Below are 70,709 nucleotides of genomic sequence, written 5' to 3'. Positions count from 1 at the left end.
CCGTGGCCTTCGGTTCCCCGCCAGCCACGGCCTTGTAGCTCACTCAATGGGACAACGACCATTTCTGGTTTTTCCATTACCTTCCATCTTCAGCTCGTTCGACGACCCAACCCATTGAAAACCATAATCCTGTGGCCGCTAACTCGATTGAGAAACTTCACCGAACGTGACTGTTTATCCAAGTTCAATTTTTTTTAAATGAAATTCAAGTTCAAAGTACGTACCCAGGCTACTGACTGATGGGAGTATGGGACGCTCGTGCAGCAAGGATTGGGACATGCACTTCCAAAATCCAACACACTTATTCTAAAAATAAATGAAGTTCTAGTTTTTTTCTGAATAAAATTTCTCTAACATCTACAACATTAAAATGGTTTCGTTAAATCCATCACAAAGATATATCGTGATACTGCATTTGTTTGTAATTGTGGATGTTAACGTATTTATAATATTGATCAAAAGTAGGAAAAATATTAGTTTAGAAAAAAACTAAAATATCTTATGTACAGGGCCCAGGCAACAATTAGTCGGATGCAAAAACATTTATTAAATGAGAAGCTCATTCACCTTTTATCAGAAAAGGAGAATAATTCTATTATTTGGAGTTTTAGCTCTACTGGCATCTACACAGTATAATCTCTTTAGGGGTCCTGTCGGGTACCATAATTAGGGGCACCCTAATTAGGGGACTAAAATCGTCCTAAAAAACGCAAACACATATTAGGCAATCGGGCCCACGAAGGCCTACAGCCTCCTTTCAATCCGGAAGAAAGGAAAGGAATCAAAAAAGCCCAATACGCGACCCACGTACACAGTGCGGCCCATCCAAGCCGCCTCGAACCCGCGAGGCGATCTCCGCCTCGCTCGAGAACTCCCCGCCGAGGCCCTCGACCACCCCCCGCGTCTCCGCCTTGCTCAAGGCCACCCCTCGGCAGGAAGGACAAACGGCCTTTCCGCTCGCCCGCTCGTCATACGGGGGCATTAAATGCCAACCACTCGTCCACAGCGCCCGGGTCAGACGGCGTCAGGCCGCCATTCCCCACAGTGGCTGTGACCGGAGTCCCGTCCTCCAACTCCGGTCACTACTCCGCCATTCCGGACGCTGTGGCGGTACTGTAGGAACTTGCGACGCAGTGCAAGACGTGCTCGGTACTGCCCCAGCCACTGTGCTGCCAACTCTCCGTACCTCCTTCGTGCTTTCCCCTCCGTGGAACTCTAGAACGGCATGGGCACGACCCTCAGAAAAGCGGCCCCGACCTTGACTAGGACAGGACCCTCGGAACGTCGCCACGCCACGCCTGGAGGACGGTACCCCCTACAGCAACCACCACGCTGCCCGTTGGAGCTACAAGGACGCAGGCGCGATCTCCGCAAGACCAAGGACGACTGTCACGTCAGACGCTATACCCAACAGTGCACTTTCTATAGTGTTCGACCACTGCACCCCCGCGATTCGGGGAGAAGACGACGGCTTCTCCTTTCTCCCGTGCATGTATACCGCCCCTCCTTGTGTCTATAAAAGGGGGAGGCGGGCTCTATCTCAAGGGGGCAGAACCATCTGGTAGCACACAACACTCAGCACTACTCACAGAGCACATACGCTCTTCTGAGCCCCGATATTGGCACTCGGCTCAATCAACGCCTCCTCTAGCAGAGACCCGGGAGCTTCCCTCCCTCTCTCGCCTTGTTTGTACCCCCTACTACAGGCATCCCTGGTGCAAAGATAGTACAGTGCTCTCGCACACATCTTTGCTGGACGTACGCCCCTGCGGCCGGAACCAGGATAAACCCGTGCATAACTGTGTTGCCTCTTGCATCAACCATCTGGGATGAGAAACACACAGCATCATCACTAGTTGGGTCCGGACTGCCGGGTCAGGACACCGACAGGGCCCTACTGTGTGGGGGCTAAGGTTTTAAGGATCCCACCTATATTTCAGGTCTTTCCCTGACCTCTAAGCAACAATAGTTTACTAACAATAACAAGAGATAATCTGCGCAAATGGAGAGAAGTAGCTGACAAAACCTGCCTATTCCACAACGAAATGAATCTATTATGCATTTATTCTTGGGTTATTTGGATTGGTACCATTACAACTTTTATAAATTAAAAATATGCTACTGCAATTCACCAAATTAGAGATATACTATCAGAATATCTCTTTCCCCTCCTTAGACCCACCAGCAGCATATTCATTCCCTGTATTTTTCCATATGGATATTTGTAGCCCTCTCTGAATCCACCCTTTGCCGCCGCACAGACTCACTGCCGCCGCCGCCCGACTCCCTGCCGACCGCCGCAGAGCATAGCAAGCCGCCGCGCGCCTCCCTGCCGCGGGCCCAGGCATCCGGCAGGCTCCTGCCACTGGTGCCTCCTGCCGCGGGCGGAGGCCCCTGCATGCCTGCCCTGCCGTGGGCGAAGGCCTCCGGCCGCGGGCGCAGGCCCCAGCCGCGCCTTGGTTCCTGCACTCGGAGGCCACGCGCGTTAGACTGTCTCCAGCCGTCTCCTCCAAAACCCACCCTCTAAGGCTCCGTTTGGATGTCGATATTGGAGCCATTGGCATTGAATTAGTTTCAATACCAAATCAGACTAGTATTGGTATTGGGTTACAATACCAAAGTCATTGTTTGGATGCAGATGAAATTGCTAGATGGAATCGAGGAGCAAGGCAGGACGGGGGCGACACAAGTCGTCGGGGGGAGGGAGGACAGGGGCGGTGCGGCCCACTAAGGGAGGGAGGATGGGGGCGGCGCGGCCCGCCGGCGTAGTGGGGAGGGGGAGGGCGGCACGCCTCACCGGCGGAGGGAGCAGAGGGCGGCGCGGCTCACCGGACGGGAAGAAGAAGAGGAAGATCGCGGCGACGGAGATGGAGGGCCGCGGCGGCGGAGATGGAGGACCGCGACAGCGAGAGACGGTGGAGGGAAGGAGCAGGCGGCACGGCTCACCGGCGGCGGGAGCAGAGGGCGGCGCGCCTCACCGGCGGAGGGAGCAGAGGGCGGCGCGGCCTCAACGGCGGAGGGAGGAGAGGGCGGCGCGGCTTGCTGGACTCACCGCCGCCGGTGGAGGGAATGGCGACGGCTATGGCGGGGTGTGAGCGATTCCTCCCAATACGGAGGGGCATGGCTCGGTTTTGATGAAGGGCTATTTTAGCTGTCGATCGATTCTGTGGTATTGGCTCCTCAATACCAAATCTCAATTCCACGGACATCCAAACAGCGGTATTCGTCGTATGCAATTCCAATTCTCAATTCCGACCTCCAATGCCAACATCCAAACGGTACCTAAAAGAAATATTCTCATCCCTCTAAATAGATTTCACACTCCATATTAAAATCCTCTCCAATAATACACTCCATACCACACCTCCTATACCCCACTATACAATATTTTATATTTCCCTCTCCAACTAACTACAACTATCTCTTCCCCTCAAAACTATAAAATAACTAGAAAACAGATGGAGAGAGACACGAGAGATAGAAAGAGACGATGGAGGATCCTGGAAATGTGGAGGGCGACGGGGGGTCCCCGAAATATGCAGGCTCGGATACCGGGCACCGCTGGAGTGCATACCGGTCTTTCAAACCTCTATATTTGGGGTACCGGGTGTGACACCTCAGGTGTCAATACTTTTAAATCCAATCAATACACCTTAGTTAAAGTTAAAAGAAAAATTTGGGAAAATAATTCAAGAGAAGGGTTCAAATAAAAGACCAACTATTGAATAAGAAATGAAAGGAGAAAGAAAAAGGGTGAAAAGCTACTCAAAAGTTAATTCAAAAATATGCACAAAATTTTAGTTGGCTCATGGGAGGTGTTTCAATTGACATGTGCTCAATTGAACTTCAGCCAAAATCAAGTCAAAAACTGAATAAAACTAAAGCCCTTTTGTGCAAAAATGCAAAGGTACCAATAGTTCAAAATGTGAGTTTCAAATGAAAATTTGCATAACACAAAAGTTGTAGATCTTGAAAAGTTATGCAAAAATGGTATTCAACACTTTTCCATTTGAGCCCTCCAAATTGGAGGTAATTTCAGTTTACAGAGGGGTCCCTGGATTTTCAGAAATCGCAATTATGCACTTATCTCCATCTCTCTCTCCCCCGGCCTGCTCTGTTCGCGCCGCCCGCCGTACGCCGCCGGTGGACTTCGTCCACCGCGCGCCTGCGGCCAAATGGACCCGGGGAAACCTCTCCGCGCCACCTGGCCCGCCCCTTGGCACCTCCTCGCGCGCACACGCGTCCCAGGCCGCTCCCGAGCCGCCACGACACCCCGGCCGGCGCAGCGCCGCTGCCTCCTCCGCCCGCTCGCCGTCGAGCCGCCCAAGACCAAATCAACCGCCCCCAGTCACTACATTCCTCACACAGGAGCTCTTTGGCCTATATAAACCCCCAGAACTCCACAGTCGCGCCCCTTCTCCTCCTTCTTCTTCCTCCCGCCGCTCCGCCATGGCCGCCGAGATCCAGCTCTCGCGGACCGGCTAGCCCAGCCCCACATTGCCCCCTCCGACCACCGCAGAAGCTTCTCCACCTCCTAGTTACGCTCCACGCGCGTGGAATCGAACCCAAACCCCCTCCCGACGCCGTTCCCCTCTTGCGCCGCCGCCGGCGAGCTCGGGCTCACCGCGGACCGGCCAGCTCCGAAGGAGACCGAGCCCGACAAGCTACCCCAGAAGCATCCATGAGCTCACGCGGTGCTCGTGCGCGTCTTGTTCCCGTACCCCGAGCCCTCCTTCACCTCCAGCGCCGGCGAACCGAACAACCGACCCGCCATCAACGCCGACGAGCTCGAAACCGTGCACCAAACGCTCGAACGTCGACCAGGGTAGGTGTTCCTCGATCCTTTCTCTCCCACGCGCCTCCCCGTGGCAGCCCCGGTAAGCTCTGCACCGCAGAACACCACCGGCAAGATGCCACGGCGGAGAAGGCCGGTGAAGGACCCGGTTGTAATTTCTTTTTTTCGTTTAAGGGTGTTTCTGCAAGTTTTTCAGTGTATACCAGTGAACTCCTAAAATGCGAAACAAATCACAGAAAAATCGGAAAAATGCAAACTCAACTGATCTGGATTCCTTGTAACAAGATCTACAAATTTCCTAACATTCACATTTGCAGAAACTCAACCGAATTTAATCTAGGGAAAAGAATAAGAAAACCACCTTATACATGTTCATGAAGTTCTTCTCATCAAATGACCTTGATTTTTGGATATGTTGTCACAAAGGGAATTTTAAGGTCACATTAAAAAGATGGAACCCAACCAAAGCAATATCATATTGGAACAATCAAGATTCTCTAATCTATTGTTAGCTTTCTCGATTTAATTCTGGAAATTATGCACTTTAACTTGCTCTGAAATTTTTACTGCATGCATGTGCCACTAAATACCTGCAAATTCACAAATTTCAGATTTATTAGAGTTCATTTGCTATATACCATGATTTATGCTTGTTTAATCAACTTAATTCCTCATATATAGTTCTTATGCTTAGAAAAATCTATATTTATTTCTAGAGTCCCTTTTTAGCTCTGTATTCCTGTCTAAAAATTTTGAGCTGCATTTATTGAGTTTTGCCTTGGTGAATAATCATGATTATCATCTTAGGGCTAGATTTTCTATTTTTGTTCTGAGTAATCCACAATGTTTCTGATCATGATTTTTGGGCATGATCTTGTTTAGAGTATGTTCTATCTGTAATAAAAAGTTCATATGCAGTTCTGATCAAATGCACCTTGAGAAATTTATGCAAACTCATGCTAATTTAACTGCATAACTAATTTGTCATATTGTTTTAAATCTTGAAAAAATTGTTGGAGTATTTTTAACTCATGAATAGCCTCTGGTAAAAATTTGAGAGCCATAACCCTAGTAAAACTCTCTGTAGAATTAATCTTAGTTAAAAACTTGCTGTTTTTGTTCTTTTTGTCACCTCAGTTATATAAGAGAATAAAATCTGGAAAAATTTCAGTGCTGAGTATATGCTTTAAAGTTGCTCCCATAAAATTTGTAGCACCAGAACCCATGTCGAACATTTTGTATAAAAAGATGAAGTAACTAGAGTAATCCATTTGCATGAATAGTTATAGTTTTTGCTCCATGATAGATGCTGAATTTTATACCATGAATGTTCAAGTTTGGATCTGAGATACCTTAGTGTTTCATCACTAGCTCTTTAGTAGTTGTGTTGATAAGAAATAAGGGAAGCATGCTATGTGTTGAAATTGAAAAATGAAAACTAAAACCCCCCACTCATTCATGAATAAACGTAGTTATGTTTACTACTCTATAAACGATTGCCCATGCAATGAAATGTGAAATCGTCACTAAATTAACTTTCGTTGGACTACAACTTTATCGTGAAGGAAAGAAATTGTATCCATGAATAACTCATAATCTTGCATTGCGGAGCAGGAGGTTAACCTGAACTGTACCAACTTGTCTCAAGACCTGGGCCAAGCCCCAGAGGCTTTTCTGCCAGGCAGTGCCCAAGAAGGCAAGCCCCGGAGCATAATCCCACTATTTTTCCGAATTATCATTCTGCTATCTATTTATTTATGTATGGTAATAGTTGGTTTCTGCATTTAAGTTTTCTAGGCGTTGATCGACAACCCTAGATGCATGATCCATAGGAATCTATGTTTGATACCGGATCTTTTTATCGACTAGTTGCCATGCTAAATAGGTACGGTAGAAGTCGAGGGGTTTCCTGCCTCTCGCGAGCAAATAGGAATGGTACTGACTTTAATTCCTGTTGAAATGTAAGGACAGCGGGCGGGGTTGTGTAGTTGTGATACCCCGCTGGTGTAGTAAAAAATGGCTAAGGTCGCGGTGTGTGGCTCATTTCGTTAAGCGTTTGAAAGTACTAGCCACATACCGAGAAATATGGTAATCGGTAAGCTGAAGTACCTGATTGGACCGGCGAGTGAAACGATCTCGCACCCTCCTGGTAGAAGTAGGGTTTATTTTTATGTCGCGACGTACGGGTACAGAGTGGTCGGACTCTGTAGTCGGGGAGGGTGTGCCGGATCCACGGACTGGAAAGAAAGGGGAAAAGTAGCGTGGGTGGGAGCGAAGTCGATCCCCATGCGTGTGGTCTAGGTTCCCCTGGCCAGGTTGAAATTCGATCCGGAATCGTCCGCCTCTCACGGCATGAGATTGCTTAAAGATTTCGGTCACATAGAGTAACAAGTGGAACATGATGATGATAATACTGCTGGTTGATTAAATGATTGCTCTACCATGTTTGAGTAGAGTTAGTTGCAAATTTAGAATGGTTAATCCCACTAGAATCTGGCTAAGTAAAACCTGAAAGTAAGGATCAACACTTAGCGGCATTTTTGGCAAACAAATCCTACCAACCAAAAAGTCTTGCATGTCTAGTTATCGGACTATGTTATATCCGGAGACGGGTCAGTCTTGCTGAGTATTAGTATACTCAGCCTTGCTTGTGGCACTGTTTTTCAGGTACTAACTTTGAAGATCTGTTTGCGAGTCTTACTTGGCCTTGTACTCTGCCTCCGGGTTGGTCTGTTGAGTGGGATGGCCCTTCAGCTGGTGCTGACCACCCTCCCGCGGAGTGACGCATCCATACGGGCTTTATCGATGCGTCACGTTATCTCGCTAGTTATCTTTGCTGCTTCCGCTGAATATGAGACTTAAATAATTGAGTAGTTGGAACTCCGTGGTACTTTGCTACTCTGAACTTGGTTTGTAATAAATTTTCTTTCCGCTGCAATCACTCTGAGATGTATGAAATGGTTTGTGTTGTAATCTCTGGGCTCACCTTCGTGTGAGTGTTGTCTGCTGATCCTGGAATAGCGTGGCTTTTATCGAGGCTTCACTCGAGGAACTACCGGTGAGTGCCAAATTGGGTCAGAGTTGCTTAGCAACAAAGATCAGTGCACCCGGGCCCAGAAGTTTTGGGTGGTTCCACCACAGCTGGCATCAGAGCTCGCAGACAGCCTACCAGAGATGGCAACCTCGGTTTTCAAAACAACAATTTAAAACTTGACTTCAAACTACTAAAGTTTTTGAAAGAGTTTAGGATCTCCAAGGACAAGTCTAGGACGTAAAGCCCTAGGAAATCTTATGGGTATAATCAGGTGGCTTATTTTGTATGACTAACTTCCAGCACATTACCTTTCAGTATTTAAATTCTGTAATTTAAATTCTGCAACTACATCATCGCCACGAAGGTATGGTTACTCAGTCAGCTGAGAGAGTCTGACCTTCCCGTCGGTGATGCGAACCGAACGCTGGAGCTCAAGCAGTGGCCTACTTGAGCTGCTGCCCATATACCAACTTCGGTTGAATATATGGGGAGTAATGGTTCGAAATTGGAATTCAATTCCCCGTCAAAGACGGTACTCAGTCAATACGTTGTTTCGATAACGTATGCTTAACGTTGTCCTTACGGCGGTAATGGTATGGATGCCGATTCTATAGTGATCGGTAATGTATGGGAATGCTTTCGTGAGTGCTGGCACGAAAGGTTCATTTTATATACTGTCAATCTTCTGCAGGTACGCTAACTCGAAATCGAATTATAGGCTATCTAGCTATATCGAGTAGCTATATAGTGAGAGACGTAATATGTATGCCACCAAAGTCATTGCGTAAGACCAAGGGTACTTGGCAATTTTTCCTTGGTGAGGACGTATAGGTTCTGCATTCATTCTCGAAAAGGTTAGCAAAGAAATCTCTGGAGAAATCGCAAGCAAATCAGCTAAAACACCATCCTAAGGAGTATCCAGAAAGTCTGCAACCTGGTTTCCACGAATTTTAACCTTCTGTTAAGTTACTCAAATCGACTTGGGGTAGTAAGACTAAATGATGTTTCCTAAGTTATCAAGCTGCTGTAAAAATTTGAAAATTTTTGAAGCCTTCTAGCATGGTATTTGTATTTTTGGATCAACCCTGTGTAAAACTGTTAACTCTGAATAGTCTATACAACTGAAATTTTTCGACCTTTATAAGTTGTTCAAACTAAAAATCGTTCAACATGAAAGTTGTAGACAACTAAGTGTTGAACTTACCATAAAAATTTGAAAATTTTTTGACGTCTGGGTTGAGAGTTATAGTCAAAATACACCCTCTCTGGACACTCAGTTTTCCTGGTTGACGTCACTCTGAATACCTGAGCATATCACCCCCATGGAGTCCGAATTGATCTTAGTGGTGACTAGATGAATCGTTCCTTAATATCAGAGGGATCTTTTGTAAATTTTTGAGAATTTTTGAAGCAAGTTATCTAAAGTTTTGGCCATTTCTTTCACTATTCCAGAGTTAGTAGTTCTTGTTACCATCAGCTGATCCATCGGTCTTTTGTTGGGACAGATGGAAGAGCTGCTGGTCATTGACGCGCAGGGGCACGTGCACTCCGCTTGCCTGCACTGGGATGGGTTTCCCCGCCGTCTTTGGGAGCTTTTGAGTGCAGCCGGTTACCTCCAGCCACCGGTTTACGATGGCCACGAGTTTGTGGAGGACGGAGTTCGTCGCTGCAGTGTGACGATGGTGATCCCGCAGCACCCGCTCAACGGGTGGGAGCCGATCGTGACTCAGATGGTCGGTCACTACCTGTTGGACACTTGGGAGCTTACCGCCATGAGGGCGATGACCACCTTTTGCTCTTTGCGTCCTCTGGAGGTGGTTCTGACTGCGTTCGGGTTGTTCCCTGCACCTGACCCGGCAGACCCGCTTTGGCTCGACCGGATGGCACACGTGGACGTGGTCGCTACCCTTGACCCGGTCGGGGCACTTCGGACGACAGCGATGTGCTTGGACGGTCTTTACAGACTTCACACTTACCAGAGTTATGCCGTCGCTCAGTTGGTGGACCACGCTCAGGCCTTGCACCTGGCGGTTCAACTGAGAGATGGGCAGCTTCAGGAGGCTAGTACCGAGCTCGAGAGCAGGGCTACTCTTATCGCCCAGCTCCACGGTCAGGTTCACGAGCTTCGGGACACTGTGTCGGATCGTGACACTACGATCAACTTCCTGGAGGACCAGTTTCACGACCTGCAGCTTGAGTTGGACGAGGCCCAGGGGCAGCTCCACGCGATACAGCACGCGCAGGATGCCCTTCACGCACCTCCCGACGAGATGCAGGTGGACGAGGAGGACGAGCCCCAGGAAATCGAGGGCTTTTCAGAGATGGATTCCGAGGACCAGGCGCCGCAGCCCGCACCGGTTGAGGTTCACACTCCCGCGGCGAGTGAGGCATCGGTCAACATGTAGACCGAGGCGCTGTTTCTTAGCTTTTGTAGACTCCTCTTAGTGTAGCCTACTTTTGGATCATGGCTACTAGGCTAACTTAGAGTTGAGTAACCCCCTTTAGTACTGATGTTAGGAGTGACCAAGTAGAAATGAGAGAACGATGGATGTAATGAACCCCTAATGCTACTAGTGTTAATTATCAGTGATCTGTGAAAAGCTGAAAGCAGCAGCTAGTTCGAATTTTTATCCTCTTTTCCTTTCGGATTTAGCTCCTGAGTTGAATACCAAAGTTGTTCCAAATTTCATCGTGGAAATACTCGCAAAATTTCAGCCCAAACGGATCAGTAACACGGGAGATAATCGCCAATTACAGAAGCTCTATTTTCCGTGAAACAGAAAAACCAGAGGAGGAGTAAATGGACTTTTCGACTAATCTACTCTGGAAATCTGACTTTGTGATGACTACCAAAGTTGTAGATCATGAAATTATCTATCTCCTGTAAAAATTTCAAGTTTATATCATGTACGGAACTCCAGTTATGAGCGTTTTTGTAACATTGGTTTTCTGCACAACGTGATTTAAGCAACTCCGAATATTTATATGTCATCTTGAGTTGAAATTCCCATTCGAGGTGATGATAATGATGGGTCTAATGCAAAAGTACTCACATTTCAGATGGTGGGATCGACTCGAGGCACCCCTAGTGGTTTTGGAGCCGGAGGGAACGGCGATCCACCTCCACCTCCTCCACCAGTGGGTATCGCTGAGGTTCTTGCCGCCCAGACGGAGATTTTGCGGCAGTTGGTTCAAGCTCAGCAACAACCGCGGGGTGGGCATCATGCTCATCACGCGCAGGAAGCGAGCTACCAAGATTTCCTTAGTACTCTGCCTCCGGGTTGGTCTGTTGAGTGGGATGGCCCTTCAGCTGGTGCTGACCACCCTCCCGCGGAGTGACGCATCCATACGGGCTTTATCGATGCGTCACGTTATCTCGCTAGTTATCTTTGCTGCTTCCGCTGAACATGAGACTTAAATAATTGAGTAGTTGGAACTCCGTGGAACTTTGCTACTCTGAACTTGGTTTGTAATAAATTTTCTTTCCGCTGCAATCACTCTGAGATGTATGAAATGGTTTGTGTTGTAATCTCTGAGCTCACCTTCGTGTGAGTGTTGTCTGCTGATCCTAGAATAGCGTGGCTTTTATCGAGGCTTCACTCGAGGAACTACCGGTGAGTGCCAAATTGGGTCAGAGTTGCTTAGCAACAAAGATCAGTGCACCCGGGCCCAGTGGTTTTGGGTGGTTCCGCCACACCGGGTCGTTTGGAGTGCCCCGTTGTGGACAGTCTAAGCTTTTGGTGCACCTCGATGTGCCGGAGTCTGCAGCAAAATTGGAGGATATTTTTGTTCATAGCGATGCGACAGCAGCAAGATAGGATCATGTAGAAGTTAGGATTGAGAGAGGGGTACAAATGTCCATACCGAAAATACATCGTTGTGTTTGTTTGGCTGTAGCTGGTGGCTGATGCTGATTTATTATGAGAGAACAATACTGCTGACTGGCTGATAGTTGGTGGTTGGTGTTGATTTAGTATGAGAGAACAGTACTGCTAGCTGGTTGGCTGACAAGCCAAACGAACAGAGTGAGTGAATGAATACGCTGTGGGTGGGCCTAAGGAGGGGAAAGAGGTATCCTAGTGGTATATCTCTAATTTGGTGAATTGTAGTAGCATATTTCTAACTTGTGAAAGTTATAATGATACCTATCCAAATAACCCTTTATTCTTTGACCGACTTGTGGTGAAAGAAGTTTGGAATTTTTGTGCTGACACACTGGGCTTGAGCTCAAATTCTTGCTTTGAATCTATTGCTAGATTCTGGATTAGTAGGAAAAAAAAGATGCGGTTCAGAACCTCTGTACTTCTGCTATTATGTGATGTGTATGGAAACTGAGAAATACTTCTTCCGTTCTAAACTATAAATCATTCTAAGAATTTTGGAGAGTTAAAGTTTTTTAAGTTTGACCAAATTTATATAAAAAGATAATAACATTTATGATACCAATTAAGCATCATTAGATTCTTTATTAGCTATATTTTCATATTATACATATTTGATATCATAAATCTTTGACTTTTTCTCTATAATTTCGATCAAACTTTGAGATGGTTTGACTCTCTAAGATTTTTGTAATAACTTATAATTTGGAACGAAGGAAGTACTTTTTTGCTGCGAGTTCTGATGCGACGTGAGGAAAGTGGTGTTCAAGGCGTGTGGGGCTACGAGGAGGTGGGAAAATCTGTGCAGAAACCTGGAGGAAGCTCAACAGGAAGAAATCCAGGTGAAGCTGGAGACGAAAGCAAAGTTGATGTGCTCGTGCCTGGGTCTACGTCCGTCTCTGTGAACTCGTTTAGCGGGCGCGCTTAGAATATGTTTAAAATCTGTGCTAGGATGCTGTAAAACTTGGATCATTTTCTTCTCCCTGATGGGAGGTTAAATGAGGAGTTTGCCCTTTTCTGTAAAAAAAAAAGAAAGCTCATTCACCTGCTTTTTTGTCTTTGTTACACATCCTATCGTTGAACCATCCGAACTCTGAATGAAAGCCAACAACCCGAACTCCACCAAAACCAATATTCTTTTTGCGACGAACTTATATTAGTCGAGAAACTTCAGGGAATGCGCGTCTCTCTTTTGTTTACGCAAAGTTCTTCAGCTGTTTTCCTCCCGGTCGACCTGCTGACCGAGACACGAACAACTTCGACAACGCATGTGCAGCATGGACCGTCCCATACTACTTGTACTCTGCAATGAACTTTCCAAAAAACAAAAACATTCGCTGCCGCTATAAAAAATCATTTCCTTGATCTCCTGAAGCCTCTTGCCTCGGATTGCATAGACGCACGATCAAAGTGAAAGTCCCCGAAATCAGATTCAGGAGACCAAAGAAATGGTTCTTTAATTCCCCGTCCGAAATTTCGTGTGGAGGCGCTCCATCTGACCGTGTCCGACAGAGGCCCGGTCTCTGCCGTGAGCACTGACACGTCTCGGCGAGAAGCTGACCGGCTATATCACCATCACCTGCCTCTGGTCCCTCCGGCCATGATAGATCGTGGTTGACCTGCGCCGGCGACCACCATGCGCGCCCTGCTGCTCCTCCTCCTCGCCGCCGCCGCGCTGCTCCTGGCGCTCCCCCGCGCGGCGCGGTGCCAGCAGCTGCCGCCGTTGGTGCCGCTGGACCGCGCGCCGCCGCCGCTCGCGCAGGTGCTCCAGGGCGCGCCGCCGCTGCCGGCCGTGCAGCGGGACCTCGAGGCCGACCTCCAGCGCCTCACCGACGAGCTCACCGCCCAGCTGCAGCAGAAGTTCGGCTTCTGCATGGCCGACGTGTACGTTGCCTGATCGAGCTCCGATCCCCGCCGTCGTCAATCTTCGAGTCGTCGATCGATACAAACTGATGATTAATCGACGCTTGATGTTCACTCACCAGGAAGAAGGATTTGAACCAGACGTTCAACTTCACCTCGGACTTCAGCTTCGCCTCCGACTGCATGGAGCAAACCAGAGGTGAGTCCGCTGCAAACTCTGAATAATTCAGCTGCAAGGTGATCTGATCGTCGTGCCATTTGCTGAAACAAACTGGTTCACTTTGGTTGCTCACTTGCTTTTGGCAATCGACGCGAATACGCGCGCGTAGACTCATTCAGCAATCAGCATCACCATCACGCTACCTCTTGGTGGGACCGAATACCTGTTACCTTTGGCAATAGATTAGAGAAACGAATACCTAAGCAATATACAACACGAATACCAGTTACTCTGTTCATAACTTCATAAGGCATATTTTGCTTTGAAAATGTTAGCTTTACAAAATTTAGCAACAAAATAGTTAAATCATACTACAATGCTCATAGTATAAAAGTTTTGTATCATGAATTTATATTCGAATTATTTTTAAGTCGAGTTGACTTTGTACAAATTGATGGTATAGATGAAGAGAAATCGTTGGTCAAAACTCATATATTTTCTTCTGTATTCTCGTCCTAAAGATTCCTTACAACAATGGACTACCAAAAGATCCTATCTTGACCCTTGTGCCAATAGCTTGACCCTTGCAGCCAATAGCATGTCAGCTCAAGCGTAAAATTGGCCATGTATCACAATGCTATTTTTTTAACTTACCAAATTTAAAATTCTAGGCAGTTTGGCGACATGTTTTTTTTTTTTGAAAAGTGTTTGGCAACATGCTTCGGATGCAAAACATAATGCTACATATTTTCGAGTGGCCGACAAGTGGGACCGTTCTGGGCGACCGAAAAGACAAACAGCTAGGGCCACGTCACCCACTCCCGAGTTGCCACGAAATGACGCCTCCGCCTCCGCTCGCGGCAGCCGCGCCGCCCGCTCGAGGCCGCCGCCGCCGTCCCGTCCGTCCCCCTCCCGCGCCGCGTGGCGTCCGTGGTAGAGACCATGGGCATCGCGGGTGCTGCTCACGTCTGCGTGTATGCTCCGACCCAACCACCAATCCCCTCCCCTACATTCGCACCACCGCAATCGGCCGCTTTGCTAAGTTGTTTCTGTTACCAGGAAACCCTCAGTGGTTCCGCGAACGCGGATTCGCGGGTTGGTTTATATCCTGTAGAAAGCCCAGGATTTGTAGGGCTAACGCTTCATGAGTTTGTTGGTTTAGACCCATTCCCGATTCCCCGTTTGGTGAAGAGTGGAGTCGATTTGGTGATCTGGGAAATGTATGTAGTTAGTTTCGAATTTTGTACATTTAGGTAAGTAGGAGATGCCTATGCCTAATGCTACCGATTTTGTTTCAATTGAATGAACCCTACCTTTTTTTGATTGGATACTGCAATGTTCTCACTGGAGACAGAGTTAAGGTACTGGATTCCACATTAGAAACCTTGAGGAAAATGTACCATGATTACTCAGTAAAAGGGTTTGTCTGTGCAGGGAACATGGCCGGGATGCTGTGCAATAAAGCTGAAGTGGAGGTGTACATCAAAAGCTTGGCTAGTTCTGGCAGTCGTAGCATCTCCAGGATAAGTAAGAACTGCAATCGAAACTCATGGGCTCTTGGGTGCCAGCCTGGCTGGGCTTGCATGTCGTTGAGTGATGAGTCATCTGACGAATCGGTTCCATCAAGAACACTGAACTGCAGGCCATGTTGTCCGGGTTTCTTCTGCCCCAGTGGCCTGACCTGCATGATACGTAAGTTTTCTTCAAACAAACCCAGCCTGCCAGCCAAGCATACTGAACTTATTTTGCATGAAACAAATGGTATTGTATTACGGGTGACCCTATGAATTTGAACATTGCTCAAATACCCTTGATCAAAGTTCTAATATGCAAAAGTCAATCCTTTGTTTGGATGCATTAAGTTAATATATTTTTAGTTGAGAGTACAATTGACAAAAAAAATCTGAACTTGTTCCTTCCATCAAGATTATGGTTTGTTCTAGACTTAATTACCCCTTTTTTTTTGCATTCACGGTTGTTTCTGCTTAACTCCTTCAAATTCGCTCTCAACTTTTTTCAGCTTGTCCTTTGGGTGCTTACTGTCCTCTTGGGACATTGAATGGCACTACTGGCCTTTGCGATCCGTAAGATGAACTTCCATTTTCAACACTTTATTTGTAATTTAATATTTTTCATAATTATTGCTCAGCACTTCAATTTTCGTTTCTTTCTTTCTGAAATATACCAGGTATTTTTACCAAATAACTCCAGGAACGAACACTGCTTGCGGTACTGCAGATTCTTGGGCTGATATTGTTAGAACCAATGACGTCTTTTGCCCTCCAGGGCACTACTGTCCAACCACAACCCAGAAACACAACTGTAGCGATGGGTACCATCTCTTTCTTATATGCCATCATCCACAATTTATTGCAATATTTTGTTCTGTTGCTAATTGTTATTTGTAACTTAATTCTGAAGGTACTATTGCCGCAAAGGTTCCACCGATGAGAAGAGTATGTATATCTTATTTTTTAATTTTAAATACTCTTCATTCAGAAGGGATCATTTAGAACTACTTGCCTAGTAACTGGTTCCTTTAGTTCAAACTTATGATCCATCAAGTCTCGTTTATGATTCCAACAGTTAAATGTTTCTTCACAGCAGGGCCGGTGCCTGAAATCCTAACCATTTGTTTGCAGTGTCTGCAAAATGTTAAACTCGTGCCAATTTCGTGGTTTAAACAATCTTTTGATAACTCCAGATGGCAATTCTGTCAAAACCTGGCATAATAGGAAATGCTGCTGTTGCAATCAGGGGCAGAGCTACACGGAGGTCATACTGCCACCCCCCCCCCCCCCCCCACACACACACACCATTTTTGAGGAGAAAGGAGGAAGAAGAAAAGAATGAAGGAGGAGAGAAAATGAGCCCCACTTGGTTTCATGGCTAGCTCCGCCACTGCATACACCACCCACCTTCCACCCCGGTCCACATAGTTTCTCATGCATAGCGTTATTTTACGGACTGCATGTCTATATGTGCATGCATAGCATTAGTTCATGGACTGCATGTTTATATGTACACAACCTTCCTTCTGTAGCAGAGCGGCAAGCGGGAGCTCACAATCCATGCCTGTTCCTTGCGCTTGCTGATTGCCATGTCATCTCGACTCTTTGTCCTGCTTGCCCCCCTAACTTCCGTGGTCATCATGCTCTGCCTCAAGGAAGAATTGCATGCAAGGTGGCCAGTAGTTTGCATGTTAGTTGAGTTACTCTTTTTTTTTACTCTCCTTAAGACCTAGAATTTTCGAGTCTTTTAATCATGCCAGCAGCGGCGGTTTGATGCAATTAAATTACCATACTCTCCTATGTGTCTTTGGTTGAGAATTTGATATGTCTTGCTAATTTCTTAACCCTACTGATTTCTTGATATCTTTGTTACTTCTTTGTTTACTTGACTTGTTTCTAAAATCTGGATTAGGTAACAACAGTCTCATACACTACATAATTTATTTCTATGATAATATTTTTGTGAGTAGCGTAATAGACTTCACCACTGTTTGTGATACTTTGCGCAAACTGCAGGAATGTATATTTTCTCACTATTTAATCTATTGAATGTATCTACGGATCTTTAGTGATGGCACATAAATTTGCAGAGTGCTTTTGGAAAAACACTTGCAAGGATAATGCAATAAAAGAAGATTTGACTTTATATGGCATTGTATTAATTGTAAGTAGCATATCTGACCAATTTCCTTTGTCATCTCTTTTCTTGTCATTAAGTGCTGTATTTTCATCTGCGACTTTAAAATTGATAAGTGCATCCCCAACCCCAACAGAATATCCAAAACCAGTTGAATAGAGCTTACCTCTTATTGGAATACTGTTTCAGCCTTAAATGTAGACAGCAGCCACCATTTGATTTTACACATTTTGGTAAAAGTGTGTATCAATTTTGCACTCTTGGGAGTTGGGATTAAAAGTGGTGTTGTTCTAAACTGCAGCCATCATTTCAGTTTAAACGTTTTGGTAAAAATGTATATCAATTTTATTTTTAAAGCATCTTGTCTTACTGACAAATATTTTCTTAGCAACATTCTGTTAAATAACTAACTCATACTCCTATGGTCCACAAAGTTTTTTCTAGTTAGACTTGAAATTAATGCCTAAGAATCGCCAACCTTACAATTATTCTTGCCTGACTGAGGAATATTTTCTAGCAACATTCACTGCGTTCGGCTAGTCATCTCCCCTCCAGCGCTACAGTATTTTCCTCTCACACCACTCCAGCCACCAGCTCCAGCTCCAGCTCCGGCCAGCCCAACAGTATTTTTCTCTCACACCATTCCAGCTCCAGCCTGCCGAACGCAGTGATTTTATTACGTATTACTAACTAATACTCTTTTGATCCATAAAAGTATTCTCTTGTTGGAAACTAATGCTTAATGTGTCACTAATGCTATTCTAATTTCACTTCGAAATAGGATTTATGACTTTTCAGCGTAATGCTCGAATATGTAATATATCTTTGTCACAGTTCTCTAAATTGTTGCTTATTGACTTAATTATGGCTTTTAATAAACTCCTTTTGTACTTGTAATCTTCTTTGCAGGCTATCTTGAGCTTTGTTTTGCTACTGGTGTACAACTGCTCTGGCCTATTCATTACCATTCAAGTAAAAATGTCGTCTAGAGCTCGTAAAAAGGCTGCAAAAAGGGCAGACAAATCAGTCGCAGCGCGTGACAGATGGAAATTAGCAAAAGAACTTGCGATACGACATGAGGTAGAAATGGCTGAGTCTTTCAATACACCTCAGCAATCAGAAACATCATATTATGGAGGACTAAATGGTGCTGAAGCTAGTGCTAATGGATCCAACAATCATGAAAATCTAACTCAGGTTCACACAGAAAGGTTAGGGCGTGCATATAATCAGATTGGAACAGATAGAACTATGAAGACAAACAATGATAAATTATCGTTCGCTGGAGTGGTGTCTCTAGCTACTGAAGATAGACCGCAAAGGCCAATGCTTGAAGTGGCTTTCAAAGGTCTAACATTATCGATTGGGAAAAAGAAACTTCTGCAATGTGTTACAGGAAAACTTTCACCAGGTAGGGTAACAGCTATCATGGGCCCTTCTGGAGCAGGAAAGACTACTTTTCTCAATGCTGTGTTAGGTAAAACATCGGGGTATAAGAAGGATGGGCTAGTCCTTATAAATGGGTTACCTGAATCAATGCTGTCATATAAGAAGATCATTGGTTTTGTTCCGCAAGATGATATTGTCCATGGGAACCTGACTGTCGAGGAAAATCTTTGGTTTAGTTCATGTTGCAGGTATTTGATACATTCAAAGCACAAAATTTAATCGCTTTCCTAGTCTATTCTTTTTCTATTGCACTAAACTATTTTAGTACAAGCCTTTATCAACTAACTTTTGCAGCGCTAGTGGCGAAATATCTAGGTTCAATTATTTTCCCTCTTTTTGCAAGTTTTTAACTTGCAGTGCTCAAATTTTTAAGAGTAAATTGCACTCCAGGTCCCTAAACTTGTCCTGCAGTTCCACCTAGGTCCCTAAACTCTCAAGTCGTCCATCTGGGTCCCTAAGCTGTGTTAATTGTTCCATCTGAGGTCCCAAATGCGCCACGTGAGCATCCAAAGCCGACATGACGCCACGCTGGCAAACATTTGCAAACCCCCCTCTAATTTCTATTATCTTAACAAATGTCCTATCTCTCTCGGTCTCTCCTCTCCTCCTCTCGCCGCCGCAAAGGACGTCCGGTGTCCTCGGTCTTCTGCCTGCTGCCTCCCTCCCACCCACCCCCTCTCCTCCCCTCGCTCCCTCCTGCACCGCCTCCTGGCCGACCAAGGGTGCCCTCGAGCATGGCCACATCCTCCAGCATCATCGTGGCCTCACCGGGAAGACAAACATGTTGGTGTCGCCGGACCAGAACATTGCACGTTGCGAGCTGGAGCAGCGTGCCCTTATCCCGCTCCATCCAGAGTGTCGTCGCAACGATGGCGTGGAGGATCCTTGGCCTCCCGCCACCAGGTCTCGTGCCGCAACCTGAGCTTGTCCACCCACACCTTCCACATCACTTGAACTCCACCTGGAGCTTGCCGTGGTGGATGGGGTGGACATTGCAGGGCGGTGATGGCGACGCAGGACGGCGGGAGAAGGCCGCGCTCTGCTCGAGGTTGGAAACCGCCGCGCCTCGCTAATGGCCGCAGCCCACGCAGACCGTCACCATGCCTTGCTCGCGGCCGCATCCTGCGCCGGCGGCCGCCGCGCCTTCCCCACGGCACCCGCTGCACCTCGTCCACGCCCGTATCCCACGCCGGCAGTCGCCGTGCCTTGCCTACGGCCCTTGTGGCGCCTCGCCCATGCCTGCATCCCACGCTAGCAGCTACCACGCCTCTCCTGCAGCTGCATCCCGCGTCGACCGCCGCCGCACCTCCCCTGCAGCTGGCGCCGCACAGGCTGGCGATAGAGAGATTGAAGGGGGAAGACAGAGATTGGCGCCGGGAATAAAAGAGAAAGAGAGTAAGAGAAAGAAATGATCAAATAGGAGTGTTAGAGCAATGCAGGGATATTTTTATAAATATTTGAGCCACATGGCATGCCACGTCGGCTTTGGATGCTCGAGTGGCACGTTTGGGACCTCGGATGGAACACTTAACACGGTTTAGGGACCTAGATGGGCGATTTGAGAGTTTAGGGACCTAGGTGAAACTGCAGGACAAGTTTAGGGACCTGGAATTCAATTTACTCAATTTTTAACTTGTGATAAGAAATGTTGAAATAGTGTTTCAAGACTTATCGACAGACAGAAAAATACTGATGTGCATGCTGTAATAATATTCTTTCTCATGGCTGCTCCACACATGTTAAACATAATTTTCATTTGTTTTGGATATATCATTATTTGATTTTTAAAAGAGGTTTATGATTTATATTTGATTTTTTCCTGGCTTCAGATACATAAAGTAGCTTTACCTCTTAGCTTTAATCTATTAGGTGCCTAGATGATGACCTGAACAGCCTTATGTGTCTGCTACGTATGTATAGAAAATGCAATGGAGTTGACCTCAGTAATCCTTTTCATGATGTACCTGTTTGTATCTTCATAAAGTAAATGGTTTATTACAGAAGTTGATATTGAATTGTGGAATAGGTTAAGCAAAGGCATGTCAAGATCTCACAAGGTTCGAGTTCTTGAACGGGTTATTGAATCATTAGGGCTTCGAGAAATCAGAAATTCCCTTGTCGGGACAGTGGAGAAGCGGGGTATTTCTGGAGGACAAAGGAAGCGTGTTAATGTTGGGATTGAAATGGTTATGGAACCATCTCTTCTGATATTAGATGAGCCAACTACAGGCTTAGACAGTGCTTCCTCTCAGCTACTTCTAAGGGCTCTTCGACATGAAGCACTTGAAGGCGTAAATGTTTGTGCAGTGGTTCACCAACCAAGGTATCTCTTAAACATTTAATCTTCAATTTTCTCCTTTCTGTATGAATTGATGTTCTTCATATCTTCAATTAAAATTGACTTCGCTCACATGCAAAGTTTTCTAATGGATATCTGTAACATCCATTGGTCAATGGGCATGAAAGCTGCATTCCTTGTCTGAGGTTACCTATTAGTTGGTATCAAATTATCAATACCTTGTGAAAGAAATTCATCCACATGCCAGGGAGCGTATCCAGGATTGGGCCAAAGAGGATGCTGCTCCTCTGTACTTGAGTTGAATTCCTATTTTATGTGTTATCTTCAAGGCTAAAGGAGTAATTTAACTTGCACATTCATGGGCTGAGGGGGTATTTTAGCACTGTAATGCTAAACCAATACATTGTGTTAGAGAGTTTATCTCCTCTATTAGAGTCTATCCCTTCCCCTGATTTAGGAGGTCACGGTTGAGTGTTTCCCGTGACGTTTCCTTGTGCGCCAGGTCTCCCTGATCCCCTCCCTGATCCTACTCCTATAAATCAGGTAGAGGGTGATCCTAGGTAGAGGTCTCTATATATTGTAATTCCTGTGATTCAGTTGAATACAATCCATATTCACACTATCACATTGGCTATCCAAAAAGGGTGATAATTTGTTTTTCATATAGAGTTAAAAACTTACAATATCTTTTCTTCGCTTTCGTTTTGCTTTATTGGCATATAAGCTTGACTCTCGTTAATTTTGTATGCAGCTATACTTTGTTCAACATGTTTGATGACTTTGTCCTTTTGGCAAGAGGTGGCCTTATTGCTTATCTTGGACCTGTAAGTGAAGTTGAAACGTACTTTGCAGGCCTGGAGGTCAAGGTGCCAGACCGTGAGAATCCTCCAGACTATTTCATTGACATTTTAGAGGGAATAGTAAAGACAAATATTAGGGGAAATGTGACTCCTAAACACTTACCACTCCTTTGGATGCTACATAATGGTTATGAAGTTCCAGATGATTTTCAGAAGGACCTTGGGAATATTAATACAATTCGTGAGTTATATACTGTTCGGTCCATTTCTAGCGAACAGTCTTTGGCAGAACAGACGGAGAATACAGATTCTGTGCACCACAATGTGAGACAATCAAATAAATCACTGGAAAGAAAAACACCTGGTGTTTTTGCACAGTATGGGTACTATTTGGGGAGGTAAATTGTTTTTTTTTTTACATTTTCTGCATGCTGCATTAATCAGTCTGTAACTATACTGTCAAAATGTTTCAGGGTAGCAAAGCAACGGCTGCGTGAATCTACTCAACAGGCTGTTGATTACTTAATATTGTGTATCGCTGGCATATGCATTGGGACAATTGCTAGAGTTCGAGATGATTCTTTTGGTGTAGCTTCTTATGGATATACCATAATGGCAGTTTGTAAGTCAACATCTTTGCTGTTTACATAAGCTATCAAATAAACAAAAACTGGGTATGCCTATCAAAGAAACAAAAACTGGCTGTCCTGTTGTGAAATTACCCTTATACATAGCTTAGTTATGATAGACTGTATATAGTTGAACTACAATGACATAACCAAGACCTTTTAGTAAATATAAATTAAGTTCTATCACAGGTCTTAATCATACATGTTATATCATTGTAATTATGTTTCTCTAATTTAAATGGAATATATATCTCCACCAGTTGCATCTTTGCTTGGCATGTTTTCTTGAGGTGGTTGGCAAGTGAAAATATCATTGAAGTTAAATTTTCTTTAACAGATTAATCCTACGCTTTTGTCCAGTTTGGACTTTGGAGCAGTTGTGGTCCAAAAATGTTTTTTTTTCTAGCACCTATCAGAATGAGCTATTGAGCTGAAACAGGAATCAAGATATGTATATTTCATAAGCTGACAGTGGCTACAACACTTTAAATTGCACTCTCTTAGGATAATGTGTTTATAAGATATAATACCAAGTACAAGTGAAACCAAGACATGCGCTTTCTCTTCATTATCTGTCATAAGCTCTTAGCTACAACAACTTATCAAGTAGAAATACACAAATCACAGCCGAGCTTATGTTTATGACAGTGCCCTGTTTGACAATCGGAATCCTACCTTAAGTCTTAACTATTCATTCATACATAGAACATTTTAGCAAAATTTAATTGTCTTCACAATCAAATGTTTATAATAACATTGAAATTTTGCTCCCCATGTACGATAAACACTAATTTCAATGTGCTTCTTGCAGCACTATTATGCCAACTTGCGGCATTGCGATCATTTTCACCAGAAAAGTTGCAATATTGGAGGGAGAGAGAATCTGGCATGAGCTCTCTAGCTTACTTTCTCGCAAGAGATACTATTGATCACTTCAATACTGTGGTTAAGCCAATCATCTTTCTCTCAACTTTTTATTTCTTCAACAACCCACGGTCGACTCTTAGAGACAATTATTTGGTCTTGCTGGCACTAATTTATTGTGTAACCGGCATAGGTTACACCTTTTCTGTTTGGTTTGAGCTTGGATTAGCTCAGTTGGTAAGTAAGGCATCTTCAAACTTTTTTTAATTATGTATATAACTCTACAGAAGGTGGCTAATAAACTATACTGTTGCAGTTTTCTGCAATAGTACCTGTTGTGCTGGTTCTGGTGGGCACTAAACCAGACCTTCCGCGGTTTATAAAGGAATTAAGCTATCCAAAGTGGGCCCTAGAAGCTTTCATCATCGCAGGAGCAAAAGAGTTAGTATCCTGTTTCTTTAATCGCAGTCATCAAGTAGTTAAAAAACATGTTTATGATGTTATTAATCAAACTTTTGTGTAGCACAACTTTTATGCACTGGAAAACTATCTATGAACCTTGTTTATTCATGCACAAGAAAAAAAATCCAGAATTCTCACAATTGAAAGAAACTAGCTATGAACCACTTCTTTCAGCTAGAAGATATAATGTTTTCGTGCTTCTTGTGTTATAGCCTATATGTGACAACTATTATCGTTGTATAGCCTGAAATTATTGAAGTAATTCTCAAAGTGCTTATTTGTGTTCAGTGTATGGATATTCTTTGGTATTATAGTTTCTAGAGTAAATAAATTATTAAGTTGCATTAGGGGTGCAAATAGGTGCCCTAAGGGTAATCCACCGCCCCTCTTTATTTCAAAAGTTTGTACTAGTTTTTCAAAGTGGGAGCTCATTTTGCGAAACTAGTACAAATTTTTGAACTAAAGAGGGGCAATGGATACCCTAAGGGCTACCCACTTGCACCTCTAAGTTGCATAACATTTTTACATCTTATGATTTTCTCACTAACCAGTCGCCACCTGCACTCATGGCTCTAAACTTGTATAAGCATGTCAAGATTTTCCATTTTTTGCTTAACGCGGTATCCCCCTTCAGGTATTCAGGTGTGTGGCTGATCACTAGATGTGGAGCCTTGCTCCAAGGCGGCTACGATATCAACCATTTTGGTCTTTGCATCACCATTATTATGCTTTACGGTGTATTCTTCCGGCTTGTTGCGTATCTTAGTCTGTTAAAGCTGAAATAGATGTAAGTGTACTTGTATCATTGGTTTTCTCCTCATTCCATGTATGTTACTACGTATTTTAATGACAAAGTTGCACATTCTAAACGTGCATTGTGCAGGTCTGCCATCTTATGGAGTATGTGCATTGTGCAGGTCTGCCATCTTATGGAGTATGGACTCTAGCGATAAAGACAAGTGTTCGCTTACCGTGCTCACGGACTCGAGCCCAACCTATAGAGGAGGCACTTTTTTTTTGTATATACTATATGAAAGAAGGCTCATGTAGGAAGCTGTACACTCAAGAATATACGAATATTGTGAAATAGATGATATATTTGTACGGATTCAGAACCATCATTCCTGTCCATAAGCCCGTTGGAATGGAATACCGAACAATAACTTCGAATGTATATACACAAATAATTATTTTATACACTGAATTCGCTTGTGTGCGCCACATTTTGAGCCTGAGTTCTGTGATCTCTGTCTTGACTGTAGTTGCCCTCGTTTCTGGAGTTGCTAGGATCATTTCTGTAATCAACTTGCTGTGATTTCCATTTGATCCAAGTGCTAATGGATAAAAGTGCTAAACTTTAGCGCTAGTGTATTCAAACAGAAGTGCTAATAGGGTGGGCTAAAGGTTAGTTAAAACTTAAAACTTTAGCAAAAATATGAGTGCTGATAGATAGAAATTGAGATTGAGATCAGGTACACGATGACAAGGCAGTGCTCCTGGAAGTATTTCAAAAAAAAAAAGATCAGGTACACGGGCAGAACTGGGCCCCAATTTTTTTTCCAGAACAACTGGGCTCAGAGTTGCTAGGATCTGGCCTGGCCCAAAACTGATCGCATGCGCCTGGAAGAACACTTGTCTTCTCCACGGGCCGACGCCTCTCCGGCTACCCACGAGGCCACGACACGCCTCCCCCGCCTCCGCCATCAAAACCATCTCCAAAACCCCACTCCGCAATGAGACCCGCAGCCGCAGCAGCCACCGCCACCGCCGCCGCTCTCCGCCTCCGCGCCGCCGCCGCTTCTCTCTCGCCCCCAGCCACAGCTCTCCTCACCCACCGCCGAGCCGCTCTCCTCCTGCCCCCTCTGCGCCGCCTCTGCTCCCCCGCTCCTCCCCGCGCCTCCGCCGCCCCCGACTCCCAGCCCCCGCCGCGGCTGCCCTCCTTCGTCATGGACGCGCAGTTCGAGTCCTTCCGCGCGCAGCTTGACGAGTTCTCCACCCTCCGCGACCGTATCCGCACCGTCGTCTCCGAGATCGAATCTGCGTCCCGCGTCGCCACCGCCGCGCTCCTCCTCGTCCACCAGCCCGTCCCCCTAGAAGGTTGCCGCCTCTCCTCCTCCCCCATTTCACTTCTACTAGGGGGTTTTCACCTCCTTGCGCCTAATCTCGTTGATTGCTCCGGAATAGTTTACCCTCCTCTGTACTAGCGCAGATGTGCTCGGGAAGGCGAAGGCGCAGGTGGAGGTGATCAAGGGGCTGTACGCGCAGCTGGCGGAGGTCCTCAAGGAGTGCCCCGGCCAGTACTACAGGTGAATTGCTCCATTTAATTCGGCGCATCTGTGTCCAGGTTGTTAGCAATCGGATTTTGTGAGGGAAATGTGTCATGTCTCGTGTGTGGGGGTTCGTGGCTTAGGTACCACGGTGATTGGAGGTCCGAGACACAGGCGGTGGTGTCGATGCTCGCGTTCATGCACTGGCTGGAGACTGGCGGGCTACTAATGCACGCTGAGGCCCAGGAGAAGCTAGGGTGTATGTCAGCGTTCTGTCAATTGTCACAATAGTTGCATTGTGGTAATTGGTAGTGTTTCATTGCATCTAAATTCGTATCCTTGCTTTTGCAGTGAGCTCTGGGGAGTTTTGCCTCGATGTTGAAGACTATCTGACAGGTTAGTGTCTTTGTCAGTCTGTACGTTACTTTATCCTTCGGTTTTTTGCTTTCTAAATAGATGTTTACTCTTGGGATCTATAGATGTAAGTCTGCGCAAATTATGCTGTCACTTACATGAGGACTTGCTTGTTTTGCAGGATTGTGCTTCATGTCCAATGAATTTGTAAGTTCAACAACTCATCAAACATAGAGTAGTTTCTGTAGTTTTCATTTGCGCAAATAGCTCCTTTTCGTTATGCTTGTGGCTTGAAACAACAAACAATGGTTCACTCAGCCTAAGTGCTGAACATAATACTGTTGAAAAAAATAAATATATCCTTGTTAGGGAATATTGCATATTACTTTGACTAGAACCAACTATGCACACACCATTAATTATATGTACTTATGGAGATCTTATTTAACAAGATAAGTCTAAATCGTTAGTTTGTGTTCCTCTGAATATATGAATTTACACCTACGGTATTCACAGAAATCAGAATTAATCGTTTCCAATAAAAAAAATTAATTGTGCGATAGAATTATGATGTCTTTGGGTAGGACTACCAACTACTTGTGATTTTGTTGCATATTGCCATTATACATTCAATTAAGCTAGCTCACCGGTTGCCAACTTGCCATACCATTTGCGGAATCAAAATGTGGTGTGCAATTGCTTCTTAATTAGGAATAAGTCTACTTTACCCCTTGACCTATCAAGGTTCTCTACTTAAATCCCTCACCTATAAAACCAGGTATTCTATTACCTGAACTGCTGAAAACCATTTAAATGACCCCCCCCCCCCCCCCCCTAGAATGGTTTTGGAGGCGCTTTTGCTTACGTGGCATTACATGTGGACTGTGATGTGGTGAGGACGCATTTTGAAAATCTACTTCACCCCCTATACTATTGAGATTTTTCTGCATAACCCCCTCAACTATATACTCATATGTCCAGCCCCTCAAAGTTTTCAGTAAGGTCTAAATCATTTGTTGCATATGGAAGATGGCTTGGCACAAGCCCATATCTCTATTTATCTCTCTCACACAAGCATATCCTGGTACTAGTCATCTCTACATTATTCTTAGCTATGTGACAACTTGACATCTACTTGACCTCTGTTTTGAGTCCTTATCATACTTCACCAATGAGCTAAAATGGCAAAGAGATGACTAGTAGGACATGCTTGTATTTATGATAGAGAGATGAGCCCGTGCCAAGCCATTTTCCATGTGCAGCAGAGAGTTTTAGATGGTACTGAAAACATTTGAGGAGCCTAATATACAGTTATATAGTTGAGGTGGTTATGTAGACGAAGCTCAATAGTTTAGGGGGTGAAGTAGATTTCAAAATGCATCCTTGCCATGTCACTATCTACATGAATGCCACGTAGGCAAAACCGCCTTCAAAACCACTCTAGGGGCTATTTAGACGGTTTTGGATTGTTCGGGGTGTAGAATACCCGGTTTCATAGGTGAGGCCGTGAGGGGGTTAAGCAGACTTATTCCTCTTAATTATTTTATCTTGATAAGAAAATTCATTTTATAAGCCTCATTTGAGTTGCGCATTAGTTTGAATGGTGACAATATAGTCTGTTTTGTTACTTGATATTTCCTTGTCGATGGAACTTCTTGTCAAGCTTATTGGTAAAATGCTTTTACAAAACACTATATCTTATCAGATATCCTTGTTGGAAAACAACATTTCTTGTGTTGGTTGTAGGCTGTAGGATTGTATAAATTTTGATTGCTTTTTACAAGGTCAATATTACAAAATCATAGGGTTTTAGTTGAATTATGAGATGTTGCCACTACAGTCAGTGGCCACTAGTACTAATATAATTGTGTATGTCATATTATATTTGAGTGAGTTGACCAGGAACAAATTTGATCAAGCCAAAGCTTCTCTAAGAAGCCAACTTATTTATGTTGACCTTAGCTGGAGTAGAACTTTAGATGGGGCCAATGTCCCAAGTTTTATCATTGAGTAGAGGTTATAGGTGATTCAAATTCGGGCTAGAGGGCATCTAAATTAACTTCCAGATTTTAATGGATACCATGGGCGGAGCCCAGTGGAGGCCATATTGGGCTCCGCACCCCCCCTTGGTTTAGCAAAAGTAATGGAGGTTTAAGAGCATATCTATAGTCATGAGCTAATAACACTCTTTTTAATCTAGCATCCCCCCCTTTGATTTCAAGTCACGTTCTGGCACTGATGGATACGGTCATTTTTCCAATCGGTTTCATATTGCTGAAGCTAAGAACTCATATTAATTTGAAGAACAATCCTTCAATGAATGTAGAATTGCATAGCCTCGGTGTGTAACTGTCATATCATACAGTACCTTTGATGAATCATGTAGCAGAACAGGAGCTTTTGGACTAAATGATAGGCATTGTTTTGGCGGTTTTACATGAGGATAGTTATCTTTTCTTGCGATTGTGCGAGTAATAAAGTAATGGATATTGATAACTTTTCTTGTGTCTGTGCATGAGCATGAAATTGAATAGTTATGGTGTGGAAAAATTGCAAGTTTGTATTGATAAATAGAGGGTTACAATGGAAGTACGATAGATTAGTTAGTCACTTAGTCTCATGTTATCTGACATGGACTGCATTTGGTTCCATGTTATTTTTAAAAATTTTGCACAGCAATGCTATAGTAAGTTGTCTAGTTGCCTGATAGCTGATTATGTCTTTACACTCATACTGTGGTAATGGTGTATGAATACGTGAAGTTTAACACCTTCTACTCTTCTGTTCAAACTTAATATCGATAGTAGTACAGCACACAGCTCTGTTTTTAATATGAAAGTGTATTGTTATAAATGGATATTTAATTAAATCTCGCGGCAATCATGGCAAACAGGCGCAACCACGCAATTGTGGTCAGACATGCAGATTATCAGCAACAATAAGGGGAAATGGTTTGATTAGATGAAATAGTTCCTTCAGAAAACTAAAATGCTTGGGTGATTACATACCTTTTACCTACCCTTTCCTACTTTTATGGCTCTGGGTTTGTCGTATAGCTATCCTCTGATAAATTCATTTCACTCTGTTTATGCTATGGTATTTTAATCTTTTTTTTTTGGTTTGGTGGGGGATGCATAATCCATATGCTAATTTCACTTGAAAAGGTTGGCTTACTAAACTAAGCTGTAATGCAAATATGATAGTAACTTAAGCACAATTGAATAGAAGACCAGTGGGTTGAAGGATCAAGGTCAACATGTACATATTATTGAGATAAATTTAACATTTTTTTGTATGAGCTCAACCCCAATTTATTCATTGCTATTGTAGTCTGTCATGTTCAACCCATTTTCTTGTTTGCACTGTTAAACTGAGCTTCACACATCCCAGTTTCTTCATGACATCAAGAGAAACAAACAAATGATTGAAGCATATAGCACTTCTACCTTGCAATAGTTTCTTTGTGTGGCACCTAAGGATGTGGTGAGTGCTTTGATAAGTACAATCCTTATATTACTTCCAAACTTTTATATGCACAAAAGAAGCATGCAATTATTCAAAATACCATAAAAAATGTAGAGTTTGGCCGAGACTAAATACCTACACTTCGAAAATTGGAATTTTGATTGTTCTGTCGTTTGTATTGTAGTTCTTTATAGGTGAAGACAAAACTGTACGTCATGGATATCAGCAAACTTTATGGGTGTACAAAACTATGCACTACCTACATTTCATACTAGATGCTTTAATGTGTGTGTGTGTGTGTGTGTGTGTGTGGTTATTCCATGGATGGATGTGTAGAAAGTTGTAATGCTCACCAGCCATAGACTGGAATTAATGGCTTCATGATGATTTTTTTGCAGCCAAGATTTGTTGTAAATCGTGTCACTGCTGGAGACTATGACTGTCCAAGAAAGGTTTTGAGCTTCTTGACTGATCTTCATGCTTCGTTTAGGATGCTAAACCTGCGCAATGACTTCTTGCGCAAGAAATTTGATGGTGAGTTTTATCTGCTTAGACTTTTAAACATGACTTAGCGACAGCGTGCTGCTGTATCTTATAGTACATTAATATTTGCTTTGTGTAATTTAGACTCCTCTCTGTTAATCACTTTGCAGGGATGAAGTATGATTTGAGGAGAGTGGAGGAGGTCTACTATGACGTGAAGATCCGAGGACTTGCACCAGCGGAGTCGAAACAAGAGGCGGCTCAGTCGTAGAATCCTCAATCCTGGGTAGTCTTAACGTACTTTTGTGGTTTGGCTTTTGCCATCGATAACGTGTTGGTCTGGCTAGAATGTAGAAAATCCTTGTTGGAAGCGTATGTGATATGGGACTGGACTAGTGGTTTTGAAGGGACCTGCACTCCCATCTGACTCCCATATCTGGAAGAGTCATGTGCCAGATATTTCTCAAAGGGAACTGCCTGATATTTATGTTGTCGATTACGCTCAAGAGTATACGGGGATCTCTTTTGGTTCCTTTACCCTTTGCTTTCCATGATTGCACGGGCTGGACCCAATTAAAGATTTGGGCCACTTATTATATTTGTTGGTATGTAAATTTAATTATCTAAAGCTGCATAATTAGATTCTGACCAAACGGTGTCCAATCTCTTCCTGGATCAGTATGCACACGCGTCATATACAGCCTTTAGAACTTTCTAAAAGGATTTTTTTTTAATGCGTACTTTGCCATCTCAAAAAAGTGTTCTTTCAGAAAATTTCAGATACTCCCTCCGTCATGTAAGACATTCTAGAGTTTTTAGGACAGATTATGGTTGGGTAGAAAAGACTTTCCTACCTCTAATTATTATGCATTGGAATTTTATTTTAGTCATTAAATATGTGTTAATTAAGGTAGCATGTTATTTCCCCATACACTTTCTCCACATGCACTTCCCCTATATGGTTGTATGAACGTCTTTCTATTGAAAAAGATCAAAAAATGATGCATAATTAAGATAGTTGGCTCCACTCTCAACCTAGAATGTCTTATATTTAAAGACAAATTTTGAATTCTAGAATAACCTATATTTTAGGACAGAAGGAGTACCCTACATGATTTTAGGAATGCCACCAATTGGCATTTCATCTTCCAACGTGGTCGACTTCATTTCATACTCAGCTAGGAGGATTATTCCTAATATAAATACTCCTTATGTGCTATCCCAAAATAAGTTTTGATGAATTGATAAACTCATATAATTTTGCAGCCAAGCTTGAGTCCCTTGCACTCTCTTTGTTCTTCATGACTTGTGAAAAAAAAATCCCTTTTGGATCCCCTAATTGGTGCTATAGGTTTTCGGTCTGGCGTGTTCCCCACCAATGCCTATGAGGCCATATAATTTTGTAGTGAAGCTTGAGTCCCTTGCACTCTCTTTGTTCTTCATGACTTGTGAAAAAAAAAATCCCTTTTGGATCCCCTAATTGGTGCTATAGGTTTTCGGTTTGGCGTGTGTTCCCCACCAATGCCTATGAGGCCAATTCGAAGATGACACGTAGGGACCTGTGGAATCTGCCCCCGTTTAAACGCTTTTGCTGCTTGCCTGCCCTCGCCGGCTCGCCCCTGACGAACCTTCTTGGAAATTCCTGCACTCCTGCTCTATATATATATATATGCTGTCACTTGCTAGTTAAGCAATCTGCGATCTGCTTCACTCCACCACGTTCCCACAAGCTACTGCTGCCTTCAGCGCCCGGCGATCAAGCACTCCACTGTCCATTGCGCCGCTTGCCGTGTGGGCAGCAGCCATGGGTGCGAGGGGGCGTTGATCGAGCTGGGGCATTCCGTCCGCCTTCTTCGATCTGCAAGTTCTTCCCCTCCGTCCTCAGGCGAGCTCGGCCGATCACGCGTACGTGCCACCCGCATCCATGCTTCAGCTGTCATTTTCATGTGTAGTACAAAACACTAGAATTTGGATAGATGCACCAATGAATATAATGGACTGATGAGCGTGCTCTCTCTCTCTCTCTCCACGCACGCGCGCACCCACACACACATATATTGACGTATGATTTTCCTTTTTCTTGGAAGAAGAGGCACTTATGTGTATATATACATGATATGGAATATATTTTATATGGGAACCAAAAAAATAATCTTACTGTTGATATGTGAACCAATGCAAGAACTGCTAATTGAAATACTCACTAAAATCATATTAACTAATATTCGTTTTTCTAACATAATATTTACAAAAAGAGACTATAGTTTGGTCGTGCATTTATCATCTATGTGACTCACCATGCATCCGCTGCTGGAACATGACACAACACCTACTTTTTTCTCTGGGCTTTGGTCTGGTACGCACCACTGAAACCTAGTCAAGCTTTGTCGGTGATCCCACATTGTACATGCCCTTTTACTATATATGTTCTTATTCTTTTCTTAATTAATCTGACGGATGGGTGAATGTACTATGAGCGGGTCTCAGCAAACTTACTGCTTCTCATGTTTAATTTCATCAATTGCATGCTTAGCTTACTTGACATTGTGTGTAGGCGTTGATAGATTTACATTTTTCATGGTGTCGATGGAAGATGATAGGATGGAGATACAACTTTTAATGACAGGGCCTGCAAATGAGGAAAATCTATATGAAATTTTAGTAGGAGGTACATTGTGATTTTTTTTTGTTGTTTGTCCTGTTGGTGTACTAGTTCAATTTAACTGGCATGAAAGTAATGAAGATGTTTCCATTACAGGCACATTTGACCACAATACTCATCAGGTACGACTTCCTTTCAGATATATATGATCCTATCCTTGGGATATTTCAGAAATTATTTGAAAGTTTCTCCTTTTGCATTGTTTTAGAGGAAGAGAAAAATTGCTAGAAGTAATAAATGCCATAGCCTGAGAGGCAATAATAATGCAATAAATTTGACACTTGTTTTTTTTTCTTTACCATAGATGAGGTATGAACAGCAAGATGCACGCAATCGGGATGGTGCAGAGGCAGTACAGAAAGTACGTACTGACCATGAATTGGAGTATTACCTCGAGCCAAGCAAGTTAGGTACAATTTGCTATAACTGACTCTGCTGTCCTTTTATCATCTGCATTTTGATAGGTATGTTAATATGATCACTGATTTATGAATGAGGCATATCGACGTATAGCAATAAAAATCTGCACTACTAAGAAAGCATTTGTAAAGATGAAAACATAGGAATCAGTGATCAAGTTTCTGAAATTCAATAGTATGGATTTGAGATGTCCAAAAAAATAGAAGAAAACCGTTGTTTCAAAGTATAAGAAGAGTTGGTGGTTGGATGTTTTACCAAATTTAGCATTGCATATGGATTTTGTCTATGTACATTTGCATCTGCTCGGATGGATCATTCTCCGTGGAATAATGCACAACAGGTATATTCATGTTCCATGTGATTTAGTTCATTTCTAGAATTCATTATATCTTGTGATGATCATTTATTTAATACTTACGGCAAAGAATGAATGCCCCGCTAGTGAGATATACATTGAATGTCCTTTCAGGTTGTTTCTCATCAGCCTCTTGTAGATGCCGCCGAAGAGGAACTCGCATGAGAAGCAGATCATCATGGAGGGTAATAAGCATATTCCTAAGTACCCATGAAGTGTCTATATTTAATTCAATACAACACTAATATAACACACCAATATAGTTGACAAATTTAGACTCACGTTAGGTATATAGGAATCTATCTGGTTCATGACATTTGAGCACACCAATTGAACCCCATGATGGTTTTTTTTATTTAGGTTAAATTAAGTGTCTCCGTTGCCATCGTCAATGTCATTTGTTCATATGAATTATATGCAGTATTCACTAAGGCAAGGTAATACATATATAATGGATAAATTGTTGGTTGGTTTATTTATTTTTTCAGGCTCAAATCGGCAAACTATTTGGTTCACAATTTCCTTGTACAAGTGCTGGTGCAAAATATAGAAGTAGGAAAAATAATGACCATTGGACAGAAGATGAAATGATTGAACTTGTGGTTGGTGTTTCCAAAAGAGGGATTGGGAAATGGAGCAGGGTGAAGGATGATTATTTCTCAACATCAGTTCGTACAGCTACTCATCTCAAGGTACAGTACTACCTCGATTATTGGCGGCAACATGTTCCACTGCAGAGTATAGAAATATGCTAAGGTAATTTTGCTTCATGCTCTCAGGATAAATGGAGGAATTTGGTAGCAGCTTGCAAGGCTAATACCTCCAGAAAAACTCACAAGGAAAAAAAATCCCCCAAAAAGAAGGTGCTATAGTCTATACCAATCTTTGTACAGTTTTTTATGTAAAGGATACCTAGCTAGCTATGGCTAGCAGAGGAGTTGATATGTTTTCACTGTCTTACAGTTCTTCCACCAACTCCAGGTAAGCCTACAGAAGGCTACGGAGTTGGTTGTGAAAAGATTTGGACACCGGATCTTGGCCATGGAAGCCAAGCATCTAGCTCAGAAAAAAAATTTAAATGAACCACTGTCTTAGCAAATCATGCTGTTTTGTAAGTACTAATGCTCTCCAAAATTCGCAGGACAGTACGTGTATGGCAGCCGTACGTCTGTTCTTAATGCCGTTGAGGTTAATAATTAAATTACCAAAAGTGACTATGATTGTTACTTGGCCTGGAGCAAATATTACTGCACGTGTTAATGTTCTATTTTAGCTAAAAGATTAGCGAGTCACGTTTTACTACAGGGAAGACTCACCCCTGAAGGACAGAAGGAGAAGGCGAGCCTATGTTATTGTTCTACGTACGTGTGGTCAAAATGTTCGTATTTACCAACAGATCTCATTGAGATCAAGGGAGCACACACGTAGAACGACATTTGTTTTTGTTTTATATGATCAATGATTAGAATACGCTGAAATACACCATATTCGATGAAAGAGCATATATGATCAAGGGTAAGAGTGATTGGACCTGCCACCAACACCAACTGAATCCGTTATCAAAAAAAAAAAAACCAACTCAAAAGAACCATCCTACAAGCAAAGGTATAGGTGACCGGACCCACCACTACCACATACCTTGTTGTAGTGGTAGAACAAGAACCAATCCCTTCCAAAAAAAAAAGAAGAACAAGACCCAATCAACGACCACATGATAGCCAATAGCCCAATACAGTATCATGTTCTAGCACGTTATTTATCGGTAGTCAGTAGTCTCACCACGTTATTTATCAAAGACACTAGCTAATTAATAAACAAGCTAAGGACGAGGCTTCACGGACACGGAATAACCTACATGACCCGATCTAGCTAGCAACAAAGTACAGGCGTGTGCTCACCGATCGACCCAGCTAGCTGTGTGCCATATGCATGCATCACTTTCAACCATCAGATCTGTCGATCCAAGGCGACTGCCACTTCTTAACGGATGGTCAGGAAAACGACTTGCCTGCCGCTCACTGTGCTTCCAGTCAATTATATTGGTCGTTGTGTCAGTTATTAGAAATTCATTAAACATGAGATGACAATGAATTGCAAAGAAGCATGATTGATGAGCCTGGAATGGTACATAGTTTTTTGTGGTGAATGTAAGTAATATAGTGGTTTAGACTTATGCGCATATACCAGTATATATATATGTACATACTAGCAATCTGATATCGATATTTTAACTAATTAGGGTTAATACAACTACTGGGTGTGTCTTTCTTCCAACTTAATTATGTGGCATATTTGTCTGAATCTGATAGCTTAGTTGATCAACACACCTTTGATCTGTTGGTGCCTTGGGGGGGGGAATAAAAACCAGTACAAGGCCATCACTAGGGATTCTCTGTGTCACATCCGGCCAGAACTCAAGTAGATTTTTCGTTCGAGAGCGCAAAGTAGATGAGTTCCACTTCCACAATAGCATGAGAAAGGTTGTTTTAATTGCCACCTTGATGTGTGGAAATGGTGATCTGCATACCACTGATTGCAATTAATTATCGGTTAATGCAAACTAGTAAAATCTTCAAGAAAGGAGATGTGTGAACTGCTTATATATGGGCAAACAAGTACATGATTCTTCCGGTATGGTTGATTAATTCGACAGTTTTTCGCCTGTTATTCCGAACAGGATGAAAGAGTAAGAGGCTGCACACAGTTACAGAATTGTTGGCTAGCTTTACTATTCAATTTGAACATATCACAGCTTTGTTACCAGTCTAATGAAAAATCTACTTGATAGATGAGTCGTCTTTTCCCAGAATCATGCATCCAGGAATGGGCGAATGCCCATACATGCATCCTAGCTAGTCTCCGACGATCCTGCTGATCAATCCGGCGACGGCTCCCATGGTTGGCCGGGATCTGGGGCGGTTATGCACACACTGCAGAGCGATACTCCCGAGCTGCAGGGCAGAACAAGGTTAGTTCATCACACACTGCCAGTTAGGATCTGGCGCTAGCACATGTTGCTAGGGAAGAGAGTGGAGACCTCGCGATCTCCAGCAGCTGGATACTGCGTGCCAAGCTTCGGGTCGATCCATCGCTCAACTCGTCCTTTTCTCAGCAATGGAGTTGCCTGTCATTTGCAAGTATAATATAAGCTGGAACTAGCATACAACTTTCAGTGCCAACAACCAAGAACACAACTATTTGCACAAGAGAAGATCGAGCAGGGTTTTGCTTACCCAGCCCAGCAGTAGTACATGCGGATCCATGGTTACATCCCACGACATCCTCCCCGTCAGGAGCTCGAGCAGTACTACTCCGAAACTGTAGACGTCGGACTTGAAAGGAATCCTTTGGCCACTCATCTGAAACTCCGGCGGCAGGTAGCCGTGGGCCGTCCCGGACCACACGCCCGCGTGATCGGCGTCATCCGGTGGCGGCAGCTGGTCGAGCACGTCGTAGTCGGCGATCTTGGCCCTGAGGCCTTCGAACAGCAGCACGTTAGTCGACCTGACGCCCCAGTGCGGCACCGCCGCCGTCTCGTGCAGGTACTGAAGCCCCCTCGCCGCGTCGAGCGCGATCCGCGTGCGCTGCGCCCAGCTCAGCCGCAGCGCCGCCGCCCGGCTGCGGCTGCTGGCAGATTCTTGGCCGTCGTCGTTACCCCTCGGCCCTGTTCGTCGATCGGTGACTAGAGTGATGGATCAGGTAGCTAGGGGATAGATGCTACCATGTTGTGTTTGTGCGTGCGTACCGTGCAGGACGTCGTGGAGCGTGCCCACGGTGGCGAACTCGAAGACAAGAACGCGGAGGTCGGGGGCGATGGCGTACCCGAGCAGCCGGACAAGGTGGTCGTGCCTGAGCATGGAGAGCACCGACACCTGGTGCCTCAGGAACGCGTCGTTGGAGGCGCTCCAGGTGCTGGAGCGCGGCGTCCCAAGCCTCTTGGCGGCGGCGACCGGCACGCTCGGCAGCTTGGCCCTGTACACGGTGGCGTTGCTCCCCCGGCCGATGAGCAATGTTTTAAATAGCGGGCTAAGCCATTTAGCTATCGATGTCCAAAAAACGGGCTATAGCCAGCTATATCGGGCTATAGCGGTAGCTAAGAGCTAAATTCTACGTGAAAAAACTTAGTTAAATTTCTCTCAAACAGCTATAGCCGGAGATAGCGATAGCTATAGCCGGAGATAGCGGTAGCTATAGCCGGAGATTTAAAACCTTGCCGATGAGCCTCGCGGCCGAGAAGGACCGGGTGGCCTTGTTGAGATCGCGAACCGTCAGCTCCGGCACGCCGACGGTGAGGACTGGCTCCGTGCTGTTGACTGATGGCGAGGACAGGAATCAAGCACCAGCACTCGAGTTGAGCGCGCTAGCTGCGGCGCCGCCAAGGGAGAACGAAGGGCGCGATCGAGAAGAAGGCAAAAAGGAGCAACGAGCCATGGAGAAACAGCCATACCTGCAAACACAGGCGTGTTGGAGGTGGACGACGAGTCCGTCTTGTTCCGGCGGAAGAACCAGGCTCTCCACCCCATCGCTCGGCCGGCCAGCTGATGGAGACGAAGCTGATGATGAACCAGAACCAGAGGGGAGACGGCCGGGACTCGGGAGAGCAGGTGAGCGGAGGGTTTACCTTATCGATAAATTAAAAATATCGGAGATTGGTGATAAACGGAAATATCGAAATTCGATCAGTGATAGAGAATTTTTTCGAACAAAATTTAGAGAAAAAACTCTCATTTTATGCAGAAATGAACATAGATTTTTCAAACCATATAGCCTAAAACAGTATACATAATAACCTAGAAAAATGAAAAGAAATAGCAGGTAGGGAGACATGTCTGCTACGTCGGTTCTCACTAGAATATGAAGAATTGGATGGTGGAATAAAAAGAAATGAATGGATTAGGGCTACAAGATGGTTACATGTTCTTTTTACTAGTTATAGTGGGTAAAAAGTATGTGCACAAACTTGTGGGTTAGTCGAATGGAGTGTTAAATTTAAAACAATTATATTTTTAGATGATAAACTAATTTTATCGGAGCTCACTGGTAAAACAAAAATATCAAAATTATCGAAAATCTATCGGTGATAAGGTGAACCATTTGCGACAAGCTTAATTATAGCAGCTGGTTCCCCACACCCGGTCAATTTCCACCCCTCAAAAACAAACAACAGCAGGTTCCCCACACCCGGTCAATCCAACAAAGGAACTACCCTATCGCCTCACCAACCCACATCACTCCCGTCCGCATCGAATAGACCTGATCATGGGCCACCCGACCCGATTAACCCGACTCAACCCGCCCGAAAAAAACCCGACCCGACCCACCAAGTGACGGGCCAGGTACGGGCTGAAATATTTGAACCGAAACTCAAAAAAACCCGATCCAACCCAAAAATTACACACAAAATTGCAGGCCAACCTGACCCAACCCGAACCCAACCCGACCCGACCATGTCATGGACCGGGCATGGACCAATATTTTTTGACCCGAAACTCGAAGTGAACCGACCCGAACCCGGCCCGACCCGACAGATGATCAGGCCTAGCGTCGCATACCAACACTCGAAATTCCTCATTCTACAGCCAAAACCCTCAACTGAAGGAGGTTGCGCGGGCGCGGGCAGCCCACACAAGGCTCCGAAGAAGAAACCAAATTGGCAGCGAGCTCTACAACACTAAATCTGCACTCAACCCAACATCAGCCACCTATCCAGCCGGAACCAACCACCGCCAGACCGACCGGAACGCCGGCCGGGGAAGAGATCAGCACGAAGGGGACGCGGGCCGAGGGGTCGGAACTTATTCTTGCGGCGCGCGGGGGGTTGGCGATTGGGTGGAGGGTACGCCGCTTCAGTCTCTCCCGACCTTGGTGTCTCCCCGAGCCTTATCTTCTGCTCGGGGAGATGGGAGGGGAGCGAATAAAACGGGTTGAGGGCTGAGGGGGGAGGCGAGGTCGTGATCGATCGCCGACTAATACGTTCTTGAATTGATTGCTGCAGCAGGATTATGAGGTTGTCACGGAACCCGCCCCGCTTTAGTTGAAGATTACTAGGTGAAATACTAAGTGAGTAATTTGGTCGAAGATTACGAGTTAGTTTAGATAAAAGTTTCATAATTCCAGATGTGAGTAATTTAGGTAAAAATATAGGGGTTACTTAGACTATCTTCATAGTGGGAGATCAAACGTGGTTATTGTTTTTTTAAAAAAACAAATAGGTATTGTAAGATAAGATAGTAGTATATGTGATACTTTCAGAAATCGTTTTACAATGAGAGAAAAATACTATTCGTCACTGACTGCAACTAAACAGTGGTCCTTTTCCTTCTTTATTTCTTTGCGAAAAGGAAGGATGGTATTAGACTTGAAGCACAGTACAACCTCAAATTACAAAGAAGACCCTTAAGGAGATGAAAATTACAAAGCAGGCCATCGAGAGCTTCTCTGACATCTTCCTCAGCGAGAACTGACAACTGGCGTGCATGGTCCTTTTCTAACTTTACAAGATTTCTCATCACATCGAATCTTTGAACGCATGCATGACGTATTAAATATAGCTAAACAAAATAAATAATTACACAGTTTGTCTGTAATTTGCGAGATGAATGTTTTGAGCCTAGTTAACCCATAATGAGATAATAATTACTAAATACAAACAAAAGTACTACAATATTTTCCAACTTCACTTTTATGCATCTAAACAAGGACTGAAAGTGTAAAACTGTAGTCTGATTGAGACATCGGATTAGGGGCTATATAATGTGCATAGATACCCTGGACCACATTTTTTGACTCATTGGTAGGAAAAAAAAATACTAATAGATAGTGGCATGACCAGTTGGGTCGTCAACGAGTCGCATCAAGAAGTCAAGAGAGTGATGTTAACATATGCTGCTGATCTGTTGCGATGTCGCATGATGATAGCGATGGCTTTGACAACTTGAAGTCATAAAGAGGGTCAACAGTTTTATAACATAATCCAAGCCTCCAGAACTCCAAGCGCCCAGCATTCCAGCAAACAGCAAGGAGAAACGGCACCCGTCAACACGGGGAGGACTGATGCACTGTCAATGTCGTCGACTGAGGCCCCGTTTAGTTCTCAAGAAAAATTTTCTGGCCCTACAGTAACTTCAAATATTTGATCACTAATTAAGATTACTAACAAAACTCATTTTATAATCCCAGGTGAAATCGCGAGACGAATCTAATGAACCTAATTCTGCAATGATTAGACAATGTCGTGCTACAGTAAACAACCTCTAATGATGAATTAATTAAACTTAATAGATTCGCCTCGCGATTTCTCGTCCATCCGTGTAATTAGTTTTATAATTAGTGTTAGAAAAGGTGTTCCCCAAAAAATTTTGGCAACTAAATGCGCTCTGAGGCGGTCAGGGTGGACACGCCGGCCTGGGTGGGCACGCTGTGTCTGTAATATCCCAGTTATTTAGATAATTTTTAATTTCAAGCCAAGAGAGATTAGAAAGTTGACCAAAAATTTGACTTTCTTAATCGTTGGTCAGTTGGACGATCGGGCACCGCGGTTACGTAGATCTTGTCGAAACGAATCCGTTTGACTATACACATGGCAAGTTTGGATAAGGGATGAATTGATGGCGAGCCAATGAATCTAGGCCATTGGATATGCATTAGGTTTCTGTTTCTGATTTCTATCGACACCTTCTTGGGCCGACTCCTGTTCAGCGCCGCCTCCGTTTTTTTTCCAGCGCCGCCTCCTCTCATCCCTGGCGCTGCCTCCTCTCATCTCTAGCGCCGCCCCTGCCCCTAAGCTTGCAGCCCCAATCGGCGAACCTCTCCATCCACGAGAGCTGCTGCCATCACCGGTTGCTCATTAGGTAACTCTATTGGTTTGCCTTGTTGTTGCACGTGTTGGTTCCTTGTGCTAAAGGGGCGTGTCGTTTGTTGCTGCTGGGCACAGAGTAGAGGGAGGATCGGCTGCTTCCTGGTGGTGCTCTGCTGGACGCAGGGGGCAAGGAGGCAATTAAGAGGGCAGCAGAGAAAGGGCAGGGCAGGAGAAGGTTTGACAAATTCTAGTAGCGAGCGTGTGGCGCCGGATTTCCGACAAAGTTAAGGCAAGTGCAAGGACGAACCTCTTGATGTGTGATTATGTTTGTGGCTTTCTTGCTGGTCTTGGGCGACGTTTATTCAATGTCTTTATTTTATGTCAATTCCTTTAAGAATCATGTCATAATTTTTTGGTTCTGTCAAATGTTCAAGATTCGTGTGTTGCCTTTCATATCATTTAAGTGCCGGAGGTTTGTATAAACACCGGTTGTGCAATTTGGTTCTTATGTTCAGATTCCTATGAATAAGTGCTGGCCACACTTATTCGGCTTTGTCGGTAAATGCTAAGGAAGTTTCAAGTGATGTCCGTTTCAGACGGAAACTACTATTTCATTGTTGTTCCATGATTTTGGAATCCCAGTGTTCATGTACTTGCAGTCATTTTACCAGTTCCAAATTGTGCTTGCTGAGTATTATTACTCACTCTTGTGTTTATTTGGCTTTTAGGTACCCACTGATCAAGTTTGCATGGGATGGGAGTAGCCACTTCATGATGAGCATGCACACAATTTTTTGCGATTCATTAAACAAATCTCTAGGCTGAATTATTCTTTTGATATCGAGAACTGTCGTGTGGTCGTTTGGATGTCGCTTAAATTCGTTTGGTCATGTTAGTCGATGTGGAGTTCTTAAACTGTTTATATATACCATTGTTATTATATTACTTGTGTGCCCGCGAATGTTAGAATTTATAGAGGAGACTCTGCCAAAATTTACTAGAATTTTTATACTTAGTGCAATTTAATGTCTTTAGCAGTACCCTCTAGGTATGTCGTTACTTGGGGCGTTACAGTTGGTATCAGAGTCAGGTTTATTTCCTTGTTATATTGTATAAGGCTAAACATTTGAAACTTCATTTAGGCCTGCAATTAAAATTTGACACACATATGCACAATAGGATGGGTTGCATGGGCATTTTCTGCATTTTGTCTTTCGCTGTCTAATTTCCTTTATGTGCTTATTCTTGCCATGTTAACGTGTTGTTAATCGTACTTTATTGTCTTTCCAAATTTATTAGAACTATGCCGCCGCGAAGGAGTGCACGCAATGCTGCGTGCGGGAGAGGTCGTGGTCATAGTAGAGGCGATGTTAACCAGCAGGTTAACAATGAACAAGTGAACCAAGGTTATGAAGAGGTTGAAGGAGGGGAGGAACACTCAGTTGCTGCTGGAGCTCCCGTCGGTGGTGGTGCAAATGCCCCGGTTCAGGCAATGACGTTTACTAGGTGGATGTCTATGCGCTTGGATACCTTTGATGGCTCACGAATGCCTACTGATGCAGCTGATTGGCTGCGCGAGATGGGGAAGGTCATGACTGCATGTAGGATGACTGCTGAGGAGATGGTCCTGTTTATTCCTCACCAGTTGACGGGCCAGGCTGATATTTGGTGGGTAGGAGTATGTGATGCATGGATTCTTGCTCGTGGTTCTATCACTTGGGAGGTTTTCTTGGCGCAGTTCAGAGCTAAGTATTATCCAGACTCCTTCAGGGACAAGATGAATAATGCATTGAACCACATTCAGCAGGGGGACAAGACAGTGGATGAGTATGAGAGGGATTTCAGCAACATTGTTCGCTTTGTCCCTAGTGTTGCAAGTGATGAGCGTGAGAAGGCTCGGAAGTTCTTCACGGGGCTTAATGCTCGGTACAGGGAGGTGATGGGAAGAAATCCTCCTACCACTTATATCACAGCAGTTGAGGAGGCTAGGGGTATGGAGACTCAGTTTCAGCTTACAGTGCTCCAGCAGAGGCGTAATGGAAATTCGAGTAACACGGGGGGTGAACATAAGAGGGTTCACCAGGAGGGAGGAGAGCCTTCGTAGAAACCCTCTTTCAAGAAGTCTAAGAGAAACCATCCGTCTCAGCAGCCTTCCAAGTCCAAGCAATCAGGGGCTCAGTCTTTTTCGGGCCAGCACGGTGGGAACTCCTCATCATTCATGCGTCCTATTCCAGGACAAGGTTTAATTTGTTTCAAGTGTGGGAAGTCGCATCATGCTTTAGAGTGTAGTTTTTCGGGTACATGCAACATTTGTGGCAAGGAGGGGCGTAGTAGCATGATTTGCAAGAGAAACCCAAATTGCATCATCAAGTGGCAACGTTCAGGTTCTTCTTTTGCTGGATCCACTTCAGTTGCCAGTTCCAGAGGTTCGGCTCTTACAGTTGCTACTCCTCGCGGCACAGTTCAGATGATGGCCGGTCCCCCACCAGCTCCATATTCTTCGTGTCCACAGTACTACTATCCTCCACCGGGTTACTATTGGCCTCCACCTCAGCTTCCTACACCACGTGCTCCTTTACAGATACCTGCTTCGCCTGCTCCTATAGCTCAGCTTACTTAGTATGCAGCGGGAGGTTCTAGTTCGACTGCACCTACTGGAGTTTACACTATGCCTACAGCCTCTACTCTTGGACGCCTAGATGTGGTTTCAGGTACTCTTAATGTTGATTCACATGATGCTCATGTCTTATTTGACTCGGGTGCTACCTTCTCGTTTATTTCACTTGATTTTGCAAGAAGGGCCAATATTTCTAGCCAGCAGATTTCTGAGTCAATTCATGTTAGTTCTCCTGGGTGCTTGATATCTAGTTCAGTGGTGTGCCCGGGTTGCATTGTTTCTATAGGTGGAGATGACTTTGTGGCAAATTTAATGGTGATTCCCTTACCGGTTTTTGATGTTATTCTTGGTATGGATCGGCTACATCGCTATAGAGCTGTTATCTCTTGTTTTTGGAAAACTGTTACACTTGAGGCGCCACCAGGACAGACCATAAATTTTCAAGCAAATCCACCTAGTCTTTGTATACTGGTGATGGCGTGTCTCTTTCTAGACCGTCGCTCCGTAAAGACCAGCTTTCTTTGGAGCCTAGTTGAAACGTCTATCAAGTCATTGATTATTGAGAAAATTCTGGTAGTGCGAGACTATCCTGATGTCTTCCCTGATGAGCTACCACGGATGGCGCCCAAGCGTGAAGTGGAGTTCCGTATTGATCTTATACCTGGCACTCGTCCTGTATCTATTGCCCCATACCGTTTGTCCCGCCCATTTCAAGAGGAGTTGAGGAAGCAATTAAATGATTTGTTGTCAAAGAAATTAATTCGGCGGAGTGTGTCACCATGGAGGGCCCCTATGCTATTCACTAAGAAGAAAGATGGTAGTTGGCGTATGTGTATCGACTATCGTGGCTTGAATGCTGTGACGATCAAGAACAAGTACCCATTGCCCCATATTGAGGTGTTATTTGAGCGATTGAAAGGGGTTAGAGTATTTTCTAAGATTGATCTTCAGTCTGGGTATAATCAAATTCCTGTTCGAGAGGAGGATATTGAGAAGACAGCCTTTTCCACAATGTATGGCCATTATGAGTTCGGAGTTATGTCTTTTGACTCACTAATGTGCCCCCATACTTCATGGAGACAATGAATAATATGCTTCAGGGATTGGAGGAGTTTGTCGTGGTGTTTATTGATGATATACTTATCTTCTCCAAAATTGAAGCAGAGCATGAGGACCATTTGAGGAGAGTTCTTGAGACTCTAAGGAGTCATAAATTTTATGCTAAGTTCAAGAAGTGTGAGTTCTGGCTTTCGAAAGTTGGTTTTTTAGGACATGTGATTAATAAACATGGCATCTCTGTTGATCCGGGCAAGGTTTCTACTATAGTGGAATGGGAAAGGCCAACGAATGTCAAAGAAGTCAGGAGTTTCTTGGGTATGGTAGATTATTACCGGTGCTTTGTAAATGATTTCTCTATCATTGCTAAACCTATGACAAAGCTCACTCAGAAGAACGTCAAATTCGTGTGGACTCAAGAGTGTGAGCATTGTTTTCAAATGTTGAAGGAGAAGTTGGTGACTGCTCCTATTCTTACCCTCCCTGAGCCCGGTAAATATTTCACTGTTTATTCAAATGCTTCTCGTGTAGGATTTGGTTGCGTCCTTATGCAAGATGGGAAGGTAATTGCCTATGCATCAATGCAATTGAAGACACATGAGCAGAACTACCCCACTCATGATTTAGAGCTTGCTGCGGTTGTTTTTGCACTTAAGATTTGGAGGCATTATTTATATAGGGAGTCATGTGACATTTTCACTGATCATAAGAGTTTGAAGTACATTTTCACTCAGAAGGATCTGAATTTGAGGCAAAGAAGGTGGTTGGAGTTGATCAAAGATTATGATCTAAATATTCAGTACAAGCCAGGCAAAGCAAATGCGGTGGCTGATGCCTTGAGTCGTAAGACTTCTCCTCCTACCTTGAATGCTTTAATAGTTGATTTTGAGCGGATGGATATATCATACTGTTATACCAGAGTGACAGAAGCAAAGACACAGTTGATTCTATCGTCAGCTATACCAGAGCGTGTATTGGAGGCGCAACAAAAGGACCGATTATTGCTAGATGTCAGGAAACGTATTCATGAAGGGAAGGTTGGGGATTTCACCTTGGATGCTTCTGGGGCTGTTCGATTTCGTGGTCGCCTATGTGTGCCACAAAGGTCTCAAGTCAAAGAGGATATACTCAAAGAGGCACATTGTACTCGATACACTATCCACCCTGGTGAGAATAAAATGTATCATGATTTGAAGAAAACTTATTGGTGGTAGAGGATGAAGATTGATGTGGCCAAGTATGTGGCCTCATGTGGAATTTGCCAGCGGGTGAAGGCTGAGCATAAGAGTCCCGCGGGAAAGTTGCAGTCCTTAGAGGTTCCTATGTGGCCTTGGCATGATATTGCTATGGATTTTGTGGTTGGTCTGCCACGCTCTCCGAGGCGACGAGACACTATATGGGTTGTAGTTGATCGACTGAGTAAGGTGGCTCATTTTATTCTGATTAGGTCCACAAGTACAGCCGGTGATTTGGCACCTATCTACATGCGGGAGATAGTGCGATTGCATGGTGTACCTCGCACCATTGTTTCAGACAGAGATGCCAAATTTGTTTCTAAGTTGTGGGATAGTTTGCAAAAGGCATTGGGCACTACCTTGAGGATGAGCACTGTTTTTCACCCTCAAACAGATGGACAGTCTGAGCGGACTATTCAGATCTTGGAGGATATGCTTAGATCATGCGTACTATCTTGGAAAGGGAGTTGGGGGGATCATTTACCCCTTGTGGAGTTTTCCTATAATAACTGCTATCATTCTAGCAATCGTTGTGCTCCATTTGAGGCTCTCTATGGGAGAAAGTGCAGATCACCACTTTGCTGGGATGCAGTGGGTGAGAAGGCTGTTTTGGGGCCGGATTGGGTTCAGCAGACCACTGAGCGGGTTGCTGAAATTCGAGAACATATGTTGCCAGCTCAAAGTAGACAAAAAAGTTATGCTGATGTGAGAAGACGAGACCTGGAATTTGGAGAAGGCGATGAGGTACTTCTTAGGGTGTCTCCTACCAAGGGTGTTGTGAGATTTGGTACTAAGGGAAAGCTTAGTCCAAGATTTATTGGCCCGTTCATGATCAAAGAGCGTGTGGGCAAGTTGGCTTATCGATTGGAGTTGCCTGAGTCGATGAGAAGGGTTCACGATGTATTCCATGTCTCGATGTTGAGGAAATATCTAAGGGACCCAGAACACCATATTACTGTGGAGCCAGTTACCATTGAGCAAGATTTGTCATTGGAGTCCCGTCCGGTCAGAATTCTGGAAACATCAGAGATAGTCCTTGGACGGAAGACATTCAAGTATGTGAAGGTACTATGGACTAATCAAACTGAGCGCAAGGCAACATGGGAGCTTGAGTCACAGATGTGTGAGAACTACCCTGAGTTGTTTCCATCTGCTGAGTAACCATGCCCTTGTTTATACTATTATTTTCAATATTCTTTTTCTACACATTAGCCATAAAGAATTCGAGGGCAAATTTTGTTGGGGGAATGTAATATCCCAGTTACTTAGATAATTTTTAATTTCAAGCCAAGAGAGATTAGAAAGTTGACCAAAAATTTGACTTTCTTAATCGTTGGTCAGATGGACGATCGGGCACCGCGGTTACGTAGATCTTGTCGAAACAAATCCGTTTGACTATATACATTTTAAGTTTGGATAAGGGATGAATTGATGGCGAGCCGATGAATCTAGACCATTGGATATGCATTAGGTTTCTGTTTCTGATTTCTCTCTACACCTTCTTGGGCCCGACTCCTGTTCAGCGCCGCCTCCGTTTTTTTTTCCAGCGCCGCCTCCTCTCATCCCTGGCGCCGCCTCCTCTCATCCCTAGCGCCGCCCCTGCTCCTAAGCTTGCAGTCCCAATCGGCGAACCTCTCCATCCACGGGAGCTGCTGCCATCACCGGTTGCTCATTAGGTAACTCTATTGGTTTGCCTTGTTGCTGCACGTGTTGGTTCCTTGTGCTAAAGGGGCGTGTCGTTTGTTGCTGCTGGGCACAGAGTAGAGGGAGGATTGGCTGCTTCCTGGTGGTGCTCTGCTGGACGCAGGGGGCAAGGAGGCAATTAAGAGGGCAGCAGAGAAAGGGGAGGGCAGCAGAAGGTTTGACAAATTCTAGTAGCGAGCGCGTGGTGCCGGATTCCCGATAAGATTAAGGCAAGTGCAATGACGAACCTCTTGATGTGTGATTATGTTTGTGGCTTTCTTGCTGCCCTTGGGCGACGTTTATTCAATATCTTTATTTTATATGTCAATTCCTTTAAGAATCATGTCATAATTTTATGGTTCTGTCAAATATTCAAGATTCGTATGTTGCCTTTCATATCATTGAAGTGCCGGAGGTTTGTATAAACACCGGTTGTGCAATTTGGGTCTTATGTTCAGGTTCCTGTGAATAAGTGCTGGCCACACTTATTTGGCTTTACCGGTAAATGCTAAGAAAATTTCAAGTGACGTACGTTTCAGAGGGTAACTACTATTTTATTGTTGTTCCATAATTTTGGAATCCCACTGTTCATGTACTTGCAGTCATTTTACCGGTTCCGAATTGTGCTTGCTGAGTATTTTTACTCACTCTTGTGTTTATTTGGCTTTTAGGTGCTCACTGATCCAGTTTGCATGGGATGGGAGTAGCCACTTCATGATGAGCATGCACACATTTTTTTTTGCGATTCATTAAACAAATCTCTAGGCTGATTTATTCTTTTGATATCGAGAACTGTCGTGTGGTCGTTTGGATGTTGCTTAAATTCGTTTGGTCATGTTCATGATGAGCATGCAAAATGAACTAAATTCGTTTGGTCATGTTCATGATGAGCATGCACACATTCGTTTGGTCATGTTAAATTCTTTTGAGCATGCAAAATGAACTAAACAAGGCCGTAGCCGGAGATGCATGGCAGTCGGGTTGGGTCAGGGCGCTCGTGCTTGCCGGCCCTTCAATCAGCTGGCTTCTCATCTGCCTCTGCTGGGTGCACCTACTGCCTCCTCCACAATTAAGCTCCCGTTACTAATTACCACCATGCTAGTTATTATAAATGTTCAAGTCCGGAACTTTTCTTAATCATATCCAAAAAAATTACCACCATGCTGGCTACTGCTGATAAGCCGGAGGCTGATCAGGCAGTTACGGCTGCACGCATCTGAAACTCTCAACTTCTTGGGTCCTACCGATCCAGCATCTGGGCAAGGTCGCTGAGCGTTGCTCCCTTTGATTTCTTCTGAAACTGAGCTCTTGGTCTTGGCCAGAGCTGTCCCCATGCTAGCTGCTGCTTGGTCAGTGGCTCACTGCACATGCGAGCGCGCACCCACCAGGGAAGATTCCGATCAAGGCCCAGCTTTCACTAACCGGAGGCAGCATGGCACATGAGAGCGGCTGCCATGGAGTTTCGTGATGATGAATGTCCATATATACTCTGTGAACTGGACAGAAGCTATATTGTAACACCCGCTTGTTTAGGTGTTTGATCACGTGTTTTATACAAAGTTTAAGCTTTCAAATTGAGTCAAATTTGGATCAAATCCGGTCAAAATCCGTACAGAATTTCTGAATTGTTTTATTTTGGCGGCTGAAATTTGTAAAACGCATAACAAGTATATGTGAAATGATAAAATACAAAATAAGTTTTGTTTGATTGGTTAGATCAAGATCTACAGTAGAAAAATGTTCATGCTTGTTTAATATCATTTTTACCTCTGCTTGAATTTAATTTGTGCTTAAGATTTTTTTAATTAGTTTATGCAGATCTGTTAGTCCAAAAATCACAAAATTTATGCTGTAGCTTAATTTATTCATGTGTAGTTCACTATAAAAATTTTAAGTCTAGAACTTATATATATGTCTAGTTTATTTGTTCAGTTTGTCTTGTTAAAGCTAAAAGAAATAGGTTCTGTTGATTATAATTGTTTTTGATAGAAATACTTTAAGGAAAACCCCTAAAGTTTAAATAGGCGCGGTACCTAGGGTTTGAACCTTGGGTGGGAGCACCCCGACCAGTGGCCTTTGCCACTACACCATGAGCCCCTTCGCTGTTGATTATAATTGTTCGTAATTTTTGTTGCACTTGTTATCTGCAGCTAATCGTGTTGGTTTAATTGTGCTACCAGATTAGGGCTGGAGGATAAGTTTTTGCATTTAGTTAGTTTTAGCTATAGCTTCTCCTTTTATAATATAACTAAGCAACTCTTTTATGCATAAGCCATTTTTGTTGGTGATATACCCAAGAGGCAATCATAACAATATGGATTAAAGGCCCACATGGATATTTATCCATGAGCAATTAGGGTTACTAATGGTCCTACATGGTCGATGGCCCATTAGCGCGCTCTATATATATGTGGGAGGGGGCTAGGGGCGCCACATCCTTGCCGCGCCTCAAACCCTAGCCGCCCTCCCTCCTCCTGGCCGCCGCTCTCCCAGCCTTGCACACGGTGCTAGCACATCGGCGCATGGCGTTTCTTTTCCCGCACGTGTGGACTCCGTGGAGGCGCTGCTGCTATTGCGGTGCTGATCGGCAATGAGGAGACGATCCATTTGTGACGTGATCGACTATTTCCTCTACATCGACGTGCGACTACGTTGGACGAGTCTACTCCAACGCATCTTCCGCTGCGCTGCGCGTCCAGGGATAACGATCCATGATCATCTGCTTGCATGAGATCCTTATTGCTAGCGTAGCGTTTCCTTACAGTGGTATCAGAACGATCATATTTAGCTTTTGGTCTGGATATGCATATAGAGATATGCTTTGATTAGGGTTTTGTAATCTGTTCATATGAGATGTATAGATTGATGCACGGTGTGGGATTGGTACGAATTGATTGCATCACGATGACTATAGATTGGTTTGTGTTCTTTCTCTATTGTGCGCACGACTTGCCCATATCGGCTGGAATCACCATCTGGGCTAACTGTGCAAACAAGAAGAGATTGAGCCGACATATCTGACTCGTGTGGTGTGGTCTTCTCCGATGTACCTATCGCGATAGTCAATGTGATTGACTAGTGAAAATAAGGGACATTGTGAATGCCCTAGATCGGTTTGATTGGATCAATCCGATGAGATTTTCATGGCGATTCTGTTGATAACGGCTTTACATACCCCTACGGTAGAATACGTTCTACGCTTAACTTGTTTTTGCAGGGTGTGATGTGAATGGTATGGCCTCAATATCATGTGATGATCTATGTGTAATGATTTTTGTGACCTGAGTGTCACCGTTACAACAACCGGGTTGAGGTTGTCCCATTATTGTATAACGGCCTGTGTGTCGACATGTGATGCTTGTTCTCCTCATGTAATTTAATTTACTAGCTATTAGATGTAGTAGCTTAGTATTCTTTTTCATGGAGGCTTCAAGCATAATGACGATGATGATCACCATGGAGGCAGGAGTGATGTCGATGGAGATCACAGTGGAACCATGGAGATGGAGACCACTATGATTCAATTGGCCATACTATTCACAATATAATATGATTATATGCCTGTGATATTTATTTTCCTGTCTTACTATTCTTTCATGTTTTCATATGGTCGATATGTTTTTGTCATGATAGAATAGCTTCCCTTAGAAAAGTTGAGTTCACTAGATGCCTTTACCAATAGCTACACCTATTAGATTTTGATCATTGTGTGGTAGGTCTGCCAAAGTAGGGTGCCATCAACAATCATAATAAATGGGGTGGATGTTGGACATTCGCACACATAGTATTGGTTACTCAGCATAGCTATCAAAACGGTTTTGGGCTATAGGCATATTGTTGGAGCCGGGGCATAGGATGCCACCCAACGAACAAGAGTCACATAGGGATGTGATTAACAAGTTTGTTGTTTACCTACGTCACTAACTTTCTAGTAGTAAAGCCAAAGCTCACTAGGAGTTTAGTGAATATGGATCTTGGTCCCCTATATGTCGTTAGAGGGAAGACGATGTTGATATAGTGGGAGTGTCTTTTATTAAATTTATTAATAGAAGAATTACATAAACTTAGTACTGAAACTTTGCATATTTGTGTTGTAGATTATGGCTGCTAATAACAATTCCAATTTTAACTTGCGATCTGTGCTTGAGAAAGAAAAGCTCAACGGAGCTAATTTTATTGATTGGTATCGCAACTTGAGAATAGTTCTCAGGAATGAGAAAAAAGAGTATGTTCTTGAGAAACCATATCCTGATGACCTCCCTAATGGTGCAAATGCTGCAGCTCACAGAGCTTATGAGAAGCACTGCAATGACTCACTTGAAGTTAGCTGTCTCATGCTTGCCACAATGTCCTCTGATATGCAGAAGCATTATGAGAATGCGGATGATCGTACCATGATTCAGGGACTGCGTGAGATGTTTGGGAACCAGGCGAGGGCTGAGAGATACAACGTCTCTAGTTTCTTGTTTGTGTGCAAGCTGACTGAAGGTAGTCCAGTTAGTCCTCATGTGATCAAAATGATTGGTTACATAGAGAGCTTGGAGAAACTGGGTTCTCCCCTCAATGTTGATCTGGCTATAGATGTTATTCTCCAGTTGCTCCCTCCGAGCTACAAGCAGTTCATTATGAACTTACATATGAATAGCATGTAGAAAACATTGAGTGAGTTGCATAGCATGCTGAAAATAGCACAGGAAAGCATTAAACAAAATACCAATCATTTGATGATTGTACAGAAGGAGAATAAAAAGAGGAAGCGTTGAACGCCTCCTAAAGGAAAAGCTAAGAGAAAGGTTCCCAATGAGCCCTCAAGCTCTAAGCAAAAGCCAAAGGTCAAATCTGGACCTACTCTTGATGATGAATGCTTCCATTGCCATGCCAAGGGACACTAGTCAAGGAACTGCAAGAAATACTTGGAAGATAAGAAAAAGAAGGGAGGTTCGACTTCCGCTTCAGGTATTTATCTTACAGAAATTAATATTTCTATATCTTCTACAGATTCATGGGTATTTGATACCGGTTCGATGATTCACACTTGCAAATTATTGCAAGGCTGACAAGGATTAGAAGATTTGCAAGAGGCGAGCTGGACGTGCGAGTCGGCAATGGAGCAAAGGTTGCTGTGTTGCAGTCGGCACCTACCACCTGTCGCTACCCTCGGGCTTAGTTTTGGAATTAAATAATTGTTATTGCATTCCTACTTTGAGTAAGAACATTATCTCTTCCTTATGTTTGGAGGAAGTTGATGGTTATGAGATTGTAATAAAGAACAAGTATTATTCTATTTATTATAAGGATTTACTTTATGGAGTTTGTCCATTGGTGAATGGTTTATATGTTCTTGAGCTTGAGGATAAAGATGTTTGTAACATTAATGCTAAAAGGCTTCGTCCTGATGATTTGAATCCCACTTTTATTTGGCATTGTCGATTGGGTCACATAAATGAGAAGCGTGTAGAGCAGCTCCATAAGGATGGTCTGCTGAGTCCATTTGATTTTGAATCAATTGGCACATGTGAGTCTTGTCTACTTGGGAAGATGACTAGGACACCATTCACTGGTCAAAGTGAGAGGGCAAGTGACCTATCGGGACTAGTACATACTGATGTATGTGGACCAATGAGTTCAATTGCAAGGGGTTGTTTTCAGTACTTCATTACTTTTACCGATGACTTCAGTAGGTATGGGTATATTTACTTAATGAGGAACAAGTCTGAATCTTTTGAAAAGTTCAAGGAATATCAAAATGAAGTACAAACTCAACTTGGCAAGACAATTAAATTCCTACGATCTGATCGTGGGGGTGAATATTTAAGACACGAGTTTGGTGATCATTTAAAATAATGTGGAATTGTTCCACAGTGGACTCCGCCTGGAACACCTCAGTGGATTGGGGTTTCTGAACAGAGAAACCAAACCTTGTTGGACATGGTAGGGTCGATAATGAGCCAAACTAATCTTTCAATTTCTTTTTGGGGTTATACTCTTGAAACTGCAGCGTTCACACTGAATCGGGTTCCAACTAAGTCTGTGGAAAAGGCACCATATGAGATGTGGACTGGGAAATGTCCCGGATTGTCTTTGTGGGGTATCCGAGGGAAAGCAAAGGATAGTATTTTTATAATCAAGCGAAAGGCAAAGTGTTTGTTGCCCGCAATGGTGTCTTATTAGAGAAAGAGTTTCCCTCAAAAGGAGTTAGTGGGAGCAAGGTGCAACTTGAAGAAATTCAGGATGTGCCTGAAACGGTTTCAGCCCCCACTGAACCTTCACGGGATGAACAAGAAGTTGAAGAACCCGTTGTCGAAGAACCAGCCCCACGAAGGTCTATAAGGGCACGTTGTGCACCTGAAAAATTCACGCTCCTAACCACAGAGCAGCGTGACATATTATTATTGGATAATGATGAGCCTAAGACCTATACTGAAGCAATAATGGGACCAGGAAATGGTTTGGAACCATGAAATTTGAAATAGAATCCATGCACGACAATCAAGTTTAGAACTTGGTTGATCCAATTGAAGGTGTTTGACATGTGGATTGCAAGTGGATTTTTAAGAAAAAGATAGACATGGATGGAAATGTTCACATCCATAAAGCGCGATTGGTGGCGAAAGGGTTTAAACAGATTCAAGGTGTTGATTATGATGAAACATTTTCGTCCGTCGCAATGCTAAAGTCTATTCGGATTCTTCTAGCTATTGCCGCATTTTATGACTATGAGATATGGCAAATGGATATCAAAACAGCTTTCCTGAACGAAAACCTTAGTGAGGATGTGTATATGATACAACCTGAAGGTTTTGTCGATCCTACAAATGCTAGAAAAATATGCAAACTTCAGAAGTCCATTTATGGACTGAAGCAAGCATCTCGGAGTTGGAATCTTCATTTTGATGAAGTAGTCAAAGGGTTTGGCTTCATCAAGAATGAAGAAGAGCCTTGTGTTTGCAAGAAGACTAGTGGGAGCGCACTTGTATTTCTAGTTCTATATGTTGATGACATATTACTGATCGGAAATAATATTCAAATGCCTGAGACTATTAAATCTTCATTAAGAAAGAGTTTCTCAATGAAAGATTTAGGAGAGGCAACGTATATTTTGGGCATAAAGATCTATAGGGATATATCGAAAAGGCTAATTGGATTAAGCCAAGATACATATATTGTCAAAGTATTGAAAAGGTTCAATATGCAGGATTCCAAGAAGGGTTTTCTGCCGATGTCACATGGTGTTAGTCTCTGCAAGAGTCAGTGTCCCTCGACACCTGATGAGCAAGAGAAGATGAATGCGATTCCATATGCCTCGGCTATTGGATCCATCATGTACGCCATGCTTTGTACACGCCCTGATGTAGCCTGTGCTCTAAGTGTTGCAAGCAGATACCAGTCAAACCTAGGAGAGGCTCACTGGGTTGCAGCTAAGAATATCCTTAAATACTTTAGAAGAACTAAGGATAAGTTTCTTGTCTATGGAGGTGAGGAGGAGCTCGTTGTAAATGGTTACACCGATGCTAGCTTCCAAACTGATAAGGACGACTTCAGATCACAATCTGGATTTGTATTTTGCCTTAATGGTGGAGCGGTGAGCTGGAAAAGTTCCAAGCAAGAGACGGTGGCAGATTCTACGACAGAGGCCGAGTACATAGTAGCTTCGGAAGCTGCAAAGGAGGCTGTTTGGATCAGAAAGTTTGTTTCTGAGTTGGGGGTTGTACCTAGTGCGTCCAGTCCAATGGACCTCTATTGTGATAAAAGTGGTGCAATTGCACAAGCCAAGGAGCCTAGATCGCACCAAAAATCCAAGCACATACTGCGACATTATCACCTGATTCGAGAGATAATAGATAGAGGTGATGTGAAGATATGCAAGGTGCACACAGATCTAAACATTGCGGATCCATTGACGAAGCCCCTCTCATAGCAGAAGCATGAGGCACATATGAGTTCCATGGGTATTAGATACTTGCATGATTGACTCTAGAGTGAGTGGGAGATTATTGTAATCATGTTTAAGTTTGTGTTTTAATAAAATGTTATTTGTTTCTTGAGCAACTACTTTACATTGATTGTCAAGTATGTGACTTGTCTGTGAAACTATTTGTACATTGTGATGTTGTTCTAAATGGTCTCTAGTCTACATCATTACGTGGGACAATAATGATACAACGACTAGCACATGGATTAATTGATGAGTATGTTTCACGAATCATGATATAGAGATATCAAATTAATGATGTGGACACATGTTAGTGAACATGGTGTTAGATTGACTCACTCCGAGACACTGCTGGGATTGTTATTTTATATGTGTCATCAGTTGGTCTCGAGCGATACACCTACTAGATCCTTAAACCTGAGATCGTCATTGTTTCTCACTGTGCATAGTGGTGCGTTTTGGGGCTGCCAAACACTACTCTGTAACTGGGTAGCTATAAAAGCAGTTTTCGGGTGTATCATGAAACAAGGAATGGGATTTGTGCGGATCAAGATGGAACTTGCCCCTCCTAATAACGGGAGAGATATCTCTGGGCCCCTCGAGATAGTTGGATTGGGAAGTGCATGGCCATGCCAATGTGATTAATGAGTTAATCATGGTGACTAAAAGTTAGTCATATTGAATCCACTATTTGATCGAGTGAATGGTTGAGCTATCATAAGGGTGGCATAAATCTCGCCTTGAGCTTGACTGATATCATGTGGCAAAAGGACTAGTGTATGTATATATCTAGGTTCAGCCGTTATAATCTTTATGTGCATTCGGAAGTCAGTATGCCCTGCTAGGTGCCGCTATTGACTTGTAGTTTGGAAACGGTTTCCGCCCATGACCGTCTACACATGAACCTAAGGGGTCACACACTTAAGGGGTTGGAATGTTGGAAACTTTGGCTCGATGATTGTCTCTAGTGCAAGTGGGAGATTGTTGGTGATATGTCCAAGAGGCAATCATAACAATATGGATTAAAAGCCCACATGGATATTGATCCATGAGCGATTAGGGTTACTAATGGGCCTACATGGTCGATGGCCCATTAGCGCACTCTATATATATGTGGGAGGGGGCTAGGGGCGCCACATCCTTGCCGCGCCTCAAACCCTAGCCGCCCTCCCTCCTCCTGGCCGCCGCTCTCCCAGCCTTGCGTGCGGTGCAAGCACATCGGCGCATGGCATTTCTTTTCCCGCACGTGTGGACTCCTTGGAGGCGCTGCTGCTGTTGCGGTGCTGATCGGCAAGGAGGAGACGATCCGTTCGTGACGTGATCGACTACTTCCTCTACCTCGACATGCGACTACGTTGGACGAGTCTACTCCAATGCATCTTCCGCTGCGCTGTGCGTCCAGGGGTAACGATCCATGATCATCTGCTTGCATGAGATCCTTATCGCTAGCGTAGCGTTTCCTTACAATTTCAGCAGCTTCTTTTTGTTCAATTTGTGACGCATGTTCTCTCAGCTAGAAGAGCATTTGGTTAGCCTTAAGTTAATGTGGTTTCATGCTTAATTTGTTTAATAATTTCTGGATAACCTTTTCCTTACATAATGAACATGCTTAGCAACTAAACTTAATTTTGGTAAGGGTTTATTAAAGAAAACACTTCAGACTAAATGATGTTTGAAATCTGAACTCGCACATCACTACCAAGCCGTTTCCTTTGTGCACTGTTTATTTTGTTTGCTTGGTAAACGATTGCCCACTAATATCTTTTCTTTTAATGCACTGCATTGCATCAAAGAGCACTCATGCATCATGTCGTTGCAACTGTTGTTCTAATGCTTGCATTGCATCACTTCATTCGTGTAGTCACAACGAGCAACTTAGTCTACGAGCTGGTAGCTGAGCAAGACCTGGAGTGGGAGTTAGGATCTCAAGGAGTACGAATCAAGCCCGCCCAAGTCTGCGATAAATACTAACTACACTTAGCAGAAGGTAAGTCCTGGAGCATAATCTATTATTTTAAATTATGAACTGTCATCTATTTACTTACTATGTATTACGTTCCTAAGAGCTGATTGAAACCATATAATTACATGATCTCTAGGTTCCCTCGGTTTACACTAGTATGTGTAGGTCGATAGTACTACTGTGCTTAATAGATCGGACTCAGTAGAAGTCGAGTGATTTTCTGTCAATCACGAAATGTAGGATCTATGGATACTTACAACAAAAGAGTAAGAAATAATGACGCGATGTATGAAATGACCGGACAAGGAATGATATTGAGATGTAAGTTATGGTGACATGATAGGATTCTTGGGTATCTTAGCCCTGTATGTGTCTCAATTAAGGCCCGGTTGTTGTTGGCTTTGTTGGTCGAGTTTGAACAATACTAGCAACATGGAGGAGGTAGTCGAACCCAGTAAATTTAGTACCTTGGTCATTCTGGTATTTCAATTATGTTGCAAACATAGAAAATAGTATACCTGATTAAACTTATGGTAAAATCTTAAAAGTAAAGATTCACTGTTAGTAGTTTTTTGGCAAAATAAACCTACCAACCAAAAACCTTACATACTAGGAGTCGGCTAATAAGTACGTATATACCACTAGCTAGTTGCCGCGGAAGTCTTGATGAATATTAGTTGCTCAGGATTTGTAGTTTAATTTATTCCAGATCCTAAGGACATAGATTTATGTCCTTACTACGCTAAGTTCATCCTCTTAGTGTGGAAGGTTGGGAAGTCTTTTAACCGGATGCTTGACTATGATCCGTTGCCACCCCTACCTCCATCGGCAGATCCGTCCCCTCTGTTTGGGTTCTGAGGAGGGATTGGATCGGTGCAGAGGATGTGGATAGGGCTGATGGTGCCAAGCCCGTCTGCATTCTTGATGCGCATTTCTCCGGAATACACTACTAGAAAAAGTGGCATTCGTCCACCTCCGATTAGTACCGGTTGCTTTAAAGCCGGTACTAATGTCAATTTAGTACCGGTTCTACAACACAGTGCCCCCCGAGCCATTTAGTACCGGGTCATATCTCCACCCGGTACTAAATGCCACCATTTAGTACCGGTTGGTGTTATAGCCCGGTACTAAATGTCTCCCGGGGGCCCCAACTATTTAGTACTGGTTTTTAACACCACCCGGTACTAAATGGTGGCATTTAGTACCGGGTGGTGTTATGGCCCGGTACTAAATGATCCACCTGGGTTACTTCAAAAGGATAACATCTTTCATCCCCTCACATGGATTGTGTGGATGGAATGGTAAAGGAGACTACGCGCGAGGCCACGTGTCACAAGTTCGAACCCCGACGCACGCGCATTTATCCAGATGTATTTTTTTCTAAAGGATGGTACATTTAGTACCGGGCGCTGCGACCGGTACTAAATGGACCGTCCATTTAGTACCGGCCAGCCGGTACCGGGCGCGGCAGCCGGTACTAAGGGCGCCAGGCGCCCGGTACTAATGGCCCTTTTTCCTGCCGTGATATCAACTTTATCCTCAGCTTTGACGGTAACAAAAGACACTAGAGTAGTCGTAACTAGGAGTAGTAAAGGGTCTTAATTTTTAGTCTAGATAATTTAAGGACCGGATTCTAAAAGGGCCGAGTTTTTAAAGATCCGAGCTCTAATCTTAAACAATTTTGAGCTAAAAATATTAAGAACCAAGTTGGATTGTAAAGAAAGCATTAGGACTATGACCCATTGCCACTCTTAGTCATAACTAGTGACGTAGATGGGATCGATGAAAAGAATGCCGGCGAAAGGGTTAGTGGAGAGATAACTATATGTTCACGGTTCATATTTCCATCACCTCTGGATAAGGCTAGGAACTGATCTTTGCGTGTGACTTGTGCTCCCCACACGCCACACTAGCGGCCAAAGCGCACTATCCGCAGTACCGACCTTTTGTTCCATACTTTCTTGACCTGTCACTAAGAGCAAGTATTATGGTGGACTAAAAATAAGCTAAATGCTGAGTTGAAAGGGAGAGAAGAGGAAAGAGAAAAAAATGGGCTGTTAGCTTACAGTCAGTTTCGACACAAAAACCAAAATATTTTGTGAGATAGACAAGTGGACCATGTAATTATGTTGCAGAGCTAAACCATTATACAAGTGGACTGAAAGATGAGCTGCAAAGATTCTTGCAACCAGCAACAAGCTAAATCATTACCCTTACTCTAAAGTGGTGTCACCTTTCTGAAGTTCTCACGTGGCGTCGCCAACCAGAACTGGACACGTTGGTGGCGCTGGATTTTGCCCGTTTTACGGTCCCCCTGTGAACCGCAACTTTTCAGTTCAGACCAGTCGCCCAACTACACCGTACGGAAGAACACTACAGAGTGGAGAGATGAGGAACCATCCAGGAAATTCCCTTACCCTGATGACCGACCTGTGCCTTTCTTGCTTTATATATAGGGTCAGGATCAAGCTGCAAGCTCCTGCCGCGTGCCGAGCTGCTCCGTGTTGTTCTTCGAGCTGCAAGCTCTTCTTCCTCCCCTCCGCTCTCCTTCGAGCTCTCGGCCAGCCTCGCTGGCCTGGGATTCTTCCTCCTGCGCCCGGCTCACCTTTGCAGAGTCATCTTACAAGGGGTACACGCTTCTCTGATCATAAATGCGTCCTTCACTTACCAGCATCATGTTTTATGCGAGAAACATACAAATAAGCAGGCTGTGCATCACCGTATACCATCATTAAAGAGCATGTAAAAATACATCGCAGGCTGTTTATTAGGGGTGTCGATTAGTAATCTTTAGGTGCACTTCTAACCCTTTTTAGTTCAAAATTTTGTACTTACTTCTCCAAAATCAAATCTTATTTTAGAAAATTAGTACAAAACTTTGAACTAAAAAGAATTGGAGGTGCACCTAAGGGTCATCAATTTGTACCCCTACTATTTATCTGTATGTTTTTACACTTTGTGCATACATACGTCGTCTCTGGTATGCCCCCCTCCCCCAATTGCGCCTAGAAATAAAGTGGATCCAGCAAAAACCTGATTATTGAGTAAAAATATTCCAAAGATGGAAAGTTTAGATTATTAATTTAGTTAATAGCAATTTACAAAAAATAATAATTTCTACCTACAGTGTTCATGTTTTGATGATACTAGCATGGTACGATGGAGACTTCTTGTACTTTTGCATGAGCTGTTTCTTTATGATAGATGGAAGATGAAATGGACTTAGAGCAGCTATGTTCAGGGCCCAGGAACGAGAAAAATCTACACGAATGTTTAGGGGGTACTATATGTTTAATTGATGTTTTATTCTTTTATCTGTATATACTTCTTGAATTCAGCTGTTGAGGAATTTATCAGATTTATGTTGCAGTTGCAGGTGTATTTGGCGGTTACAGTTTCCAGGTACGATTTTTGTGGATCTATCATGTATATCTGTTGTTGAGAGATATGTCCCGAAGTACTAATATTGTTTTTTTACTACTACTACTAGACTTTTAGTCCAAGTACATGTTGCAATAAGCTAGCACCTACTGCTAATATAACCCATTCGGTTTCTTTATTATAGATGGAAAGTCCATTTCATTCTCTAAATGTGTTAGATGGTGAAGCAGCAGACGAGGAAACAATCATTGATGACTTTGACATCAAAGATTACGTGGACCCAAGCATGCTAGGTTTTATTTCTCTCATTCTCTGCTACATAAAGCCTATGTTTTATATTTTTTTAATTATTTGCTATATGCGTAATTTTGACCATTATCTACAGCTCATATAAAATAAAGCAATACATTTATTGTCTAACTAAAACATTTATAAAAGATAAATAAAGCATATACATTTATTGTTCATCCAAATAGGATACATTGTAATCCGGACAAACCTGGTTAGATACATTATTGTAGTTGGTAATACATGTATATCGTCTACTCCCTCCATCCTGAAATATAGGGTATTCTGGAGTTTTTAAGACAGATTATGGCTTTGTAGTAAAGACTCTCCTACCCCTAATTATTAAGCAATTGGAATTCTATTTGGGTTACTAAATATGTGCTAATTAAAGTAGCATGTCATTTCTCATGCACCTGCTCCACATGCACCTCCCCCTACATGGTTGGATGCATGTCTTTCTGTTGAGAAATATTCGAAAATGATGCACAATTAAAATGGTTGAGTCCACTCTCAACCTAAAATATCTTATATTTGTGGCCAAATTTTAAATCCTAGAATGTCCTACATTTCAGGACGGAGGGAATATATGACTTGTTGCAATTACTGTGAACTCACGTATACAGGATATTCGTGATATATGGTTCATGCAGGTTGTTTCTTTCCAAGTGCCGGTTTGGGGCATGGAAGAAGAGGACCTCGCAGGAAAAGCATATCTGCGAGGGTAAGCACACACAATCTGTAAGATGGCATGTATCTAGGGAACATATCTAGTGGAAACCACAAACCTTCATGAAAACCCATACAAACCATGGCAAAAAAAATTGCCTAAATTCCCCAAAAAATCACACATTTAGATGATATGATGATACACAACCTTGTAAAATATCTTGTCCAAACTCGACTTCGTTTGTGAGATATAAAAATAACAAATTTATAACAAATCATCTGGACAGATTTTTGGCTTGAAATTTGTTATTTTTATATCTCACAAACGAAGTCTAGTTTGAACAAGATATTTTACAAGGTTGTCTATCCTCATATCATTACATGTGTGATTTTTTTATGAATTTAGACTACTTTTTTGCCGTAATTTGCACGGGTTTTCACGAAGATTGCAGTTTCCATCAGATATGTTCCCCATTTATATATATGGTAAAAATAAAATTTATGGGTCTAACCAATTTGGTCACTCAATTAATTTGGCCAAAGGGATTTATACGGTTCACGATAGCACCCGAAAGAATTTGTTTGTTTAGTAGTTCCGTAGTAGTCTAGTCCATTAGGAATATCTTTGTTCATGAGATGTCAACGAACCAAATGAGCACCAGAAGTTTTGTTTAGTTTAGGTCAAACTCAGTGTCTTGATCTGGCTCTATGCGTCGTGAATTAATGGTTATGTAGACTATTTATTAGGATAACTATTCTATAGTACTCTTTATTACAACCATACATAATGGACATGAATTTTAGGTTTGATCAATTTTCAGGTAGAAGTCGGAGAGTTATTTGGCTCACAATATCCTCGCACAAGTGGAGGCGGGAAAGGTAGTAGAAGCAGGAAAAACAACGACCATTGGACAAAGGACGAAATGATTGCCCTGGTGGATGGTGTCTCCAGAAAAGGGATCGGAAGGTGGAGCAAGGTGAAGAGGGTTTACTTCTCAACATCCATTCGAACACCTGTGCACCTCAAGGTAGAGTGGGCCAAATATTGGTGATAATAATATGTTCTTCCATGAGATAAATGAGATGATTAGATATGTTTTTAGATAATGTTGCTTACTTGATGCTCTCAGGACAAATGGAGAAACTTGGTTAGAGCTTGCAAGGCCAAAAGTGCCTCCAAAAAGAAGGTGCTACGCACTTTGATACTATCCCTTACAATTTTGCAACTCTTGATATTATTGTTACTCTCGTGATGACTTATCCACTACTCCAGGTGAAGGTACAAAAGGCTACAGAGATGATCGTACAAAGATTCAGACGCCAGATCTTAGCCTTAGAAGCCATGCATCTTGGTAAGAAAAAGAAATGAATCTGGATCAATTAAAGCAGCTATCTGTAAATATTAATTAGCATATGTTCTATGATTCGCTGTACAGTAAGTGTATATGTCGTCAGCCAATCTTTGAGGTAAACTAAGGCCAGTCTCAGTGGAGTTTCATAAAAATTTCATGTATATTTAATTTTGCTGATGTGGCAAGATATTTGTGAGGAGAGAGATGGAAGAGTTTCATAAGATTTGAGAGTTTCATCCCCATGAAAACTCATCCAGCCAGTTATCTAATTTTTTTTCTAGTTAACCGTGCAATGAAACCATGCATGGTCTTACCAACATGGGTACTACGTAGTACTCTGAGTTACTGCGTGCATGCAGCCAGCTGGAACGAGTTGATCTGTAGATCGATGCTCTCTCAAACTGAAACCACTCTCGACTGATCCGTGTGATGTAACAATGCTAAACCAAGGACCAACCATCCTTACAACCGAAAAACAAACCATGAAAGCGTGGTGTTCTGAAAGCAACGTGAGCACATGATGAAGGCCGGATTGACGCTGGCCGGCACTGGCCGTGTCAAAGACTCCAGCGCCGCGGAAGCCAGTAGATCACGTTTGATGATTATTTATATGTTAAAGACGCACGCTTTCTCGGCTTCCTATTCGTCCACGTCGGCCAAAAAATTTTGCACCGTTCGATGCACATCCCACGGCTCTCCTTCCTTCCGCCGCCGGCCGAACCCCGCCTCCTCCTCCTTCCCACCGCCGTCCCGTCCTCCCCTGCTCTCCTCCCTGCAGCCGACCCACCTCTCCTCCTCCTCCCCACCATCCCCGTCCCCGGCTGCTCCTCCTCCTCCTCCCCCCTTCCCGCCGCCGACGCTGCAACCAAGCTCGGCGCCGAATGGTAAATCAATGGCTTTAGCCCGAGCTCGCCTCCACTCCATCGGCGGCGCACCCTCCCCGGCCAGATCCGGCCGGCCGCCGCTCCTCCACCCCTCTCCGCGGCCGGATCCGGCGCCGGCGCCCGCAGATCGGCCTGTGGAGGCGCGGATCGAGTGGCGGCGAGCGGAGGCGTGAGCGCGGGCGCGGCTGGAGCTGGGCGGGCGTGCGAGCACGCGGGAGGCGAGCAGCGCGGAGCACGGCGCTCGGCGCGAGGCCGAGGCCCAGGACACGACGCGGCTGGAGGTAGGGCAGCGCGGCTGCGCGCGACGCGGGGGGCCATGGACGCGGCGGCGGCGGCGGCTCGGGCGTGCACGAACAGGAGGCCGGTAGGCGTGGGCGCGGCCAGTGAGGCTGCGCGTCTGCGGCTGCGTGCAGGACAAGTGGCCGGTGGCGGCGCGGAGCAGCTCGCCCGCTCGGCAATCGCTGCCTCGCCTCCACCTCCCTGCTCCTGCTTGCCTCCCTCGCCGCCCTGCCTGTGGCCGCCCTCGAAGGCACACAGCCGTGCACGGTCGGCGGCGCTCCTCACGCTGCGGCGGCGGAGCTCCGCACGTGCGTGCAGCGGCGCTCCCCGCGCGGCGGCTCCGGAGCTCCGTACGCGGCTTGCAGCCCGCGTCGCCACCGTGCCTGCGCCAGCCGCCGCACGCCAATCGCGCCACCTCAACCCGCAGTTCCCCGGCCGGCGTCGCCTAGCCTCGCCTCCGTCCGAGGCTCACGGCTCGCGTCACCTCCGCGTTCTCGCCTGCCATCGCTCGCGTCGCCTCCGTCCGCGGCTCGCGGCCTGCATCCCCACGGCAGTCGCGCCGGCCGCCTGCCGCCGACGCTGCTGTCCTTGACGCCACCGACGTTGCGACGCCAAGCAGGGCAAGGCGGCCGGGCGCACCTCATTCAGCCCCTCCCCTCCTTGACCTCCCTCCCCTCTGCTCCTGCGTTCCCAAGGGCAGCAAGCCTCGCCGGCCGGCCGGCCGCGGCTGCCGTCCGTCCCTCCCCCAACCCCAAGCTCCCAGAGAAGGATCAGTTGCAGCTCCATGGTCATGAGGCCATGCATCGGTCTGTGCTAGAGCTAGACCGTGGAAGGAGCAGCGGGCAGCCGCAGCAATGCCTGGCCATGGGAATTCCAAGGTGAGCTCTCTCCTTCCCTGCTTATGCCCATCTTGATACCTCTCACATCTGCCTCCTTCATTAAGTAGTGAATGGTAGGCCAGCTTTGCCGTGATCCTACATTTGTGTCGTTCTGTGGTGCCTCCTGCAGTCATCACGATTCAAGTGCCTACAGCCATACACCATGGAAACAGCTTGCAAAGTGTTCGACGGAATGCTCATGAGGAGAATAGGGACAGCAACATGAGGATGGCGCCGAATCCACCGCCGCGAGGGAGGAGCAGGGGAGGGGAGCCGGTGTCGGATCCGCCGCCGCGAGGGAGGAGCAGGGGAGGGGAGCCGGAGCCGGAGCCGGATCCGCGACGCTCCGCCCTTCCCACCCGCGGCCAGCCGGCCACGCGCGCCAGCTCTCGAGGTGGCAGATGGGAGGCGTCGGCCATGGCGGGCGCGGAGGAGGAGTTGGCCGCAGCCGCGCCTGGCCCCCGCTTGTAGGGGGAGGGAGGGAGAGCGGCCTCCGCGCCTGGCCGCCACCGGCGTTCGATCCGCTCGAGCCCGGCAGGTTCCGCCGCGCCTGGCCGCCGCCGGCGCCCGATCCGCTCGAGCTCAACCGGCTCCAGCATGTGGGCCAGCGCCGCAGAGGCAGGCGAGCGCGGCGAGGGAGGAGCGCGAGCTGAGGGGTGTGGAGGAGTAGAGGGCGGCGGGGGAGGAGGAGCAGAGGGAGGCGCCGGTGGGGGAAAGGTGGGGGAAAGGAGGGTCGGTCTGGCTAGTGAGGGGACGGGGGAGTCGTAGATATGGCAATGGTGGACTGGGCTGGGCCATATTGTCTAGTTTAGTGGGCTTATTTACATTTGGTCGACTACTGCAGTGTATAAATCGACTGCTATTTCGCTCTCTGTTCGATTGGGATCAACACTGGAGCTGCCCTAAGGAGGTGGGTGGTGTTGTAGTGGAGTTTTACGTTGGATTGCTGGTTTTTTTTAATTTAATTAATATATAATATTATTTGTTTCTAAAAATATTAAAATGTATCCGCGTATCGGATTTTTGGGAAAAATGACGTATCCGCGTATCCGTATCGGCCCGATACCGATACACGTATCCGTATCCGTGCTGCATAGCTGATCTCCCTGTTGTGCTCTAATAACCACATCAAGAGCATGCCTACTTCTCTACCAGGTCAGATTCCCTCGCCCTAATATATGTTTACAAAATTGGCATTGCGCACATATCCAGTTTCTTATTTGCATCTAGCATTCTCTTTGCTTGGTGTTTGTTACGTGGCTTTTGGAGGAAGACATTTTATTTTTCATCAATTAGATGTTTCGTTTAATGTGCCTGCAACTCATGCTCGCTACTTCCACTGCTGCAATAGGATCTCCTGAACCTTGGCAACATATTATTGGAAGTGAGTCCAAAAAGACACACAGTGGCTACAAAAGATGGAGGAGAGCACCTGGCTCCTCCATGACCTGAAAATGGGCGAATAAAGTTGTAGGTGGATAAATGGTTAGAAAATTTGAACTAGAGATAAAATATGATCCAAATGGTAAGGCAAACTTCAAAAGGCAAATTTAGTCTCTTTCTTAGTTTAGTGGATAAATTTGTCTGAATCTTTGGCCTCATTTTATTTTCCTACACCATGCAGGAATTTCAGAGAATGCAGCTTCACTTATCCAAGCAGGTACTAAGGAAAAACTACATTTGCGTGCTAAATCATTTTCTTTCCCATCATAGGTTGCAAGTGCAATGAAATTTTCGAAACAGAAAAAAGAAGTGTGCAACAATATATTTACAAAATAATTATGCCTTATGTTTGCTGTTACCTTTTGTCATTGCTTCTTTCACATTTGATGCTCTTAAGTGTGACCCGCTTATTTAAGCACAATTTAATATGAATGACCCTTCCACCAGCTTGACAGATGGGTCAGAGATACCTGTAGTTTTTTTACCCGTGGCCTTTTTATATTTGAACTTTGACTAATTTGTTCCCACACCACATCATGTATTTTTCCGGATGAATATATGGAAATCTAATTCTGAGCTGCCACAATCACATTTGCCGATTATAGGTTAAATGGCAGAGATTTCTTCCAGAATAAGTGGAATGTGGCATGTATGGCCTGAGGTGAAACACTTCATATTGAAAGTTTCTTTAAGCAATTCGGCTCCTTCTTTGGATATAAATGCACACATCCTGTCTCGGTTGTAGCATGCCAATGCAGAGCTCTGGTGAGGCCCTACCTCACCAGCATCGGGGCACCGGCAGCAGGCTGACAACAGAGGTGGTGCAAAGGTAGACGAAATTATAGATGTGAGATAGTTAAGAACTATATCTTTTCTTGGTTATATTTTTTTACAATTACTTCTATGCTTTGAATTGAATTTAATGTATGCATTTGCCATGTAACTATGTAAGTATAGCCACTGACATTCATAGGTCCTTATTAGTATTAAACTTGAGTGTCTATATACTTAACTAAATGCACACGGATAGTAAGACTTGCATAGATTACTCACAAGAAATATTATTAATGCCTTCTACCGAATATGCAGAAACAACATTTATATTGGCTCAACCCTGCTAACTAGAGTATATATGCAGCACCTTTAGTTCGGTAAGTTTCGCTTACTCCATGCATGATCTATGCTAGGACCATTAACTGCTACTACTTATTTCCTTTTCCTTTGAAAAAATATTGCTGTGTTCATTTATATCAATTCACATCAACATAGCTTGTGATATTGATGTAAGATGGTCTAGGCTTAGTGTTCTTTAGCTCTATAAAATATTTATAGGGAGAGCTTATATAACTATATGTTTGCATACTACTGAGAGCTCCATCGAGAGCTCCTATATCATATTAAATTATTAAGAGTTCCTATATCCTCATTGTTCAAAAAAAAAAAACTAACTGCATCTAGAGTTAATGATTACAAGAATTCATTCATGGTGGACATATTCATATGTGAAAGATCTTTCAGACAATTGGTTTAACAGACCCATGTAAAACTCCCCGCAGAAGGGATATACTTTTCAACGAAACACTAATATTTGTTACCATTCAAAGCACTAATATTTTTAACTAAATTTCATAGTTTACAAAACTCTAAATAACCAAATTGATACAAAGTAAATATAAGCGCGTGCGAAGGCGCGCGTAATGTACTCGTAGATATTGATGACTCGAGTTGCCGCAGGACGAAGCTTCGCGGAAGCCACCACTTTCCCGTTTGGGCAGCAACAGCTCGGGCACGGGGTCGTCCTCGCGCGTGCCCTAAATAGTGCAGCGTCACTCTCAGGGCGTGGGTCAGGTCTGGCGGCGTCAGTCTCAGCGGACGAGCCATCGCTGCTGCCTGCTGGTCATCGCCAAAGCCGACCACGCGAGTACGCGACGCGGGCAGTGCGCACCCAGAGGGCTTCACATCAATTCTCAGCTAGCAGCTCGGCCAGTGTGCATTATTTGACGGAATTGTGTTTAGCCTAAAAGTAAACCCAACATCTCAGCAGTCATCCAAAAATAACTTCCAATAAAATGTTATTAGGATATCCCAATACCTCTTTAATTTCAAGGATTATTGAGAGAGGTACATTTGAAGTCTCCTAACAGCATCTCAACTTCATTTTCCATTACCAAAACATCTTTATCTCTCCATCTCCAATAGTTACTTTTGCTTTTTTGACGATCACCCTGCAGCAAACTACTAAAATCTAATCTCCAATATCTCTGTAACCATATGGATCCCACAAGTCCGAGATTTTACTCATTTTTCTTTTTTCTCCTCCCCTCGTCTTATCCTCTCCCTCCCGACTCCCTTCTCATGCATCACCTGCTGTCCTTCCTTCTCTCTTCCGCCGCTCCTCCTCCTGCCTCCTCTGGTGCCACGCCCGACTCCTAGCGCGGCAGCGACCGGCTCCTCCTCCTCCCTCCTCCTCCAGCGCTTGTTTGATCAATAGAAAAGAGCTGAAGAGCACTAAGCGTACTAGAACATAAGGCACGCTTTGAGCGCCCTATCAATATATTTCTTTTAATGTTTATGTAAAGAGTAAAGTCCATCATCATCGGTCCCTAGACTTGTACTGCTGCGTCACACCTGGTCCCTAAACTTGCAAATCGACCATTTAGGTCCTCAAACTTATTCATCTGGGTTATCTCTGGTCCTCAAACTTGTTCAGCTGTGTCATCTCGGTCCCCAAACTTAGAAATCACCCGTTTAGGTCCTCAAACTTGTTCAATTGTGTCATTCCGGTCCCTAAACTTGATTTTGAGTCTCATCTATGTCAAAACAATACGATCTAAAAACTCTATATCAAAAAATATTTCATAACCTTTTCATATAAACTCGAATGAAGACAAAATTTATATCAAAATTGTAGCCCTCGGCGCGATCTATAGCTTTGTAGTTGTAAAGTTTCTAAATTAAAACTGTTTAGGGTCCCAAAATATTGTTGTAAGCCTATAAATTTTGAAATTTAAAATTTAAAATTAAATTTTGGGCCACTAAACGACTTCAAATAAAAAAATTCAACTACAAAGTTGTAGACTATGTCGAGAGCTATAAATTTGACATAAAATTTATCTTTATTCGAGTTCATATGAAAAAAGTTATGAATTATTTTTAATATAGAATTTTTAGATCGCCCATGTTTTGACCGATGAGACTCAAAACTAAGTTTAGGGACCGGGATGACACAACTAAACAAGTTTGAGGACCTAAACAGGTGATTTCTAAGTTTAGGGAGCGGGATGACATAGCCGAACAAGTTTGAGGACTTAAATGGTCGATTTGCGAGTTTGTGAACCAGGATGACACAGCCGAACGAGTTTA

The 70,709-nt window shown here is 44.1% G+C and overlaps 4 protein-coding genes and 2 long non-coding RNA genes across 17 annotated transcripts; 5 read left to right on the top strand and 1 right to left on the bottom strand.

Moving 5' to 3' along the window:
• Nucleotides 1–13,331: 13,331 nt before the first annotated feature.
• Nucleotides 13,332–25,107, top strand: LOC120687638 (ABC transporter G family member 25-like). 6 transcript variants are annotated; one of them, XM_039969665.1, is made up of 15 exons: nucleotides 13,332–13,594; nucleotides 13,696–13,772; nucleotides 15,168–15,425; nucleotides 15,754–15,817; nucleotides 15,922–16,065; nucleotides 16,155–16,189; nucleotides 17,335–17,408; nucleotides 18,291–19,018; nucleotides 20,857–21,153; nucleotides 21,881–22,327; nucleotides 22,403–22,551; nucleotides 23,370–23,659; nucleotides 23,739–23,863; nucleotides 24,519–24,671; nucleotides 24,802–25,107. In XM_039969665.1, the coding sequence occupies exons 1-14, from the start codon at nucleotides 13,347–13,349 to the stop codon at nucleotides 24,667–24,669; spliced, it is 3,087 nt and encodes a 1,028-aa protein (XP_039825599.1). In that variant the 5' UTR covers nucleotides 13,332–13,346; the 3' UTR covers nucleotides 24,670–24,671; nucleotides 24,802–25,107. The 6 variants fall into 6 exon arrangements, with proteins under 6 accessions (XP_039825599.1, XP_039825600.1, XP_039825603.1 ...); XM_039969666.1 differs by having other exon boundaries at nucleotides 24,768–25,107; XM_039969668.1 differs by lacking the exons at nucleotides 13,332–13,594; nucleotides 13,696–13,772 and adding exons at nucleotides 14,578–14,707; nucleotides 14,793–15,094.
• Nucleotides 25,108–25,564: 457 nt separating this feature from the next.
• Nucleotides 25,565–31,049, top strand: LOC120687639 (translin-like). The gene is made up of 7 exons (XM_039969671.1): nucleotides 25,565–25,981; nucleotides 26,094–26,190; nucleotides 26,295–26,410; nucleotides 26,503–26,547; nucleotides 26,687–26,712; nucleotides 30,369–30,504; nucleotides 30,624–31,049. The coding sequence occupies exons 1-7, from the start codon at nucleotides 25,618–25,620 to the stop codon at nucleotides 30,722–30,724; spliced, it is 885 nt and encodes a 294-aa protein (XP_039825605.1). The 5' UTR covers nucleotides 25,565–25,617; the 3' UTR covers nucleotides 30,725–31,049.
• Nucleotides 31,050–36,576: 5,527 nt separating this feature from the next.
• On the bottom strand, nucleotides 36,577–38,413 carry LOC120688907 (PTI1-like tyrosine-protein kinase 2). Its single transcript, XM_039971258.1, has 5 exons — nucleotides 38,338–38,413; nucleotides 37,636–37,929; nucleotides 37,124–37,554; nucleotides 36,928–37,014; nucleotides 36,577–36,841 (listed from the first exon to the last, which is right to left on the bottom strand). Exons 1-5 carry the CDS (start codon nucleotides 38,411–38,413, stop codon nucleotides 36,743–36,745), a joined length of 987 nt encoding a protein of 328 aa, XP_039827192.1. The 3' UTR covers nucleotides 36,577–36,742.
• A 4,578-nt stretch (nucleotides 38,414–42,991) lies between these two features.
• On the top strand, nucleotides 42,992–43,792 carry LOC120688906. Its single transcript, XM_039971257.1, has one exon. It carries the CDS (start codon nucleotides 42,992–42,994, stop codon nucleotides 43,790–43,792), a length of 801 nt encoding a protein of 266 aa, XP_039827191.1.
• A 4,338-nt stretch (nucleotides 43,793–48,130) lies between these two features.
• Nucleotides 48,131–49,161, top strand: LOC120687236. Its single transcript, XR_005680662.1, has 2 exons — nucleotides 48,131–48,272; nucleotides 48,356–49,161. It is a non-coding gene; the product is annotated as an uncharacterized LOC120687236 (long non-coding RNA).
• Nucleotides 49,162–67,006: 17,845 nt separating this feature from the next.
• LOC120693043 lies at nucleotides 67,007–70,076 on the top strand. 7 transcript variants are annotated; one of them, XR_005682831.1, is made up of 6 exons: nucleotides 67,007–67,058; nucleotides 67,255–67,428; nucleotides 67,528–67,563; nucleotides 67,952–68,201; nucleotides 68,436–68,497; nucleotides 69,081–70,076. It is a non-coding gene; the product is annotated as an uncharacterized LOC120693043 (long non-coding RNA). The 7 variants fall into 7 exon arrangements; XR_005682833.1 differs by having other exon boundaries at nucleotides 67,952–68,175; nucleotides 69,081–70,075; XR_005682832.1 differs by having other exon boundaries at nucleotides 67,952–68,193; nucleotides 69,081–70,075.
• The last annotated feature ends 633 nt before the right edge of the window (nucleotides 70,077–70,709 follow it).

Source organism: Panicum virgatum, chromosome 9N (genome assembly GCF_016808335.1).
Source record: "Panicum virgatum strain AP13 chromosome 9N, P.virgatum_v5, whole genome shotgun sequence".
NCBI lineage: Eukaryota > Viridiplantae > Streptophyta > Magnoliopsida > Poales > Poaceae > Panicum > Panicum virgatum.
Note: the sequence above shows the minus strand (reverse complement) of the source record. Positions and strands in the feature narration are given on the sequence as shown.

Bases quoted from the DNA above. Each gene is read 5' to 3' on its own strand.
- LOC120687638 (XM_039969665.1), top strand. From the start codon at position 13,347: ATGCGCGCCCTGCTGCTCCTCCTCCTCGCCGCCGCCGCGCTGCTCCTG. The intron at 15,426-15,753 runs GTAAGTTTTCTT...AACTTTTTTCAG, and splicing joins TGGCCTGACCTGCATGATAC to CTTGTCCTTTGGGTGCTTAC. The intron at 19,019-20,856 runs GTATTTGATACA...ATTGTGGAATAG, and splicing joins TGGTTTAGTTCATGTTGCAG to GTTAAGCAAAGGCATGTCAA.
- LOC120687639 (XM_039969671.1), top strand. From the start codon at position 25,618: ATGAGACCCGCAGCCGCAGCAGCCACCGCCACCGCCGCCGCTCTCCGC. The intron at 26,411-26,502 runs GTATGTCAGCGT...TTGCTTTTGCAG, and splicing joins GGCCCAGGAGAAGCTAGGGT to TGAGCTCTGGGGAGTTTTGC. The intron at 26,713-30,368 runs GTAAGTTCAACA...ATTTTTTTGCAG, and splicing joins GCTTCATGTCCAATGAATTT to CCAAGATTTGTTGTAAATCG.
- LOC120688907 (XM_039971258.1), bottom strand. From the start codon at position 38,413: ATGGGGTGGAGAGCCTGGTTCTTCCGCCGGAACAAGACGGACTCGTCG. The intron at 37,930-38,337 runs GTATGGCTGTTT...GGACATCGATAG, and splicing joins CAACACGCCTGTGTTTGCAG to CTAAATGGCTTAGCCCGCTA. The intron at 37,555-37,635 runs GTACGCACGCAC...ATCGACGAACAG, and splicing joins GCTCCACGACGTCCTGCACG to GGCCGAGGGGTAACGACGAC.
- LOC120688906 (XM_039971257.1), top strand. From the start codon at position 42,992: ATGCCGCCGCGAAGGAGTGCACGCAATGCTGCGTGCGGGAGAGGTCGT.